This window comes from Solanum dulcamara, chromosome 7, assembly GCF_947179165.1.
Source record: "Solanum dulcamara chromosome 7, daSolDulc1.2, whole genome shotgun sequence".
Classification (NCBI taxonomy): domain Eukaryota; kingdom Viridiplantae; phylum Streptophyta; class Magnoliopsida; order Solanales; family Solanaceae; genus Solanum; species Solanum dulcamara.
Genome location: NC_077243.1, coordinates 15,009,749 through 15,070,537, shown reverse-complemented (window position 1 = coordinate 15,070,537; position 60,789 = coordinate 15,009,749). Strand labels below are relative to the sequence as shown.

Genomic DNA, 60,789 nt, shown 5'->3' with positions numbered 1-60,789 from the left:
TGAAATTTACATGAAAATCACAAAAGGATTAAAATTGTCTGAAGTATGTACCAAGTATCGAGAGATGTACTCAATGAAACTGCAAAGATCATTATATGGTCTGAAACAATCAGGGCGTATGTCGTATAATCGCCTTAGTGAGTACTTGATAAATGAAGGTTATATAAATGATGTCATTTGTCCATGTGTTTTAATTAAGAAAACAGAATCAGAATTTGTTTTACTCGCCATTTATGTTGATGACATAAATGTCATTGGAACCTCTGAAGAGGTACAAAAGGCAATTGAATATCTAAAAAAAGAATTTGAGATGAAAGACCTTGAAAAGACAAAATTTTGTCTAGGTCTGTAAATTAAATATTTAGCAGACGGGGTTTTTGTCCACAATTCTACCTACACTGAGAAAATCTTAAAATGATTTTACATGGACAAAGCATATCTATTAAGTACTCCAATGGTTGTTCGATCACTTAAAGTGGAAAAAGATCCATTTCGACCTCCAGAAGAGGATGAAGAACTTCTTGGTCCTGAAGTACCATTTCTCAGTGCTATTGGTGCATTTATGTACCTTGCTAACACAATTAGTCCTGATATAACATTTTCTGTTAATTTACTGGCAGTGTATAGGTCATCCTAACTCGAAGGCATTGGAACGGTATCAAACATATTTTGCGATATCTAAAGGATACTATTGATATGAGTTTGTTTTATAGTAACAAAGGTTGTGCATACCTTATCGATTATGCAGATGCAGGTTATTTATAAAACCCACATAACGCTCGATCTCAGACAGACTATCTATATACACACAGAGGAACTGCTATATTATGACGATCTACAAAGCAGTTTATTATTGCTACTTTTTCAAATCATGCTGAAATAATAACAATTCATGAAGCAAGTAGAGAATGCGTGTGGTTGAGATCGATGATACAGTTCATCAAAGAAAAATGCGGCCTGAAAAATGATGTCAAAATACCCACAGTTATATTCGAATACAATGGTGCGTGTATAACTCAATTGAAATGTGACTTCATAAAAGGAGATAGACCGAAATATATTTCACCAAAATTATTCTACACATGATCTCTAGAAGAATGGTGATATTGATGTACAACAAGTTCGTTCAAGTGATAATCTTGCAGATTTATTCACAAAGGAATTACCAACATCAACTTTTGAGAAGCTAAGATATAAGTTTGGAATGCGTCATCTCCAAAATATCAAATGAAGTTTTAATCAGGGGGAGTAAAATACGCGCTGCACTCTTTTTTCCTTAACCAACAAGGTTTTGTTCCACTGAATTTTCCTGGTAAGGTTTTTAATGAGGATGTCCACTATGAACATCGAAGGAGGAGTGTTACAAAGTGTAGTGATGTCTACTAATTAGTGGGACCCACCAACATGGCAAGTTATCACAAGTTGCCATTTCCTTCGCACATTTTTTTTGATTTTCCTCTGATTTCCTAGGCTATAAATAGCCTTGGATATCAGAGAATGAAGAAGGCAGAAGAAAATAATATACTAAAAATTCTCTCCTCTTGTCTTACTTTTCCCTTCTTATTAATTTGCTAAGTTATTTTATTTTACAACAAAGACAATATTTTTAATTATTATTTTTTGGGAAAAACTATGTTATTGGACATACTTCTACCATATATGCTATATTATCTATACTCTTAAAATATTGCGTATTTTATCATTAATTAAGAATTTTATCATATATTGAGGAAGATACACTTAGATTCATGTATTTTTGTAATCAAATACATTAAAATAGGGAGAGAGGCGAGCGAGATAGGGAGGGAGGCGAGTGAGATTCGCTCCCTTCCAAAATTCATTATGTATATCACACTAGATACATGTATATGTATTTGTATGTATTTGACATGATTTGCATGAATCTGGATACCAAATACATATGACAGTGCGAGCGAGATGGGAGAGAAGCGATGGAGGCGAGCGAGATTTATTAGGTATTCCACATACATGCGAATGTACTTGGATACAATATATCTAGAACAAATTACACTTAATTTTGATTTTATGTATTTCGAGATATATGTATCTGGACCAATTTGAATGCACTAAAATCTGGTGAATTACATAGTATTACAAACTAAAATATATCTAAATAATTAGCTTCTAAACTAATAGGATTTATGTAAGTCCTCAATTTTTAACCCGGCAGAGTGGACATTGCAAGACGCAACCCATATATATAAAAGGAAAAACTACACAAATTGGATTTATTAGGTAAAATATTTATCCAAATTATATCCAACCCAAATTATTTATCCGAATTGGACGTACGACCCAATTTATTTACATGTCTTCCCCTTGTTCTGTTCACTAAACCACTCTTTCTTCATTCTTGATATCATCGGAATATATATATATATATATATATATATTTAATGATATCAAACAGTATGCAAATAGTCTTTTCTCTGAAACATTATCTATTATATATATATATATATTCTAATGGAATCAAAAAATGACAAAATAGTATTCTCTTTAATATATATATATATATATATATATATATATATATATATATATATATATATATATTTTAATGATATCAAACAATAATTATAAATTAATAATGAAAAATAAAAGAATATAAAAATAAAAAATATCTGCTTATAAATAATTTTCTTTTTGTGATACAAGTGTTCTCTGTCCTCTAATATAATGCATATACAAGTAGAACAGCTTTCAAACTCAAGTCGGTGCTCTCAGTTCAGCAATCCTTGGATCTTTTTTTAATGAAAGAAAGACCCATCAATATTAAGCTTATCCGCATAACACTGTAGCTGGACAGTATCAACTAGCATGCTTCAAAAAGTCCTTCACTCTCTGGGATATAAATGTTTTTCCGATTTAAATAATGTAATCATATATTGTTTTAAATATATTTTTATCAATTGTTATAAGAAAAAGATTATACTACCTTTGTTTAAATTGTATGACTAATATTCAAAAACAAAAAGTGTCTCACAAATTAATTGTAATAGTAGTTTTTATTTAGAATTGGGTAGAAAGTAAAGATGAGGAAATGAATAAGTAATTAGAATTGGGTAATTTCCAATTAAATCCAAGAAGATATAATTGACCCAAAATAACACGCGTTACTAGGAAATTGTTGGTTTTCCAAGTTGCTTCGCCGACCCACCAGTCTTGCTAAAAGTCTAAACGTGAGAACCAATTCAACGAATCATTTTAGAAATTTCCACTTTCCGACTTTAATTCGGAAAGCAGTTGCCAATTCTTTAATCCATTCACCCTATAGGCTATATATACTCCCTCTTCTGCACTTTCTTTTATTAGTACACATAAACCAATCAATAAAACCATACTATCTTGCCTATTTTTGTTACGTTAGAAGTAAAAAGAAAAAACTAAGTAGTAGATATGATGATGTCAATTTTCAGTTCGTTTGCTGAGGTTTTTGGGCACAAGTTGAGTCTTTCTAAAGCACTCAGTAGTCATGACACCAAACAACGAAAAGGGGTGGCAAATCGCCAAGCCGTCGTTTCTCCGCCGTCTACTTCTTCAACCGGTGATCTGGTCAACAAGGCTGGAGAGGCATCACAGCAGCAGAAGAGGCAGAGGTTTGCACTGGAATTCGACGGCGTCCACTGTTTCGAAACTATCATTTCCTATTGATTTTTTGTTTTTACTAAAATTCTGACTTTTAAAATACATTTATTCTTCTCTAGTCATGATATGTACTCTCTGCTGTAAATTCAGGATATTGATATAAAGTACAATTTTTGGATTCTGATAAAATACAATGAACCACTTCGATGACTTGGCGGAAAAACAAACACAAATTCGACTGATGATTTTTGCAGCTGATTTTACAAGATGAAATCGAATCACCCTATATAGTATTAAATGATTGATATCATGAGATTTAGCTATGTAGACACAAAAATATTCTTCAATTATTTTTAATTACTTAATTTGTTTTCTTGATTTTATGTTTTATATTTGTACTATTAATTTTTAAAAAATAAATTAGCTTACAAATTTTATTATTTGGAGAGAATTGTTTATTGCTAAATAAATCAAATACAAATTAATACAAATTTGAAATGTGAGTTTTTTAACATTTACTAATTGAAAAGGCAAATATATCACCACATGACGTTTGTGATTTTAATTGAATGTATTATTTGTTGATATATATATGGTTTTCTAATTATTTATATTTTGAACAATTTATAAAATTGCATACATATTAAAACTACAATTTGAAATTTTTATGTGTAAACGTAGATATAGTTCATTCGATTTTATAACCATTTACCCTTGTTTCGATTTTAAAAGTAGATGTTTTATTTTTTTAAAGTTGAAAATTGATATTTTGTAAGTGATCAATTTATTGAGAACCACACAAAAAAACCTAATTCGCTATTTGTCTATCCTAACTCAATTACATAAAATAAAAAATCTCATAATAATTCAAGTGTATAATTAGAAAGAATTTTTTTTTTAGATTTTTAATCCAAATATAAAATTAAGTGGGAAGCAATTATTAACTTTTGCACCAAAGGATCTAGTATATTGATAGAGCAAAATCGCAGTGAAAATAAACATCCCACGAGCTTATCGGCATAACACTGGCTTCCAAAAAAGGGGTAAAAGGACACGCATCATACACTTTTTAAAAACAAAATACTTGCTAACCAAGTATTTAAAACAGTTCCTCCTCTTACCCACCAGAATAGTTCTAAACAATCCAATCTTGCGAACCAATTCACCGAATTTTCTCTTATCTCCATTCCCCTTATACATATACTCCTACTTCTGCAGCTTTTTTTCCTTTCTAAACAAGGATTAATTGACAATTTCTTGCATAAATTGATCAATAAAGCAATACTTTTCTGGCAAAAAGTAAAAACACCAACGCAATTACGATGATGTCAATTTTCAGTTCTTTTGATGCCCTCTCCGCTGAGATGTTGGGCCAAAAGGTGAGCCGCTCTTGGGCAACGGCCACTTCTGACAACAAACAACAACAGCAACGTGTGGGCCCTCTTGGATCCAATCAAAAGATCGCCGCTTCTCCGCCGTCTACTTCCTCAACCGGTGAACTGAACAAGGCCGGAGAGGCGGCACCGCCGTCGTGCCCACGGCAGCAAAGAAGGCCGAGGTGTGCACCGGAATTGGATGGGGTCCACTGTTTCGAAACAATTCTCCCCTATTGATTTTTACATAAAAGTCCAAAAGATTGATATTCTTATCTAGTCATGATATTATGATCATATACTCTGCTGCTGTAAATTCAGGAAATTAATATATAAAAATTTGGATTCTTTGCTGGACTGAAAAACCTTCAATTTGTAATATTTCTCTTTTTAAAAAAAACTCGCGATCCATATCAAGTACGATGAACAAGTTCGACGATTGATTATTTTAGGAGCTAATTTTCTAAACTGAAATATATTGAGCAGAATTAAGACTATATTATTTTAGAAAGTTTGTTATGACTGGATTATTCATGGTGTCAGATTTCTTGCAACTTCATTGACAAATGATAAAATTATATTTAACAAACACATGACAGTTCTTTTTTGCTAGATTTAGATGGGTAAGTTTCTTTGGAGCAACGATAAATTAAGTTTTAAATGAAACCTTGATTAGTTGAATTGAGCAAAAATTGAAACTTTTAAAAGCAAATTTCAAACAGAACCTTGTGAAAGCTACAAGATTGAAACTTTAGGCAGCTAAATTGAGCAATTAGCGCTAAATCCAATAGTGGCCATGTTCTGCTGTAAATTCAAGAGATTGTCATACTTTAATTTGCGTGGAAAATCAACATCGACTTTAAGCCAAATTGCTGGACAATTTTTGACTAGAAAGTAGTGTGGGGCCAAAATAGCATCAAGATACTTAAAAACTTGAGATGTTTGTCAAATATATTTGCCAAATAATAACAAATTATATGGCCAAATATTAATTTTCAAGTTTTTCCTAAAAACTATTTGGAGCCAAATGGCATCTTACCTGATGCAATATTGTCCATTTAAAAAAAAACCTACAATTTTTTCAAAAAACCTCATACTATTAAAGAAATTTATACCTTATAAGTAGATTTATATTTTTTCAACTTCTGATGTGGAATTTAGTTCACGCACCTAACAATTTGAAGAAAAATGTTGTGGAGACAAAATGCCCAACTTGGAGAGACCAAGTTAAAAATGTAGTCCCCTTGATTTAGACCATCTCTAATACATCTCTATTTTACTTTCTATTTTTTATATTTGGAAGGTAAAATAAAGAATGAACACTCTAACCACCTTTAATTTTACTCTCTACATTTCAAATATAAAGAATTGAATAGTAGTTCTCCAAATATTTCAATTTTTGAATACATTTTCATTATTATATTATCTTTCTACTTTCTATTATACAATATTTGTAATTAACAAATTTATAAATCATATTCTGCCATTAAATAAATCTCTAATATTATTAATTCTTTTTAATGTAACACAATATTTTAAAAATATATTATTTAATATATATTATTATCATTCCGGATTAATAATATTTTTAATTTTTTCTTTAAATTTTCATCACTTTAATTTCCTTCAAATATTTCAAATATATTATTTTTAATTTTCGTCAAATATTTCAAATATATTATTCGATATGATTGGATTATGCCGAACATGTTATAGCATTGTGAAAAATTAAAAATCAAAATTACTAACTTGGTGTTTTCAAAATTGTACCATTTTGTATCATGAAAAACTTAGAAATATCATTGAACAAAAAGTGTTTCTTGCAAATCAAACACATAGAGAATTTCTTCTTCCGGCAAATCAAACACAAATATTTCAAATATATTATTTTTAACTTTCATCAAATATTTCAAATATATTATTTTTAATTTTCGTCAAATATTTAAGTGATATAATCTAGAATTTCGTCAAAAGAAGAAATATTTCGCGATGAAACAAGAATCGTGCCAAAAAAATGTTGAACGTGCATTCGGAATTTTGCAATTATCGCAGGATCGTCACATCTTTTGGAGAAAGGAAGTGCTACATGATGTAATGACTACATGTATTATACTGTACAACATGATAATCTAGGATGAACGTGACCTTAATGCACCAATTCAAGATGCCGTAGAGGCTCCAACTCCAACGACAAAAATGGTGATATATGAAAATCTCCTGTTCGAACAATTTTTAGCTAGATATAAAAAAATAAGGACAAAAATGCTCATTTTGAACTCCGTAATGCATTAATAGAGTATTTATGGGAGCAACGTAATAATCTTGAAAGTTGAGTATTTATGTAGTATTTACGTAATTGTATTTCATTAATGATATCATTTTTATTTGAATTGTCCATTAATATATTTATTACTTAATATTTGCTTGCAATTGATGTTATTTAGAAATTTAAAATAAAAAATTAAATTTATATTAAATATTAAGAATTTGAAAAAAATAAATTTTACATTACATGAAAATTAAATATGGTGATTATTTGAAAAAAAGAAATGATTTATATTATGAAATTGTCACGCCCCGATAGGGTACCCTAGGCGTGGACGACACTCAAAAACTATCGTTGGTCCTCAAGCGAACCACTTGGACCAATCACTCATTCAGTCAAGCAGAAGAAGACTCAGATAAATCTAAAAAATACTCGAATGGGCTAATAACTCAACAGGTCAACTAAAAGAATAGTTTTAAAAAGACAATCTTTGAAAATCAACCCAATCTCATAAATAAAGGTTTGAGCAAAATAGACTCAAAAGGAACATCAACTCTAACCTATCAACTATCAAGAAGGTATCGAGACAAGTCCACGACTAACTCAAAAGAAACAACCCCATGAGCAATGGATGAAATAATTATGATTCTTTCGAAATCAAGGAGGTCTCACCACTATCAGGAAGGAAATGGTTCTTCAACGATACTTTTGTGAGGATCTCTAATATCTATGTCTGCATCATAAAATAATGCAGGCCAAATGGAGTCGGTACATGAAATGTACGATATGTAAAATAGCTGAAAGGAAACTTACTCAAAGATACTCAACTTAATTCATAAGATTCAACTCTGAAAATAGTTCAACTCAATAAAACATGCAATATGTGTAAAAGAATGCTTTATAAAACACAAGTAAGTGAATGCAACTCAGTATATAAAAATATAATATTTTAATTCTTGAGGAGTTTGTCTAACCGACAACCATCATTTATGGGCTAGTGATGATACAAAGAAGCGATGCCGTTGCCACATCCATCCAATACCTTGCCAGGGTAAAAGACATCACATCTCTAGATCCACAATCAATCACATCAAGTCCTCTTTTGGGATAATAGGGAAACATCTGATTTCACAGTTCAATCCTCTCCTACGCTGGCTACATAGTTTATGGGCTCACACCATATCGATACTCAATACTACTCCTAAAAATATTGTTTTATGCTTATATACGTTAAGTGAGAAAATACTTAAAATACATCATTTAGTCTCTTTTGGACTTAGCTCAAAACTCAACTCAAAATGCATTTAAAGCATGATTTGATTCTACAACTTAACCTCGAAATAGATGTTTCAATGTAATAATGCATAACTCGTTTATACTCAACATACTCATGCTCAAATTAATAATTGAAAGATTTCTCAAACTCAACTCATGCTCAAACTCTTTCTCAATTAAGGATGAAAATAGTCATTCTTTAAACTCAAAATAATGCATGAAATAATTAATGCAAAAAGGTTCACAAATCATTCTTTAAAAACTCCATCAATGCATAAAATACAAATGGAATCTCACTTAGGGTTCATGTGAATACAAACACGAATCCATACTCTCAATAAGACTCAACTCAAAAAACTCATCAAGGAATATTATAATACATATACAATAATGCAATGGAATTCATATACAAAACTCAATAGGAATTATAAATAATTCAAGAGCTCAATTCATGGAACTTCAAAACACAACTAGGGTTCATGTGAATGAAACCATGAACAAAAATCTCAAGAATTCAAGGTGTAGAATCAATAATAATTTCGATGCATAATTATATAGAACTCAATGAACGAAGAAATTACTCATTTGGAACTCAAGGAACTAAGGCTAAAACTCAACTCAACTATTTAATGATAGAATTTAGATGTAGGGCGCGTGGATGAACTCAATCCAATGTTATGATTAGCCTTACATACTTGAAAGATTGATATTACAATCGAACTCGAAAAATAATAGCTTTATTGGAGGAAACCTTTGATCTTGGAACCTCGATGTTTGATCTCAAGAAAAGAAACTCTCTTATGAAGTTCTTAGAGTGGAAGAACTTGGGAAAACCTTGGGTGAAGGGCTTTTCTTTGATTCTTGAATTTTTGACTTGAAAGCCTTAGGATTCTTGATGAAGAAGAGGTACCCTAGGTTAGTTTTGAGATAGTTTCTTGAGACTAGATTATTTGGATTGATGATTATGAGAGGAAAATAAGTTAGTGGAATGATATAGTCTTTTAAAATACCCAAAAATGACTTAAAATAGGGTTACCCTAGAATGTGTCGAGGAAGTTGTTGAAAAAAGGTGTAGGAAACCTTCACGGAAGACTCTACGGGTCGTGAAAGTATTTAAGACCCGTAAAGGGGTTTCGTACAAACATTCTACTCGACAGGGCTTCACTAAAATAGGAATAACTTTTTACTTTGAATTCGAAATGAGGCAAACTTGAGGAGTTGGAAAGAGGACTCAAAGACCTTTAATCGGATAGGTCATGGGATACCTAATTCTTTATATTATAGGAGATATGATCATTTGAAGTTGACTCAAGTAAAATCTTTTACCGAAACTCAATCAGTAAGGAAGCTTTCAACTCGACTTTGTGCTAGAGGATCCTTATAACCTTAATTCATCTCCAAATCTATTCTCACACTAAAGAATTAACCTCTACACATGCACATAATTATGAATCATTAGGTACAACTCCATAACCCTATGAAGAATGTCTCGGTCTTGGCTTATAAAAATATCGGGGTGTTACAGAATTAGAAATAATAATATAATATTGAGGAGAAAGAAGAAAATTCCTTTTTAGAGAGTAAAAATAGAGAATTGGGTTAGAGTTGGTTGTTTCCAAATACTCTCTATTCTCTATGTTTGGAGAGTAGAATAGAGAGTGAGTTGGAGATACCCTTAGACCGTCTCCAACCCACCTTCATTTTACTCTCTATTCTTTATATTTGGAGAGTAAAATAGAGAGAGGGTTGGAGATTCCCTTAGGGTAACAAATATCCGGACATTGAGATCTCAAAAGTTAATTAATTATTTTTGTTTTATATGATAGTTATGTAGACAATAAAATTCGCATCGAGAAAACAATAATCAAGACTGAATTTTTTTGCAACAATCGTATTTATTTGATTTCAGATGTGAGCGTTACAATCTTTATAAATTCCCCGATTCATCTTTTCAAATATAAATTCAAGGACTTGTGAGCTTGATCGTGAATTTGGTGGATTTGATCTTGACTGGTAAATTTGAATTCAGGGCCTTCGAGCTTGATCTTGAATCTTGATGAACTTGTTCTTGACTTGATAGAGTTGTTCTTGCCTTATACTTGAATTCAAGGGTTTTTGAGCTTGTTCTTGAATGTTGTGATCTTGATCTTGATTTGTACTTGAATTCAGGGGCCTTTGAACTTGATCTTGAATTTTGATGAACTTAATCTTGACTTGATAAATTTGATCTTGGCTTATACTTGAATTCAAGGGCTTTTAAGCTTATTCTTGAATCTCGTGGTCTTGATCTTGATTTATACTTGAATTCAAGATCCTTTGAGCTGGATATCGAATCTTTACGAACTTGATCTGGACTTATACTTGAATTCAAAGGCTTTTAAACTTGTTTTTGAATCTGGTGTCTTGATCTTGACTCGTTTCTTGAACTTGAGCGCTTGAATTCTTGGCGTTTGATCCACAAGCTCTTTTTGGCTTTTTGTTAGAATTCTGGTCTGATTATTGAATTATGAGGACTCCTATTTATAGTTGTAGAATAGAAGAGTTATGATGAGAATAGACTTCCTTTCGGGCAATTAGATTTAAGTGATATGGCGCCGGCGGAGGAGTAGCAATAAGAACAAGTTTTATTTAGCCAATCAGATTTAAGTGACATGACATGTTCCTGTTGGCTTCTTTGTTTGACTTGACATTCCACGTCGTTTGACACATGACACCAAACTGAGCCTCTAGGATGAGATGACAATGAGCTTAGCAAAGTGTGTCATCATATACAACCCAAATCAATAGACTAGTCCAATGAAATTTGATTTTAATTAAATCCATATTTATTGAATTTAAATAATTCATCTAATTATATTAATCCACAATATTTATTTGGACTAATATATCTTAAATTTAATATGATCAGAACCATATAAGAAATTTATATTTAATAAATTTTAAATGATTACGGGTTAATTCTACAATTTATGTGAAAAATCCAACACACGGCTATCTGAAGCATGAGGTCCAATGTATTGTGTAACCTAAAAATTGAGAATTATCTAAAACGTGGAGCCGTGGACAATTTAATATTAGGGAGGTTCAATATGTGTAAACTAAGAATCGGAATAGATCTGCCTCTTATAACATGATATGAAATAGACTTTTGAGGCTAACTAGACTCTAAAAATTATCTCACAAATACGCTGATTTCATCTTATACAGAGCTGTTAGGTGGTCTTTTTTTTTTTTTTTAAAGCACTACTGTTTACAGAGGATAATCAACTAGTTGTTGGCCTTTAAAGCACTGCAGTTTGTAGTTTCTGTTTTTTAGCTAACATAATTTTTGGGTTAACTGCAACTGGCCAACTACTTGGTTGAATTAGTGAAGTGTGTACGCAATTTAGATTAGTTGGAATAGACACCGGGTGAAAATAAAAAAAAAAGTATGTCAACAAAATTGTCAGGGTTGAATAAGATCCCAACTTGGACGATTACGTGTATTCTCTAACAAACAGGCCAAATCAAAGCATCTAAGCACCCCTTAATTTACCAAAGTCTATAATTGCTAGCTATTTGAAGTTTGGTTGACTACGTGATCCATAATTCATCAAATTGAACATCTTTCAGACTTCAACTCATTGAACACGTCAACCATCCTTTGATTTTGTTATCAAAGAAAGTCCACCAATATGGATTGGGTATTTGGGTCCCAGGCCTATTAAATTATTTTTTGGGTATGTACATCCCAAACCTATATTTATTTTAGTGAGAGAGACAATGGATGGACAATAAGCAAGTGGCTTGTTGCAAAATGGGGTAATACATACAAAAGAAGCGCATAAGATTATGCTTCAACCACGGGAAACAAGACACGTTTCGCCATTATACGACTAATTTCCTTTTATGAATATAATAACCATTAACAATTACTCAATCATTTCTTCTAATAAAAGAGATGGACAATTTGATACACTGAGTATATTTCGCGTTCACAAAAAAATTGTGAAGGGTAGAACTCTAAAATAATGTGACGTAGATAATTTTCTTTGATGCAAATATGTGTGGTTGATTCTACGATTTTCGTCCAAAAAAAAAAGTATGCGTGTTTTAATTAATTTGATCTATTTTAACTTGACATCAAGTTTAAGAAAGTAAATAAGACTTTTTATTTTTGTGGTTTAAAATCAAAGATATATCAAATGTACCAAAATACTTTTTTAATGTTATGATCTTAAACATATCACGTGGAATGTTGAAATTAAAAAGGAAAAGAATCGTTATTTTTGAAATGGACTAAAAAAGAAAATAAGTGAAATAAATTGAAAGAGAGAGTATCCACATTATTTGGAAGTTATAAAATTTTAGCATTTATCCTTAATAGCACAACTTGTTGAAACTCACCTGATCTAAAATGTATATTTTTAATTTAAAAAATATAAAATTCTCACTCCACACACTTAAACGAATACTTTAATACGAAATATTCTAAATTATATTTGGTTTATGTAAAAGAATTTGATTTGTTACGTCTCTAATAAAAGCTTTCACGTAAAATGTGATCCAAGTTTAGTTAGGTAATGAAATTAGGCAGCTTCCCATTTAATCCGGAAGGAAAAATATCATGTCGTTCAAAAAATAGAAGAGTCGTGAACCGTGACGAATTCATAAGAGATTGGTAGTCCACGTGATCAAATTAGCATATAAAATCATAGCATGCTTAATGTTTAACTTTGGGATTGACTTGGCAATTTTTTATTAGTTCTAATATTTCTACATAATCCATTTCTTCATCAAATATTTTTAAAAAGATATTTATATTTAATATGTATGTATAACTATAATAAAAATAATAATTGTATTAAGATATTCAGAAAAAAAGAAGATTGAACTTAAATTGTAATTTTTTTAATTAATTAAATTTTAACTTAGATCTAAGTAAGAACTCGAAGAAATTAGAGAGAATGTCCCTCTATAAATACACTACTTCCCGAGCTTCTTTTCTTCGGCGTCAAGTTTTAGCATCTTTTACAATAATAAACCAATCAACAAAGCAATTCGAAGGAAGCGAAAGGAAAAAGCCATCAACGATGATGATGTCAATTTTCAGTTCCTTTGATGCTCTCTCCGCTGAAATTTTTGGCCACAAGGTGAGCCGCTCTTGGCCACCGGCCACTTCTGACAACGAACAACAACAAGGTCTGGGCCCTCTTGTATCCAATCGCAAGACCGCCGCTTCTCCGTCGTCTATTTCCTCAACCGGTGAACCGAACAACGCTGGAGAGGCGGCGCCGGCGCCGTCATCTTCAATATCGCCGTTGCGTCCACAGCAGCAAAGGAGGCCGAGGTTTGCACCTGAATTGGATGGGGTCCACTGTTTCGAAACAATACTTCCGTATTGATTTTTACATAAAGTCTAAAAGATTGAAATTCTTTATTCTTGTCTGATTGTAACTAATTAGCCACGGCCATGTAATCGTTGATACAATTTAGTACTAGTATGAAATCTGATAATTCATTTCGTTTCATTTATTTGTTTGAACAACTTCCATTCATATTTTTCTATTAATCTGGTTCCCTCATCAACGACTAATGAACTAAGAACTAATCTAGGAAAATAAAACTAAAAACCTGTTAGACAAGTGCAGAAAAATTTAATACAATTAATCAAACTAATAACAAAAAAACAAATTAAAAATTGCAGCTAATTTGACATATAAAGAGAATTGGAGTTTATGATTAGACAAAAGTTGTTGGCACTTAGTTTTAATTGGGTTTTCTTTTAACCTAAAAAGCAACGAAGATTAAAGTAGTTGCTAAAGTGGATGTTGGATTTGTAACCGTCTCAATTACTTCCACTTCCAATAATACTTATCCATTTTTTGAAAAATCATAAATAGAAAGATAATTTTATTTGAATATAATAAATATAATATCTTGAAAAATGTAATAGAAAAGTGATTATAATTAATGAGGAGGGTAAATTAGGAACTAAGTATAAAATTATTTCTTAATTTCATAAATTAAACAAGTATTATTTGATATTTATTTTTTGTATAATGAATAAATAAATATGATATAGATAAGACAAATAGATTGAAACAGAGTAAACAAAGCTAACATATGCATTGGCAGTTATCTTTTTACAAAAAGAAACTTGGGAGAAACCAAACTTTGAACTCAAATATATTTCAGACAATTGTTAAGAAATTTATGAGTCATATCAAGTGTAAGCACAAATTGTCGATCTTTTTTAGAAAAAGAAGAAAAGAAAACAAAAGAGATTGAAAAAGCACCAAAAGGGTATATGATGTATATTTCGTCTAGTGCATGTTAATGTAATTCCACTGTTTTACCCTTTCTTGGAGGTGAAATTACGACGTGATAATTATTTACTTTTCTCGTCTGTCAAGGCAACTAATATCCCTTAGCTTTATACTTCTATTGCTTTTGGCTCATTGCTTAAGCCTAAAACAAACTCTTTTTTCAGAACAGTTGCGACTATAAAGGCAGGGTTGTAAGCTTTCTATAAGGGGGCTATTCATAGTAAAAAAACTCACATGAACAATAGTCATGTGGTAAGAATTTCTTCTTGACAATCTGTAGTAATTAAGTATCGAAGGCCTCGGGTAAAACAGATGATAACATTTGTGCTGCGCTTGTATTGATCAATAATACTCTGCTTGTGTTACATGTAAAAGTCATTGCTTTTATCGATCACTAACTATACTAAAAGGAAAAAAAAAATTAGGTTATGTACAACAAAATCATTGTACAAGTGAAATGATCGGTCATGGCCTTGGACTTGCTCTTTTTCCTATATTTCCAAACCTTTTCGCTAAATTAAACAAAAGTGCCTTAGGTATGATCCCTTGGTCAAGGGTACAAGCAACAAACAAAGCTCCGCCAATGATAAGTAGCTTTGGTATGTTTATACTGCCCTCACGTTTTGCAGGTGAAACCTGTAGTTCAGTCCCTGATGATTCCTCATCCCCATCTGTTGACTTCAAATATTCTGGATCAATTTTCGTATTTACTTGGGCCATTAAAGCAAAGTGAGTGATCTTCGCGTTAGATGCTCTTGATTTCTGGTAGGAACGAAGCCCACGTTCAATCTTTCTTACAGCCCCCCACATACCTTGCCTCACCCCAAATTTTGCGATTTCCCATGGGATGCCCATATCTTCGTAATGGAAGAGAAGCACCTCACATGCAGTCAGCTGGCCATTTCCTTTCCTTGATTCCACTGTTTCATACACAACATAGATGGAAGTCAGAGTCGGATAATCATCACTTTTAAGTCTAAATCTTGTGAGCGACACTTGCAGACAATTTGATAAGGAAATGCAGGAAATACATGCCCAGTAAGTCACTGTGAATTTTTAAAAAATTGAAGATTATGCCAGTCAAGCTAATGCACTTGTCTGTTCTAATTCAAAGATATGCTAGCTAGTTGGGAAAGCAAAAGCATGAAAAGTTAATTTGCCAACCTGGAAAAGAAAAAGGAATTGGAAGAAGGAAATAAGGTCATACCAGCTTGAATGAACCAACTTGAATAGTACAAGTCAACACGTCTTGGTTTGTCCTTCCTGGGAATAGTAGGACATGGCACTCCCTGGTTAACAAATCACAAGGAAAATCATAATTAGAGGAGAGGGGGGGGGGGGGGGTCCAAATATAGGAAAATCAGTTCAGCGTCGATCGGAAGAGTATTATAACAAAGAAAGTATGTAGCAATTCACTGATTTCTTTCCATTATTTTTGGGGGGTGGGGCGGGGTGAAGGGGATGATTAAACATGTTTTCGGGTAGTCCGTTAACTGTGGCATAGAAGTAGAATACTTTTGATGTATCAGGCCTCTCAAGCTCTGCCCATCCTCAGTTTCTCTAATTGAAGTCCAAAGAAGGATTTTGTGAAAGTTAGAGAATCCCAGCAAGCAAACTGATGTCAACTACACTCTTTACAGAACTATTCTTTTAATTTTAAGTTTCAAAAAGAATCATTTGTCTCGTCGCTCATTGTTACTGGATTTCCAGGACCAGCTCAAGTGTTGGTGCCACAAAAGGTATGATCTCACAACTAGATAACCTGACAATTGTGCTGTCTAGAGAAATAGGAATTTCCGCAAGAGATGCCATCCACTGAACAACTACCTCCTCCAAGGTCTCTGAATTACTCAAAGTTTCATTGTGGACTCTGCACCTAATGATATCAGGCAACAATTCTACTAACAACATATTCATCCATTAAACAGGTCCTAGACCGATTCATTTATGGAAGAAACTCAAGCAAACAGCATACAAATAGGAACATTGTAAGCATAATATGAGACAAACTTAAACATAGTAATTTGCCGCCTTCTTATCAGCTGAAAGCTTAAAGAAATGAAGAGTCGCAACAACAAAAATAACATCTAAATCAAAAGCAAGATGGATCGGCCATATGAAACCAAGTTGCTCCGTTTAAGCTCATCTGAATAAAATATTATACAAAATAAGAACAAAAGAGGGAAAATTACTCAGAGGTCCGTACCTTTGTTACACAATAATATGACCTTCCTGACTCCCATATTCGACGACCAAATATATATTCTCTGTCGCTGCAGAAAAATGGGAACTGCACAAAATGTATCCGAATGAATTAACTACTATTAGCTAAACAAAATACTGAATGTGCAAAAGAGTACATTGCATATTCTTACTTTTCGAACCCAATGCACTACCATTGTTCCTGTTGTGGGGCACTCTTCTATCGTTTCTGCATGAACAAGCATGTCGTCCCACTTCACTCGGAACTCATCATCCCAAAAGAAGTCCCTCAATAATTCAGGTGTTGCGTCCTCATAGACAGTTCGGCTGCAATATTGAGGGGGGCCAGTCTAGAAAAGTAACAAGGAAAAATCAATGAACAAACCAAGCAAAGGGGGGAAAATATAGCAATATATTAGACTCTAGCCTTTACTACCTCTGGATCACGCTGCCATGCTTGATAGCTCATATTAGGGGTAGAATGATCCATCATGTGTTTCCACGGAGGGCCTCCGTCTTTCCTCTCAACAAGATGCCATAACTGATCCAAATCTTCATCTGATATTGGTAAAGTATTCAGCTGCGATGGACTAAGACAGAAAAGGGGAAAAAAGTTAAGTAGTGACCCCATCCAATTAAGCCGAAACCAAAATTATTGAAAAATTCTCGCACTAGGACAAACAGAGTGAGTATTGTATTATATTGTTAGTTTAAATACAATGCTTGTTTTGATTGTTACTTAAACTTTACTATGTCATATCATTAAATCCATGTTATGTAATGACACGAAGTATGTAACAACCAATTTGGGGTGATCTTACCTTGTTTTTCTCTTCTCATTTTATATTCGCTTATTATCTAATAATACTATTTTGTCATTCATACTTTTTTACAATAGCTCTATCCAGTATGCTACTTTTCTTACAGATTTGTCGTGCAAATTGCTCGTGTGTGACATTATGTAACAGGAACCGATACAATCTACGCAAACATTGTATTCATCAAGACAATACAATACAATATATTAAGCAAGGATATCTAACAACCAACCAACCAAAGTGTAAAAAAGCATAAACCTTTTCATTTGAATTAAACAATAGAGCTTACCCACTGTCAAATTGTTCAATCTCTGAGCCAGCATCCACATAAGAACAAAAACTAGGGGTGGGAGCCTTAGAGGACTGAAAGTTCTGGGGTTCGATTAATTCCAAGCCTTTGGAGGTAGAAGGAACCAAAACATTGGGGGAAGAAGGTGCTGAAAAATCAAATTTACAATTCTTCCAGGTAGCCCATTTAGGTTTCCAAATCCATCCCACCGTAATACCCACAAGAAATGCAATCCAAACTGGACCAAGAAACATCATAATCTCTACAAATACTGCACCTATCGTGGGTCTGTCAAGAATCTCCATAAATGCCTCAACTAACACCATACCTACACCTGTATCAATTAACCAAAAAAAAAAAAAGTACAAAGAAATAAAACCGATAAATCGATTACCCAGAAAGGTCCAAGGGAAAAGGAAAAAAAAAAGAGGGAGGCAAGGAAGATAATAAGAAGAGGAAGGAGATAAATTGAACCCAAGATTTTTAGATAAAGATTGAAAAGGACATGAAAGGTGGAGAATGGGTTTCTGGAAATAACGGGTAATCTATGATTTATGGGTAATTTATTGTGGTGTGAAGATACTAGAGGAGATAGATTAGTAAGGGATAAAATGCGAGAAAGATGAGAGAATTTGGATAAGAAGAAGATAGGATAATACGCATCAGCAAAATTGTGGACTGTTGGTGCGGTAAGAGTGGAAATCTCAAGGGGAATCGGGAGGGGACAAATGACGGGTATTCCTATGTCGGTGTTTTCTGTTATGGAAAACGCCGCAGCACTGAGTTATTCGAGTCGGTGTTTTCGATTTTCTTGGTCAATTGAAACTCTACACCTCTGTAATACTCTGTTCCTCTATTTTTATTTATTTATTATATTAAAAATAAATATTTAATAATATTTATTTAATTGATAAAATTAAGAGATAATTTATACTTAATTTTTAATTTATTCTTATCATTAATTAATAATCATTTTTCTATTATATTTTTTAAGACATTATATTTATTATATTTAAAGAGCGATATGATAAAATTACACTTCTATTTATAATTTCTTAAGAATCGTGCAAAGTCAATAATGAAAAAATAAAAATGGACAAAGAGAGTATCTTGTAGATTTGTAATTTTTTAATTTCTTATTTGATATTTGACATTTATTTTTTTAAAAAATTGATAGGTATTAGATCATAGGATTTGGAAACTTGATATCAAATTTTGATTTTAAATTATCGTTTTTTATGAAAATTTTATAAAAAATCAATTTCAATTTTAAATTCAAATTCAGATTTTGAATTTTAAATTTTAATTTTAATTTTTTTTAAAAATATAAATTTGACCCATAAATTTATATTTTATAAAAATAAAACTCATAATTTTAAATTTTAAAAAAAAAACTTGCGCTCTACTTGAAAGTTTGTCAGTACCACTATTGTTGATTACTGTACTAGTTAATCTTGTAAAATTATGTATGGCAGAAATCTATTGGTGACCCCTTAAAGTTGGCACCAACTTTCACGTATACACCTAAATTAAGTTTTGTTCATTTTAGATACCTCAAGTAAGGCTCCGATGTGTCATTTTGACACTTTTAGCTGACTTGACACATTGCGTGTGCTACACCCATTTTAAGTGCGTGAAAAACTCTTTTTTTCTTTAATTTTTTTTTTTGTTCTTTTTCTTTTTCATTTCTGCCATCATTTCTTCTTCTTCTTCTTCTTCATTACATGTTCTTCTTTTACAAATCCATTTTACAAAACACAATCTTTCTTCATTTTCTTCGACACCCATTTGCCCAAAACCCATAAATTTCCCTCCCCCAATCTCTCCAAAAGATTCAAGAATCGTTGATAGATTTGTTCACATATTCACTAAGCCTCTTGATTCATCAAAAAGCCAAGAACTTGATGAGTTAGATTTAAAGATTACTACTTGTATTGTTGAAGTTGTTTTTACAAACCTGAAAAATTGGAGAATAGCTCATTTATTTTTTAATTGGACTTCGAATTTTGTTGTGGGTTCTTTAAGATTTGAATTCTTTAACAATTTCAAACAAAATAATTTTAGATTTGTATTAATGTTGCCGGAAAAAATGGAGGTTCGTCGGATTTTTTGATCCAATTTGATTTATATATATTTTTTCCCTAAAACTTGGTTCTGCAATGTCTTCTCCCAAAATTGTCTATATACCAAATGAAAATTACAGCTTTCCAGCATTTCAAACTGAAAAAATGGACGTTGTGCCAGATAGAGATTCACAAAAGCTAAACACGACAAAATACAGCCTCAATAACAAATTCCTCACCGATGACACAGTGTCAGATATACTATGTCTTCCTCCTTAGGCTCTTCCTTAACTTCTTCAACTTGTGCTTGTTCATCATCTTCTTCCTCTTCTTCTTCACACTATCAGCCCAAATCTTATGTGACTAGTCATCAACAACGTTATATTCCTCAGATAAAATCAATCCATTTGGAGAAACTGGATTTAGGAAATGCCCAAATGAAAAGCTTGGGTAAAACCCAACATTCAGTTTCGAATCTGATGTTCCTCCTTGAAGAAAATATGGGATTTGACCAATCCTACTAGAGGAAGGATGATGGAACATAAGTGATGTAGGTGTAGGTTTAGAGCTGAGGATTGTGGTGATTCTTGCGGCTGATAGAAATTGATTTTGCAGAGATTTCCGAAGAATTGAAGCCATTAGAGGCTAACAATTGCTAGATTTGATTTATATTTTTTTTCTCTTTAGATAATAGTTGTTAATTTTTATTTTTTAAAAAAATTATTATTTAGATAAAAAAAATGTCACGTGTCATCAAATTATTGGTCATTTTTTACACGTCAGGCGAGTGCATTACACACACTTAATATATTTTGGTGATTGTCAAAAAAGTGTCAAAATGACACATCGGAGCCTTACTTGAGGTGTCTAAAATGAACAAAGCCTAATTTAGGTGTCTAAGGGAAAGTTGGTGGCAATTTTAGAGGGTCATCAATGGGTTTCGCCATTATGTATACTTGAAAGTTTGTAAACTGTAACAACATGTAATCATAACTATTTATTTATAAAAGTAACATGGATTTATGTAATTTATTAATTCGATTAAAATTTTTTACTACCTTATTTATAAATTATGATTTCTCGTTTGATAAGATTGTATAAGATTGATAGTTTTCACAAATTATAGAATTTTCATATTTATATTTAAAAAAATACTACTTAAAAAATTAAAATTATATATCCAAATAATATTTCAGCTTCAAATCAATATAATTTAAAATCATGTCCAAATGAATTCCTTAATAGGCATTTGAATACGAATTTGAAATCATAAATTTTTTTGGGTAAATGTAAATATTACTATACCAACAAAGAAACCACTATACGTAAAGAGCACTTATTTCCAAAATCACCTCCTATGAATAAGTGACGTGTATCAAGCTATGACATTTGCTAGTTTCCTAGAATCTTTGACTATGCTTTTCTATGACTTCACTTTTAATATATACCAACATATATGCTATTTGAAATACAGCATATTAGTCTGAATTGACTTATTTTTAATCTAAGTTAAAAATTGTTTATAAGTTTAAAAAAAAATAGGTGCAAATTAATTTTTTTTTGACTTATAAGTTGTTTTCAACTTATAAACTGCTTAAAATAAGTTCATCCAAATAAATTCAACTATTTATTGAGGATAAAATGACTTTAAGTTGGTCAGTCAAACACTCAAACAAACCTGAAAACATCTTATAAATCAATTCAAACGCCTCTATTTCAACATTTATAATCTTTCATCTAAATATCTATAAATCACTTTTTTCTTCTAGTGCCTCCTTTTGATTCCTTCTTGTGCCTTCTGAACCTCAACCTTTTGAATAGGAAAAAAGTCCACTATTGAATGCCTTTATCACAGCTCCTATCTAGTCTCACACTCAACAAATATGTGCAAGCGGGTCTCCAAAGCTTGGCTTCAACAAAGACAGCAATGTGGCATCATCCAGTGGAATGTGAAAATGCCTTGGTCTGTCTTTTGTAAGCAATCTGTGTTAGACTGCTGAGATTAATTGAGATTTGACCTAAAATTCCATCAAAGGAGCTTGGAGAAGAAGAACTTGAAATATCTAAGAAGAAGTTTGAGAGAAGAATGAATTGGGAAATGAAAACTATGTTGATTTCACTTCACTGCTGTGTATGTATACATGTCAGTAACAAACTCAAACCATCTAGAAGATTCCTAACTAACCAACTAATTCTTAACTAACTAACTCCAATCTACAATCTACAAATCTGCCATTCATCATTTTCTAGAATTTAAGCTTAGCTAAGATAGCAGAGCTCATTAGTGCTATTAGTAATACAAGTGACATCATTAGTGGCATCTTCATCCAACATGTAACTTATTATCCTAAGTGTTGAAAGTAGAGCTCAACAATTTAGAATTTGGACTTAGCTTTTTCAATACAGAATGAAAATTAAGATCAGGAAAGGACGGTGCAAAAGGAAAAACATTCTCATCAAACACATCTCTGGAAACATGTATCCTCCTAGAGCTTAAGTCTAGGACCTTGTACCCCTTTGTGTTGAAAGGATAACCTACAAAATCGTGGGGTGTTGATCTTGGCTCAAATTTTTCTTTGTGAGCTTTGAGTGTGACTGGAAAGCATAGGCATCCGAAAGATCTAAGGTGTGAGTAAGTAAGGCGTTTGTGGTATAGTGTTTCAAATGGTGTCTTATTGTAAAGTATGTGGCAGTCATAATGCATTCTCCCTAGTACCTCATGGGGATTTTAGAGTGATACAATAAAGCTCTAACAGTTTCAAGGAGGTATTTATGTTTTCTTTCTACTATACCATTTTGTTGTGGTGTGTAGGGACTCTATAGGTAATCAGATGTTTTTTTATTTGTAAATTCTGATCCATTGTCAGTTCTTGTGGACTTGATTGTAGTATTGAACTGATTTTCTATCAAGGAAATAAGAGCTTTGATGGTATGTAATGCATTACTTTTGCAAGTGAGCAATTGTATCCATGTAGATCGACTAAAATAATCAACCATGGTCAAGAAATATCTTTGATTTTCATGAGTTGGTTTGTAATATGGACCCAATAAGTCAATGTGTAACAAATCAAACACTTTACTAGACTGGTATGTAGACTTGGTAGGGAAATGGGATCTTGCTTGTCTTGCCATAGGGCAGATAATGCAAGTGAAAGGCTGTTTTGGGGCAAAAGAAACTGGTAAGATAGGTAATCCCTTCATATTTTCAAAAGGTACATGTCCTAATCTAGTATGCGATATGTGATATACATTGTTTTCATGAGATAGATGTGGTGTACAAGAATCAACTGAACACAAGTTATTAGCAGAATTAGATGAATTTACATTTTTAAAAGGACCAACTCTTTTAGTGCTTGAATGTGTGGATCTTACAAGTGAAGTGGAGTGTGAAACATGAGTTGTTTATTAGAAACAAGTAAAGTAGAAACATTTAGCAAAGTAGAAGGTAGACAAACAGATGAAGAATGGCAAGATGGTGAGCAGTTATTGCACTTAGGACATATGAAGTACAAACCACTTCTTGATCTACCAATCTCTAGAGGGCTCTTTAGTGAAGGGCCCTGCATAAGACATGAAGTAGTGTTGAAATTGATAATTCCTTGAAGTTGAGAGGCTAAACAATGAACATAAATTAAGTTAAACTTGAAACTAGGCACAAACAACACTTTACGTAAAGTTAAAACAGGATTTAAGTATGCATCACTAATTTCAGTCATTTTAAAACAGGATTTAAGTATGCATCACCAAGTTTTTCTGCTTTCATCACTACAAGCGCTCCTTTGGATATTCTCATGACTCCACCATGAGTCTTATACGAACATCCATTATCATCTAGTTGTCCTAAAGATAATAGATTCTTCTTCAAATCTTTTACATGTCGTACCTCCTGAATGGTGCGAACCGTGCCATCATACATCTTTATTTTGATGGACCCAATGCCAATAACATCCAAAGCATGATCGTTTCCCATGAACACAGATCCTCTTGAGATAGGATTATATTGATGGAACCATTCTCTCCTGGAAGTCATGTGCCATGTTGCTCTTGTGTCCATGATCCAGACATCAGCAAAACGTTTTCTGCCTTCATTATTTGATATTGCCTCACTACATAAAATATCGCCATCATTCGAGGTACATGCAACATTCCCTTGAGCATTTGATGGCTAAGGGTGTTCACTCTTCTTCTTGAACCGACATTCTTTCTTGAAGTGCCCTTTCTTGCCATAATTGTAGCACTTGATATTCTTCTTACTTCTTGATTGAGATCTACCATGATTGTGACTCCCACTGGGGCCACGTTCAGTTGGTCTTCCTCTCACCATCATCAAAGCTTCAGCTTGTTGCGAACTTGCTTGTCTGTCTTCCTTATTTTTGCGCCGATTTTCTTCTTCCAAGACAGCGGCTGCAATTTCATCGAAAACTAGACTGTCAGTATTGTTCGTCAGGTTGATGATGAGTTGATCATACGAGTCAGGCACACTTTGAAGTAGAAGCTCCACAGGTTCAGTCCACTCTATTTTGCAACCCATTATTGTAAGTTGCGAAAACAGAGTATTCAAAGTATTGATATGTTCAGTAACTGACATGGACTCTGCCATTCGAAGAGTATACAATCTTCTTTTTAAGAAGATTTTATTATGCAAAAACTTGACCTCATACAACCCTGTAAGAGTATCCCATATTTCCTTCGTCGTTCGCTTTTCTGCTACACTAGACAACACTTGATCAGCCAGTGCCAAGTGTAGATCAGCAACTGCGTTGCTGTCTATGTCGTTCCACTTGCTGTCATCAACAAAGTCTGTGGACCTGCCTTCAATTGCAGCTAAGCAATTGTCTTTTCTCAATATCGCTTTTATTTTCATTTTCCACAATGAGAAATTAGTCCCATTGAACTTTTCAACGTAAAACTTTGTTGTACTCGATATTGTTATTTGCTTCACACCCTTCTAGATCGTTTCTGAATATTTTTGCGAACAATCGTGACAAACTGTACCGTCACCGAAATTTACTATTCACATAAATAGTACTATTCACGAAAATTTACTATTCACGAAAATTTATTATTCACGAAAATTTATTATTCACGAAAATTTACTATTCACGAAAATTTACTATTCATGAATAGTATCTTCGCATAAAATAGACAGAATAACCGAGGGCTTTGATACCACTGTTGGGAGGAGGAAGCACCACAACTAAAATTTAATATGATGAAAATAATAAAAATAAATTGGACACGAGAATTTTACGTGGAAACCCCTCTAACTGATAGAAGGGAAAAACCACGGGGTAGAAGGATCTCACTATAAAATATGGAGTACACTGTTCTCAAATACAAGGAGAAAACAACAATTAACACTTCTCTTTTGTAAAAGGAACAACTACTAAAGAGGACACTCAAGACTACAATATTTATCTTGGTGTATAACTCTCTTTGTATTTTTACTCTCTCTTTCTAGGATGATTTTGAATGAGGGCAAGAGGCCTTCTATATATAGGAGAAAGAAAACGCGTATACGCGTTTTTAAAAACGTGTAAGAGTTGTTGGCAGCAAACAATGTCAAAAAGGTATACACGTTTTCAGCAACCAATGTCAAAAAAGGTTGCTGGCAGGCAGCCCCTTTTTTTGACTTCTGCAAGCATTGCTGTTCAGAGTACTAAGCTCTTCCCAAAATTTTCTGATATTAGTGTAGTAGCCTGTCTTCCAATTCGTCCCAGAGTTCCTTAGCGTTATTGACATATTGTAGACTATCGCTCGTGTCCTTTGACAAGGAGTTAAATAACCAGCAAGTTACCATGCCGTCACATTGTTTCCATTGTGCGAGTTCAGGAGAATTCTCAGTTGGTTTTGGGATTTTCCCATTGATGAAGTCAGTTTTGTTTTTCACTAAAAGAGCTTGAAGTACACCTCACTTTCAAGATCTGTATTCGAATTCGTCAAAGACGATCAGAATTATCGAAGTCCCTACATTTTCTGATGGATGTATGTAAAATGCATTGTTCGAGGCATGATTTTCTGGTGTCTGATTTGTAGCAGCTGAATCTATAGTCATTGTTGAAGGAATGAAAGAGTGAAGGAAATAGTTGATGGAGGAATCAGATAAATTTGAGTTGAACTGAGATGAACTTCAATACTGAAAATCTATGATAAAATCTAGAAATTTAGAAGATTCCGGATGAGTGATTGTGGGAATGAACCTTCACGGCTCTATACCATGTTAGAATGCTAAGATTAATTGAAATTTGACCTAAAACTCCATGAAAGTAGCTTGTAGAAGAAGAACTTGAAAATATCTAAGAAGAAGTTTGAGAGAAGAATGAATTGGGAAAGGAAAACTATGTTGATTTCACTTCAGTGTTGCATATATATATATATATACCTATTAGTAACAAATTCAAACCATCTAGAAGATTCCTAACTAACCAACTAATTCCTAACTAACTAACTAACTCCAATCTACAATTTACAAAACTGTCATTCAGCATCATCTAGAATTTAAGCTTAGCTAAGTTAACTTAATCTCAGCAATATGCTTTGTACAATACTGTGAAAGTGTAGTCCAAGATCAATTATGCAGTCTTGATTCTCTATGATGTCATAATAATGCATTATAATTCCCAATAATTGATTCGTATTCATTATGAGTCAGATTATACTTCCAATGTGTGTATCAACTCTGCATTATTTCCTTAAGTGCATTCACCTTCTTCTAACACCAGCTGGAAATCATTGATTTGAATTTAAAATTTTGTTTATGAATAGGTACTATGATCACTCATATATATATATATATATATATATATATATATATATATATATATATATATATATATATATATATATATATATATATATTGATCTAGCATATTCTCTAAAATACAAAAATTTGAAAGCAGAAAATCTTCTTCAAGATTTCTTTCTTTACCTATAGAATAATTCATCTACAGATGTTGCTCTACAAAAACTCAAGGTGAACATACTTTCTAGATGCTCTTGTTGCACTAGTTTTGAATAAGAATTCACTTTGCACCTTTTTTGTCACAGCTCTATTGCTAAGCAAGTGTGGACTTTCTTTTGTAGTGATATGAATTTGAAATAAGAAATTTGAGTTTAAGTTAAATTTTTATATTTTGAAATAGGATAAAAAAACACAAATTCAAAAATCATAATTTAAAATTGCATTATCCAAATGACACCTTTCTAATTCGAAGTTGCATGAAAAATTATTATGGAAAGTAATTTTGTTCTCGATTTGAATACAAAATCTTTGATTGAAAATAAATCAATATTTATTATGCCCATCACTACCTTTGGCAACAAATTATCGTCAGTAGAGTGCAACTAAGGGAAAATTGTAAACATAAATGCAGAGCCATAATTTTCACTAACGGAGTTCAAAATATGAAAAAGTAAATACACAAAGAAGAAAAAGAGGTTTAATATCTATTATATAAACATAAAAAATAATTTTAATTATATATAAATAATATAATTTTTCGTTGAATGTAGGGCTGGGCGTTTGATATTCGATTCGATATTTCAAAGTTCGAATTCGGTAATTCGATAATCGGTAATTCAAAATATATACCAAATACCGAACTTTCAAACTTCGATTCGATAATTCGATAATTGATAAATCAAACTTCGGTTCGATACAGTATTCGGTAATACCATATCGAAGTCGAAGTGCACTGTATTAGAATGCAAGTATACTATGCAAGGGTTCAATGTAATTAGTAACAACAGCAACATATTCACTTCTCTGGCAAGTCGGCTGCATGGATCTTAAGGATTCTGAAACAGAATCTCAAATGAAACACAGTCATGTACATCACTTTCTCCAATTTGGGAAATTTAAGGTTTAACCGGTTTATGAAATAAGTAAGCAACTGAATGCCTCAAGTTGGCTATTTTGAATTAATATACGGTAGGAATTCAAGAAAATTGCTTTTATGTCTAGCCTTCTTTAGACAAGTAGAATCATATATTACTCCGATTGACTTAAGAGAGCATAAAAATTAGGCATCACATGTTGTCCTGTTGACTCAGTTAACACAAATTTAGAAGGATTTATTTTCAATTCTCAAAACAACCAAACATCCCATGATAGAAAAGAACAACAACCACATCAAAATCATTAATACTCCCCCAAAAAGGATGCTAATGGGGCTGATCAGTGATCATAAGCAGCAACATTTGGCATTATCAAAAGTTAAAAGTACTGGTGAAAATAATATGGAATAATCAAATGAAAATTCAAAGCCTTATACCTGAGGCATTTTGCGATTACAAATCAAGAACGAGGGAATCTTTTGAGCTATCAACCATATCTAAAAAGAATTTAAAATGTGTCAACAATTAAACTAGGTAAAACAATATAAAAATAAAATACAAAAACTGAAAAACATACCAAGTTCAAGTTTCATAAGATCATTAAAATCTTCTTCAACATTTATGGGATAAGGCTTATTTCGACGCCAATCTTGAAGCTTGCACCAATTTCGGAGTCAAAGAACTCCTAAATGAATCAAGACTACGCCCCCCGGTGCTAAAGGCATATTCTGATGCCACACTAGAAATTGGAATTGACAACACATCACGAGCCATCTCAAAAAGAATTTTATATCTAAGAGAATGAGCTTTCTACTATGACAAGATATCAAAATTGTCCTCATCATCATTCGGCTCTAGTTCTTCACTAAGACACTTTTTCAACTCCGACTTACCACCCAAACCTGTACCATCTTATTTGTTCCTATTCATTTGGATCCTATTTCTCACTTTTATTGATTTTGTGCTAGTGTTAGAGCTAGATGAATCCGATGTTTGACCCGATAAATCAAAGAGAGAAGATGAGCGTCGAGATGCATTAGAGAATTTTGCTACATACTCTTCAAACATAGATTTCATGTAAGTCATCATTTCATCTTTTATTTCACTCCCCTTTTCATCTCCAAACATATCCTAAATTGTGTCGCCAACATACTCAAGTTTGTTTCGAGGATCTAAGATAGAGGCAATAAAAAGCACTTTATTCATTTTTTCAGGAGCACCCCAATACTTGACAAACTTTTCTTTCATTTTTCTCCCATTTTTGTCAAAGAAGGATCATCGTCTTCCATACACTCTCTTAAATGATTGTGAAGCTCAACTATATCTTCAAAGTGACCATTAGAAGTGACGTAGAGTGAACCTGAAACCTTCTCAGTTAGATCATAAAATCTTTTAAGAAATATTACCATATTTCTCACCTTTTGCCAATCATCACTTTCAAGTACACCTGCAACATTTCTATCTTCACAAACATGATTAGCGAGATAAGTTGACAATCCACCATCTTCAAGATCAAACTTATCAAATGCACTCTCAAAATGTTGTGCGGCATCCAACATCAAGTAGGTCGAATTCCACCGGGTTGAAACATCTAAACATAATGACTTCTTACTGTCTATATTTTTTAGTTCACTACATTCCGCAAATTTTCTAATCCTTACGGCAGATTGTCTAACATATTTCACCATTTCCCTAACACGTTTGATAGATAGACCAACTTCTTTCATGGCATCTTGCACAATAAGATTCAAAATGTGAGCCATACATCTCACGTGAAGATGGTTACCACATTTCATGTTAGATCCGTAATTAACCATTTGTTTGTGTAACTCTTTCAGCATGACATCATTAGAAGAAGCATTATCTACAGTTATAGTGATTATTTTCTCCAATTTTCAATCAAGCAAACACTTACTAATACAACAGACCATTTCTTTACCCTTATGACTAGTAACAACCTGAAAGTTTAAAATTTATTTATGCAAGAGCCAATCACTATCAATAAAGTGTACTGTCAAACACATATAATTTATTCTCTGTATAGAAGTCCATGTGTCTATGGTTAGACAAACTCTCGGTGATGTTTTTTTCAAATACTTCATAAACTTTTGTCTCTTTTCACCAAAAATTACATAACAATTCCTAGTCACTGTTCTACGAGAGAAAACTTGAAATAAAGAATGGATTTTTCCCATAAACTTCTTAAAACCTTCCTTTTCAATTAAACAAAAGGAAGCTCATCAAGGATTAACATCTCAACTAAAGTCTTCCGAGATACCGCTTGATTAAAAGTCCAAATTGCCCCATCACCCATTTCACCTTCTAAGAGAAAGTTTAAATTTGATTGTTTGTACTTAGAATTGAAAGTGTTGACCTTATTTGAATTTTTAGGATAAGTTTTTAAATTTTTATTCAGTCCACTTGTTCCATTTTTAGTTGAATCAGCTAAGAGAACTTTTCCACAATGCTTGCTCTTTGCTTTATTAATTCCATCTTCTATGAACTTATCATAATGCGGCCAAGCAGCAAATCTTGATTCTATAGCTTTCCTCTTTAGAGTGACTAAATGTTGTTCAACTTTCGGTGTTGAATCAAGAGACTCAGTAAGAGGTGCGCTTCCACTGACATTGACTGTTCGACTTGTTTCATCTTCCATCGAAATATAGAAGAGATTACAAATATTATAAGACATAAATTGGAAGTGTAAAACAAAATCAAAAAAATACAATACGAAAGCTCTTAAAGAAGCTTAAATAAGTTCTATTTTCTAAATTGTTATACTATGTTTCTCCTATGTCCTTTCTTCAACTTAAACAAAAAGAACCAAAACAACTTAAATTTTCCCTTTTCTGTGTGACTACACCCTTATTCCCCGATGCCCTTCGCACGCGAGCATGAACAATATATGAAATACAAAAAGAAAATGAATTGAATAGATGAATACCCCAAGGCTCAAGCTCCCAACATGAACCACAAGATAAAAAAAACAAATCAAGAAAGGACCCAAGTAAGTAGACAGAGAACAACGGATAACAAAAATTTAGCAGTCACATCACGAAAGAAGAAGAAGAAGGAGGTACGACCATACAAAAATGGAGCAGAATCAGAAATTAAGATGGAGAAATCACAGGCTTTGGATGAGAAATTTGGAAGAAGACAACTGTTGTCCAAGTTAGGATTTGGATGAATAAAAAGGGAAATAAGATGAATGTGGTGTAGTACTGAAGAGTTAGGGTCTTAAGACTCTTAGGGATTACACTTGATTTTTACGGATTTGGGCTGGACTTAAAATATTTTGACAAAATTACTAGGAAAAATATTTTTTAATAAATAATTACTGATTTTAGCGATACTTTTTATTTATTACCATTTATAGAAATATTATGATATATTTGTCATGTATTAAAAGTGAATTATGCATGCAATATAAATGTATTATAAGTGTTTTAAAATATATTATACTTATTTGGTAAGAAATTGACACAATGTATTATAAGTGTATTAAAGTATGTGATAAATATATTATCAATGAATAAAACTTGTATTATATGAGTTTTATAAATTATTCTCGCTAATATGTATTAAAATTGTATTATAAGTGTTCAGTGGAAAAAAATTATTATTGCTATAAATGGTAAATATTTTCTTAATGTAATACATTTATATAAATTTCCCAAATATTTTTACAATGGGCCTTTAGCCCTTTACTCCTTTAGGCCCTACAAACGTATAGTATTGGTAATTATAAATACCGAATATCGAATATTGAAATTAAATTATCGATACTATACTTTTGTAGGGCCTAAAGGAGTAAAGGGCTAAAGGCCCATCGTAAAAATATTTTAAGTCCAACCCAAATCCGTAAAAATCAAGTGTAATCCCTAAGAGTCTTAAGACCCTAACGCTTCAGTATAATTGTAAATATCGAATACCGAATACCGAATGGTATAATTATAAATACCGAATGGTATAATTGTAAATACCGAATATCGAACGGTATAATTATAAATACCGAAACCGAAATACCAAATTTTATATTTCAGTACCGAATTATCGAAATAACTGATTCGATTCGATAATTCAATTTTCGATATTTTATATCCAATCCTAATTGAATGTATTTTTTCTAAACCCGTCAACAGTACCTAGCTCTGTTCCTGAGCCCAATGACAATTCCAACCCGTTTGGTAGCTCAGTTAACTCATGAAGTAAATCGCATTCAATGAACGGTTTTACTTGCTTTTTGTATTTTCCAAAAGAGTTGCCCATTCCAGCAATTTTGTCACCTCTTCCCACATTTTATCCTTAAAAACTATTTTCTTTTACTTCTTTATTGGCTTTGTTGTTTTAATTACTTGTTTCCTCTGTTTAATTTTATTTAATCCTTATAAAAAATAAATATATTTTATTTTATTTATCTATTTTAGTAAATTAAGATTTTTTTAAAAAAAATTCCTCATATTATCTGCAATATTAAATAACTGCATAAAATAATAGTAGTCAAATTTAGAGTTTTAAAGCATCATTAATAAAATTAATTTAGTAAAATACAATTTTAATTAAAAAATTTCTTAAGGAGTGTGTCAGGTCAACATGGACAAAGTAATATAAAATGAAGGAAGGATTTTCAACTTTCATCCGAATCATTTGATTAGATTGTGCATAACTCTATCTGTTTTAGTGTTCGTGTTTTCAATTTTTATTTAAAAAGCTCTCAGGTGAGTGTCTCGATTAAATTTAAGTTCATGAAGGAAAAACACCACTTTGGAGCAGTGAAGAATGCACGATTTTTACTAAGGGATTCAAAAATAAAAATGTCGCGCATGAAATTTGATTTTGAAACTTTAAGATTAATTTTAAACCCCTTAAAAGATTGATCCAATCTCTAATTTTGTGTTCAAGAGATTTCATTATATATATATAAAATAAAAAAATTATCATATATATCATATAATTTTTTATTGGGAAAGTTAGGATGAACACCTGACAACTTTAAGATTCACCCCTGTATATAAACATGAGTTAATTAATATCTATAATTATTTCAAAACTATTTACATATTATTTGTTTGATAAAGTACTTAAATTATGAAATGTTGTTACTCCTTATTCACTGAACTATTACATTTTTTATATGAAAAAGTCGCTGCAATGCCAAGTGATACAGAGAATAACTTTTCTCTTTATTGTGTGTGAGAGTCTGAAAGTTAAAAAATAAGTCCAAAAAATAACCATACAGTATTTACTTCCAATTAATTAAAGTGGTATTAACACAATTAAGCCTGGTGTGCATTCAATTATTCGATTTTGGTTTTTCGATTTTGAAAAAGTGTAATTCAATTTAAAATAAAAAAAATTAGTTTGATTCGGTTTTTCTCTTTCGATTTGACTATTCACTTATTTCAATAATTAATAGCATAATTAAAATTATATTTACATGCTTAAAAAATAAAAATTACATCCAAGGAGAAGTAATAATATTAAATCTCTTAAATATACTTTTTGATACAAGTCACAAGTAAAACATTAAAACACAATAACTTAAATTATACCAATAGATGTCCAAACATAAAATCTAAATTAAATCATAATGAAACTTTTCATGAAACTAACTCTAGTTTAAAAATATTATAACCTAAAACCTATAATTTAGGAAAATAAGAATGTTCAGTGTATTGAACTTAGTCCTAGTGCGGTAAATTAATAACTCTAATAAAAATCATCTAACTAAAAAAATGGAGATGAAAGTGGTTAATTATAACTTTAATTCTTAACCTAAATATTATATATGTAATCCGAAATCAAACAAAAAAATCAATCTAAATTAAAATTCAGTTTAATTTGATTTTTCAATTTAATCCAAATAATATATACTCTATATATAAAAGATAAATGTTAAAAATAATAAATTAGATTAAATACAGTTCAAATAATTATGACAGTTCAATTGATTAACTATTTTAAGCCAGATCAATTTCTCCACTTGTAACTTCAAGTTACGGGTTCAATCAAACTCAAAAACTTTTAATTCAATTATTATACTTCGCCTATTCACTTTTATTGGTGTATTATTCTAAAATGAGCGAGTATTTAATAAAAAATGGAATGATGAGTAGAATTCGGTGGCCATTAATCACAATTACTGTTACTATGTATATATAGTATTTGTATGTTCTTCCATTTTCCCTCCTACAACTTACGTGTCAGCTTTGCTATATTTCAATTTCCACACCGATGGCAACTTCTATCTTTCTCGCTGCAACAATCATGGACTCTCTGTAAACCCTTAGCTCACCTCTTTAATTTCTCTCTCCACAATGCTCTGTACCATTTCTACTCAGAAATCGGCCGGTTCAAACTGGCTAGACCGGCTCCGATCATCAAAGGGCTTCTCCTTTGCCGACAACCGCAATCTCGAACAATTTCTAACTCACCAGAGTCCTAACGGATCCGATTCTCTTCCTCACCATACCGAAACCGAGCTAAGAGATGATAAAAATAATACCGGTTCGGAATCCAGCTCCGATCCAATTCGGCCCGTGAACGAACCGGTCCTCCGTCGGGGCCAAGCTCCAGCAGCACCACATAACAGTGGAGAAAACGAAGAACTGAGTAGTGTAGTTACGAATGTCCTCTCCGAGTTATTTTGTATGGGGGAATCAACTAGTTTCCCTAAGTTCAATGTGAAAAGGGGCTCCCGCAAACAGACGAACCCTAGGTTTTGTGCCTCATCGGAAATCAATAGTGATGCTGTAGTCGAGGATGGTCAGAGGAAGGACGAAATTGCGTCGCTCGTCAAATATCGGGTGGAAATAAAGGATTCTCAGGTTAAGCTATTAGAGCAGGGCCATATTTCAAACTTAGCGGAAGAGGAGGACAAGTCTCACGCCAATCTGATGGGATTTTCACGGACCGAAGTAATGGTGATAGATACGAGCTGTGCACCGTGGAAATTTGAGAAGTTGCTTTTCAGAAAGAAGAACGTCTGGAAGGTTCGTGATAAAAAAAGTAAGACAATGAATTTGGGGAAGAAGAAGAGGAAAGCTGATGTGACAAATGAGGATGCTGGTGGTGAGAAGAAGCGGAAGATTATAAGCGGACATGATGGTGATGCTGCAAAAGGGAGAGAATGCAAGTATTCAGTCAGTGAAGTAAGCTCAATTAACCAATTGTGCTACTAATGATCATGTTTGGTTATATGCTTGTTTGGTAGTACTCAGTAATTAAGATACTTTTTATGGAATGTGATCAAATTCTGACATCTATATATCTCATGCTTCGTGTTACTGATGGAAGTATTTTAATTATGTAGAGTTCTTGTTATTTTATGTTTCAATTCTCGTATGGATGATGTAGTAAATGCACATGCAGAATGTATCTGCATATCAATTAAGCTCATATTGCTTTGATGTAATGGAACTACGCATGCCCAATTTAATAATGGCTAGTGATATGGTCATACAACTACATATTCGATCCTGGTTTCACTTCACACATGCATTGTGAATTAGAACGTTGATCACAGTAGATATATGAACACTTAATAATATTAAGCTAGCAATTATGTTCCAACTTTCTTTCCGTTAAGTTGCTTGCTTATCAAAAATAGTAGATACAAATAAGTTAAACTAACTATTGAAAAGAGTGTTCTCGCCACCAAAATATTGTTTACTCTTGTCTAGTGTTTACCATATACTGGAGCTACTTTCGGATGACTGAAGCATACCATATTACATTCTAAAGAAGGCTTAATTTTTAGTGCATAATTACTTGCTATCCTTGTGCAAATGGACTATCCTTTTCTGTTACTACTGTATCAAGCATTTTTATATGGATTTCAGACTCCAATTCAAGTGTGAACTCTGATCATGTATATTACTTATTAGCCTTCAGTTTGAAAATGATGATAGAGGGTCACTATGCTGCTATTTCTAAGTCATGTTTATCATTAACTATACATTCATGTTTTTATCAAAACATTCACCACACTAATGTGTTGGAGCTCTCCTCAGTCCTCTTTGATATTTATGGTAGCTTTGCATGGTATGCCTCTTGCAATGTTATGGGGTAGAATTTATTTGTAGTTGTGCTATCCTCCGTCTGAAAATTTTCTTTTTTTGCGTCACAAAATGGCCTATTCTATGCCTTTTTTTTGTTTTATGAACAATGTATAGTTATTTTTGACTATTTGTTTTTTATGAGGACCATATTTGGTATGTACTGCCAAGTGTGGCTTCTTTAGCATCTGATGCATAGTTCTGACCTGTACCATTCAGCTTGCAACTCTATTGTATCCGTGAGCAAACTCCATTATATCGGATCATGAAGTTTTGCCTGGTTGTACAACTTCATATATTTCTATTCCTTTCCTTAGAATGTTGCAAATGACCGGTATATGACATTTTTATTAGACTGGCTTCAAATCAGATTGATTCACCAGTGACAAAAATTGTAGCCAAAATGATGGAATATGGGGTATATGGTTCTTTGCTAGAGAATAAGCCGGATCGTTTCTTTGATTCCCATTGAAATGGCTTAGAGGTTATAAAATTAGGTCTTGGGCTTAACTCACACCTCAACAGCTAGTACAAAGTGGGGAGGATTGCCCAAGCATGATAAGGAAACCGCCCATCTAATAAACCACCGATGTGGGAGCCCAACATTGGGTGAGATGACTCCTGCTCTGATACCATGTAAAATTAGGCCTTGGGCAATCATTCTTTCTTTGTGCTATTTTTTGGGGTGTGAGTTAGGCTCAGGACCTAATTTATATGGTATGCAAGTTAGATCCATCTCTTGGGCTTCCGGTCCATGCTCCTGAGTTAGAGGCTTACGTTGGTTGGGAATGGATAGGTGGTCTACTTGTATTTGAGGCGCCCGACCAAATGAGCTGCGTGACACGTACTCTAGGTGTCAAGCGGTGTCCTTTTACTCAATTTGTCTACTTTCTGTTTCTGCCTTTTAATTATACAGACATATTTAGTAAAATTTCCCCGATGAAGGCTTAAGATAAATCCACCCCTGCACATAAAAATATAGCACAAACAGATTGTCCCGTGTGTGTATAAAATAATTATATGAAGACGTATTTTCAAATTTGTTACTGTAGAAGTCCATAATCTTGAATTCACATGCACGAAGGAATGATAAATTTGATGGACTATTCTGTGCATTTAAGTAGAGAAGGGTTGATGCATTGATATAAGGCATTGTTGTAGGACCAGGTACCTAATGATTATCAGTAGCCGTTTTAGTTTTACCAGAAGAATATTGCTCAATCATTTTTTAAGTTGTCTTGACTTGTACTGTCTTGTGCAGAAGCTTCAGTTGGATGATAAATTGGAAGAAACTTGTAAAAGGACATCTGATTCTGTTGGCCAGCCTTCCAAGAAGAAACAAGGGTACTTGTAAGAATCTCTTAAGTTGCAATTTCTTTCTTCCTTGTGGGCTTTCTCAACTATGTGACCCATACTAAAAGGTCTGATAATATTTTGTGGGTTTCACAGAAAATTAAAGAGGGCATCTTCATCAGTTGTTCTAATCAAGAGCATTCCAACAAGTAAGAAAAATGGAACAGGCACTGCTAAGAATTTTCTGAAGCCATCTCATCGACAGTGTCAGGCTCAATAATCAACCAAACATTGTTGTCTGACTGCAAATTCATCTGTACCTTGCCATCTTTGGAATAGTGAAGCATGACATTTTTCAGAAACAAATAGTCCATTATATAAGGTGTTGAGTGGAGCAGGAAGAATTGTATAAATACCACTCAGTGTCCAGCGCATTAAAATTGTGTAATTTTTGTTGATGTAACGCACTGTTTTGCTTATCAAGATGCAAACATTAAGCTATCATGATAACTGTTTTGTTGCTCAAAGTCGAATATGTTCAGTCAATTTTCTCAAAGATATCATTTTTCTTGGAGTTGTGAAGTTTCTTATACGGGCTACTCAACATTTGCAGCAGCTGCTAGGTAAATCTGTTTGAGGACTAGTCCAGTCAAGTTCCAGCTGAAGCTCCCACTTTGGTACTATAAAGCTTCTTGTTTTACAATTTATTCCCTATTTAAAATATTAGATACAAAGTAATTGTTTTCTGTTGACTGAGAGGGGAGTCAAAAACACCAATGAATAGGTCACCAATTCTTTCTGTACGTCGTTTTGCATCCATCGAAGACACTCTTCACTTGACTTCATTTCTACTTCGACCTCTCCAAAAGATCAACAGTGTTGCTATTGTTGCATTGTTCTAGTTTCTATTCTGAGAGAAACACTTCCCTTTTCTCTCCCTTATCTTGAATGGAAGTGAACTTTGGGGGTTTCAACTAGACATTGCTTAATCTTACTGATGAAGATCATAAAGAAAATTTTAATTTTTCTTTAAAAAATTTTTTAAACTAGAAAAATGTTAATTAGAGTTAATTAGACATTAAAAAACAATTAATTAATTATTGAGATGTTAATTAACGAAAAATGAAAAAAATTTATGAATTTTATTTTTCTTATTAAACTCAATTAAAAAAGAAAAAAACATAAAAAAATTATGTGGGGTGGTCTATATGTGGCGGGAGTTTACCGACCGCATAACAATTCATTCTTGTGTGTAGCGCGTGGGCCCATGTCTCCCGAACGATCATAGTACAGCCGCTCATCTAATATAAAATCAATGAGTAGATCTCACCTCTACAAGATCAAAAAGAACGAGGGGAAGAATCGACGAGGCGAGTGTTCTCGAAGAGAAAATCATGATGAAAAAAGCGTGAGAAGAGTTCGAAACTCGAGATGTTAGAAAGTGCAAAATCAATGGGTGCAGGAGCGGCTAGTTTTCTAGCGAGATTTCTAGCTTGAATTAAGGCTTTGAAGTGATTCTTGCTTGACTTCTGGGCTCACCCGAGGCGAGGACTGCTTTCTTTCTTGCTTTGTATCGATAGATTCCACTTCGCTTGCTTGCACGACTTCCTATTTGCTTAAATAAAAGGACGCTTTTTTCGCGGCAAGAGCGGGGTTGTATCCTGAGAGATAAGAACGAAAGGGTTGGTGTGGCCACAACTACAACTACTGGCGCTTCAAAAGGCTTAGATTCTAAGGGCGCTACTGAAAGCCTTTTTTTAGCTGTCCAACAAGTAAATAAGAACATTAGGTTCGCAGCTCCGATTCCTTCACTGAGAACAAGAAGGAAGTCCTGTAGAACGAACAAGCACGCTTTCTCTCGATTCTATTTTTGAAAGATCTTTCCTTACCTAAGAATCTTTCCTGGGTGTGGACGAGACAAAGAAAAGTCTCAGATGAAGGAGACATCATTAGTTCACTTGGTGCTGAAAAATGGTCGAAGTAGTTGAATAGGAGGATCGTCAGGACCCGTTGGGGAATCTATTCTAGACCCGCTTGCCAGTCCTAAATCTATCTTACTCTTCCGTGGTCTCTTCCACAGATTGCCTGTGCCAATTGTCCTGCCGATACTCGATAGAAATATCGACTTTACAAAGGCTAGCGGGTGCAGGTTATGAACCCCTTCTTCCTATCCTTGCTACCTATGAAACGAGTCCCTCTTTCATTCACTAAAGAAGATGAAGCTGATAGATGCTTCCTTTCTATTTAGAAAGTGGAACAGAACCTTCTAAATAGAAAATACCATTAGCGCCCAAGCTAACCATCTCGACTGTTGGAATGAACTGGTTGAAAATGAAAAAAATTGTTATGCAGGGCGGGGCGATTTAAATTTTTTGCGGGTTGACCTCAACCCGCCTCGCACCCGTCCCACCCTGCTCCATTGCCATTCCTAGCTCTACTATGAGTCTTGACTATAAAATGTTGGAAAACCACTTTGGTCTCTGGAGGTTTTATGCCATTATAAATTACGTTAATTTCCGAGAGTTTTTTATTTTATAAATTGCCTTAATTACACTATCATATATTTTACTTGTCTCGTTTGTGGTCCTCCTTGTTTTTGACTACATATTACTCTTTGTTCAATATTTCTCAAATTGATTTACGTAACTCCTTATCTTATATCGTTATAGTCCCTCTATTTCATGTTTAAAACTATAAGACTATTTAATATTTTGATACATTTTATATATTTTTTAGTTTAAAATCACAAAATTCAAGTCGAAACGATACTTATTTTTTATGGGATGTCCATGAACGTGTAAAATTGTTTGAAATTAACGTATTTTGGCGCCGGTAATAATCAATCTTATGTTAAAAAAAAAATACTAAATAAATTGGGTTTTAACCCGTTGCTAGTTGGAGACTGACACTTCTGGAGCCGAGCTATAGCGTAATCCTCTTCATCATCTACCTTATCGCCAAGCAGTGTTGCTTCGTTTGCTGCCATGTCGACGCCCACCAAATCGTATCCGTTTTCCCCTTGTCCATGCTTTTCTCGGTCTTTATCTCCCCCCATACGAACTCTCTTTCCTTCTGCTTTGCTCCCTTCTCAGAATATCACATTTTCCGCTAATAACACCCCACATAAACAAGATAAATTACCTTTACACTTTCTGGGTCCTCAACATTCCACGCTTTTACTGCTCAAATGCAACTCCCTCGCCATCAACGACAGCTCTACAAATTCTTTCGTCGATTCCGGTGAGTTTCTCTCTCTGAGGTCAAATTTCAAACACCTGATGTGTTTCTATCATCTGTAAGTTATGGATCATTTTGATTTAATAAATTATGTCATTAATGGTTTAATAAATTAGGTAGTTAATATCCCATCCGAGAGGGCAAGTTACCTATTGGTTGTAAAACTACTAATTCCTTGTGTTAATGGAACGTAAAAAGTAACCGTCAAAAACTCTCTTAGGTGTTCTCTCTGCCAAATAGTATAGTCTGTTCCATCAAAACTATTCTGAAAGTTTAAGGCAGGGGAGAGAAATAACTTTTGAAGAAAAACAATTAAAGAAGACTTCCGCTTAATTCAAGTCAAGATTCACAAAGAACTATATGGCTGATTTCGGTATTTTCTCTCGACTGAATTATTATAATTGTTGATATATGTGAAAATGAGGTAGTTTCATGATCCTGAATAATTGGTAGGATTTTCAGATTGTTTATGCTTTTACAATCTATTAAATCCTTACATCATCCCCATTTCTTTGACTGCTATTGAATGGTCTCTTTTCTCAGGGGTGATGCTATTTTCACTCTTTCGAGAAATTGGGTTCAATGAGACTGATACTGAAGCCCTTTTGGATGCCCACCCAGTAATTAACCTGACGCCATTTGAAATCATACGCACACGAATTCATTCCTTGCAGTCCCTTGGGGTTAGCGGCCTTGCTCTTTCAAGATTGATTGTGAAAAGACCAGATGTTTTAACAGCTGTGGAAATTGATCCCGTTGTTTGTTTTATACTCAAGGGTGATTTGGAATTGGCAGGAAAAATCAAACCTTCACAGATTGAACATCTTTTTAACTCAACAGAACCAAGGTTTCTTGCAGGATTTGAAACAAAGGTTAGATTGTTACTCCAACTTGGGATTACCCAAGAAACGATTGTTCACGTTCTCAACAATGCCAACTTAACAAAGGCATTTTGTCTCAAATCATTTGAAGATATAGAAAGAATGCTCACTTTCTTGAACCGTTTTGGTGGTGGTGATTTGATTCTTCGCCGACCAGCACTTCTCAATTATGACCTTGATGCACAGTTGATTCCCAGGGTAGGATTCCTCTTGGATCTGAGTGGAGGTGATGAGACTGGAACTGCAACCGTGTTGCGTAAGTTGCCATTTGTTGTAGCATACAGTGTTGATCACTTAAAAGATCATGTAGAGTTCTTGAAGTCATATGCTGGCTTAAGTGAGGAGGAGATTTTTCGAATTGTTTTAGTTTATCCCAATATGTTTAGTGCTAGCAGGAAAAGGAAATTGCATCCTCGAATTGATTTTCTAAAGCAATGTGGGTTGAGTTCGCATGATATATTCAGGTTCTTGATAAAAGCTCCTTTATTTCTAAGTCTGTCATTTGAGGGGAATCTCGCTTACAAGCTGGTCTTTTTGGTGAAGATTGGATATAAAAAGAATACTAAGGAATTGGCTATGGCAATGGGAGCTGTTACCAGGACTAGCTGCAAAAATATGCAAGAAGTTATTGGCGTATTTTTGAACTACGGCTTGACTTTTGATGACATTCTAGAGATGAGCATGAAGCATCCTCAGGTATTACAGTACAATCATGAGTCATTGGAGGAGAAGATGGACTACTTGGTTGAGGAGATGGGTCGTGAAGTTTGGGAGCTATTGGCTTTTCCTGCATTTCTTGGGTACAAGCTTGATGGAAGGATTAAACACAGGTACGAAGAGAAAAAAAAGATATTAGGGGAAGGCATGTCGCTCAATAAACTTCTGAGTGTGTCTGCAGCAAGATTCTCAACAAAAACCAAGAGGAAGCAACGAGTTCCTGCCATTAATGGCCTCAATGAGAGTGATGACTGATTGGAATGATTTTTGATACATTATATGTTGTCATAATCATGTGAAAACCTCTATTAAATGTTAAACCCAAAGGTTTGATGGTACCGTTAGATCAATTCAGTTTTGCGGATTCCTGGTTTTGCTTCTTCTGCCCGAGTATGGAACGTGCCTATGGACATATTTGCAAGGGAATGGAAGAAAATATGGACAACGCTTTCTTTCATTGGCTGAGTGAGAACATGATTTTAACTTTTAGGCTGTCTTTCTAAAAAGGTTTGGTGAGCATCCTTGTGTTATTCGTAAATAGAGCTTCTTATGAACTAGTGATCGTACATTAGTGCAAGTGCTCAATACAACTGAAAGTTGGCAGCACAGTGAAACTGCTATTTCTGTAGAAGATGTACTATGGAGCTGCCAATCCCTTTGATATTGACACTCTTTATAAATGTAAATCAGTATCATATATTGCAAATTCTGAATCATCTAATGCCTATATTTCCTTTTAGAATTTGGTGCATATGTGCTTTTCAAAGACAAATTATACAGTTATACTAGGAAAAGACTGACATTGTGGATGTTGTTTTGAATTTTTTGTTAATTTAAGTGTCATTGTTTTCCGTGATCTGATCCTCGAAAATCGAGTTGGCCTTTTGATTCCTACTCTTATTTTTTGGATTTTGAACTTATGCACAAGATTGGATAATTCCTTCAACAATAACAACAACATACCCAATGTAATCCTATTGTATAAATCATATTCTTTTGCTGGAGAAACAATAACATTTTGAATTTGTTGCAGAATATATGTCGTCTATAGAATCCATGGATTCGTATCTTCTTCTCATCAAGTGACCTCATCTTAAGCAATACTGTCAGAAACATCATATCACTGTGTCCCTTAAGGTGACTTTTTTCATTCTTTATGTTTGGATATATTTTGATTTTGGCAATTCGGTTTTCGGTGTTCATATAAAGTTCGAATCTTATTTCTCAACAGTGAAGTCTTACCGTCTGGACCTTTCCAGAGTCGTATATTTTGATGTCAATAGCAGAGATTTCGTTGAAGATGTTTAGTAAATACATTTCTGCCAAAAGTTGCTTGCTTTTTAGTGAAGTCATTTACAAAGTTGATTTATTTGTCATTTCGATTTCTTTTGGGAGGGTTTTATGTTGAACACATATTGACATATCTGTGCTGTGCATTATCAGTGTCTTCTTCATTAACACCTTGTAAATATTAATGGGGTCAAACAAAACCAGTTGCAAGAATTGTGGCAGTGCATGAAATCAGTTCTTTTACATGGTGCATAAAGCCATAACTAGTCTTTGTATTTCTTTTCTTTTTGAAGAATTCTACACAGCGGATTTCTCTTTCTTCAACTTGATTAACTTTAATATCACATGTAAACTTCGTTGCTATATTTGGATGGACTGCTGGTACCTGGACTGAAAACTGTAAACTATTAGAGCATCCTAGAATGACAGTAACAATAGAGGATCCTGAAATCTTGCTATTAACTTCTGTACCTACTAACTGCTTGCTTCTGGAATATTCTTGTGAGTTGCACCAACTAGTTAAATGATTACTATAGAGAGTAGTTTAGTAAAGAGCAATTTTGGAAAGAATTATGCACTTCTTTTTTGTCTATGACCGTCTATTCAGCAGTGAATTTATTACACCTCTAATTTCTGTTTAGTCCATATTGGCTTCTAAATAACTAAACAGATAAGGGGTCATTTGGTATGTGGGGTGGGATAGACAAAGTTATCCCATAGATTGAGATATACCATGAGATTAGTTATCCCACCATATATATGGGACTACTTGATCCCATCATTATAATACAAATGGTGAGATAAATAATCTCAGGACTAACTAATATTCCTAGCCAAACATAGGATAAATTAATCCTGCACTTTGTCCCGAGATTATAATTACTTATCTCCTCATACCAAACGACCCCTAAATGAAACACTGCAGAAGTTTTGTTGGTGATTTCTTGAACTCTCAAACAACCAATTTCTGAATGAACATGAAGTTTAGATATTTCTGGAAAGTCATCTCACACATCCTTCTTTTTTCCCTTGAATGATACATGATATACAGATGCATATGTAAGTATTATAATTAGTCCAGGGATCGAGTTCATTCTGAGAATCCATGCCAACATTTCAGTTTGTTATGTTAGTTAGGAGTTAGTTTGAATACACTGTTGGCGGGAAATTCTGTTAGTAGCAGTTAGCCTTAGCTGTTAGATCTGATTTCATTACAGTGATGTAGAAATGTACTCCTACTGTTGAATGATCATGATTACATTTACATTTTGCTTTACACTAGCTATCTCACTCGAGTTCCTCTGTTGAACTCCTGTTTTAGCTGTGAATTCTTGATCTTCTGATTGAGCTCCTGCTATTCTGTCATCATTGAACAAATGAATCAGCACTTTAGTCTTTAGCACCGGCTTTCATAAAGAAAAATTCAAATAGAATTTGCAGCAGCTGGGGAAACCTTTTTCGTTTTCATGACTAAGTCACTCATTCTTGTTGGCCACACCAGGCTTTCAGATCTCTCTCCTTTTTTCTTTTTCTTTTTTAAGATAACAATGGTGTCCGGGTCAATTTGTACGCACCTAGACGATCCATTGTATACTTGCATCCTTTTGTAGTTTTGTTAGTACACTGTACATGTATGGTGTAACTCGGTCCATTAAGGCGGATCTTACCCTGGTCTCTCATGGTTTTCTTTACAACGAGCCACACCTTGGCCTTTAGATCCTTAACAAGGTTTAACTATAATAAGTTTCTGTTCTTGCCATAATTTGGTCTCACCTATCTGGTAGGATGTGCATAAACTTCTGCTTTCTTAAAATAGTTTGCTGATTTTACTAGTATTTTTTTTAAAAGATAATTTAAATTTAAATTTTCACTCCACCACAGAAATGACAAGAGTCCAAGACAAATAACTGACGTTTTACAAGCATTTGCGGCTCTTTGAAGACGTCATAATGGTTTTTAGTAGTTGTACCATTAGGGGTCGTTTGGTTGAGTGTATAGAAATAATGCTAAATATAGTTTATTAGTAATATTTGTATTAATAATGTTTGTATTAGTTATGCTTGCATTACTGCTTATGCATTATTTAGTTTGGTGTATTAAAAAATAGCATTCATTGCATAATTTTTTTTAAAATATTTATTTGCAAAAAATCCTCCACAAATATGGTGGAAAAGATGTAAAAAAAAGTTTTAACGGGTAACTGAATTTTTAACCATGCTAATACGTGTATTAAATCCCATTGCACTAATACTACGAATTTCCATGTATTAGTAATACAGTCCTCAATACACAATAGAATATATAACTAATGTTTGAAAAAGTATACCAAACAAGGTACTATACACTAAATTAATGTATACATTGTTTCTTTTAATACACTCTATCAAACGACTCCTTCCACTTTGTTTGGATGGTTGTTACGTATTGTTTCATAATGTATCGTATTGTATTATTTTAATGAATACAATGTTTGGATAGATTGTATCGTTCTCCATCATTACATAATGTCACACATTCATGGTTCGAATGATAAAACTTACCAGAAAAGTAGGGTATGGGGTAGAGTTATTATGAAAAGGTAGGGTAAAAGATGAAATATAATTATTAAATAATAAATAAAGACAAAATAAGAAGAAAATATTAAGGTAATAACGCGAACACACCAAATCAGTCGTTACATAAAATAGGTCTTCTCGTCGTTACCTAAGGATGAATTTAAATGATACGATACAATAGAATTTAAGTAACAATTGAAACAAACATTATATTTAAACTAACAATACAATATAATACAATACAATGGGTAACAATGATCCAAACAAGGTGATAGGGTGCATGCTTGAATGGTTCCAATTCGTGGCCATATTATTTGAAACATGAAATGTTGAACTTGCTTAGTGTTGAGCGATTTTGTTTCAGTAGTGAGCGAGATGTAAAAGAAATATACGTCATTTACCTTCAATTAAATCAAAAGATAAGTCGCTCAATATATATTGAGCGATATGTTTGTTTTGTTAGTGGTCCTTTATGCATTTTAGAGAAAAAAAAGTGATCCTTTTGGCTACGAACTCTTAATTTCTGCCTTTCAAATTGACAGTTTTTTTATTTTTGCCTTTCAGTATTTTAAGTAAACAAAAATGGCTCAAATAACTCTTGACATAAAAAAATAAAAAAAATTATAAAGTAAAATTGACCTAAAATTCCCAAGAAACAAGTTATGTTTCACAAGGCATAAGTTCAGTTTCGAAACGTTCATAATCCTCAAGTTATGTCTTACAAGAGAAAAGGCTATTTTAGAAAACTCTAATTATTCTGGTGTAAAAAATTTGCAAGACAAATCACAAGACACAAGTTATGTTTTACAACTTACAAGGTATAAATTTAGTTTCAAAGCATTATGCCTTAAATTCACAAGGTACAAATTATGCCTCACAAGACATAGTTTCAATTTCAGAACGTTATGACTTAAGAAGTTCAAAACCCACGAGATATTGGTACGTGTGTTTTGCGTCAATCAATAAAACTATATACAAGATTAAAACTAATAATTGACGTTAAAATAAATGTTATATCTATTTATTTGATAAGAGTTTCATATTGAAAAGTTAAAAAGTTATTTGAAAAAACATGAACCTCTTTCTTTAATATATTTAATATTTTTTTTATCATATTTTAAATAAGATTTATATAAGGTAAACATTTTGCATTTTAAAGTCTTAAATATTAGGACTTTTCATATAGTTTAAATAAGAAAATCTTTAATTTTTTTTTTAAAATTAATTTTAAAGTGCTAAATGTTAAAAGCTCTTACTTTATTACAAATTAGTACTCCCCCATCTCATTTTAGTTGTCAGGATAAGATTTTGCATAACCATTAAGAAAAATTAATAAGGGATGCAATTTGAGTAATATAACCCTACTATAAATATTTTTCAATCATTATGAGAATTAGTCTCTATTAATAGATTAGAGTACTAAATTTATACATTAAATATCATTGATTGATGTGTTATGTATTGAATGATAGACAAGGAATATCAAAAAAACAAGAAGTAGTCGTGTAACTTTAAAATGTGCTTTTTGAAAACTATAGTAATAAAGTAGAGTTGTAGTAATAACTTTTTTGACATTTTAAAATGACTTAATTACTAAAGGTAGAGTTGGAAAAAAAGTAACTAATTGTTTCTTAATTGTTTAAATTAACAACTAATTTAGGATAATTATTTTTAGTATACCTAACAACTACAATGGGATAGAGAGAATAAGTATTAATATCTATAACTTTAAGTCCACGTTCAGATAGATATCTTAATGCTGATTTATGCATGTAATTGACTTTTTGCTGTGTGTGTAGGTGCTATCAAGCAATTTGTTTTCTGTCTATCTCATTTAAATTTTTGTTGACTATCTTATGTTTCTCAGTCATGGAAAATGTTATACTCGTATCTCCTTGGGATATGGTTGCCTGCCAAAGGCTTATAATGTTTACATTCGGAATACCTAATCCTAAGTTTTGTTATTGGATTGATTAAAATGGTAATTATTAGGACTTTTAATATATTTTAAATAAAAAAAGATTTAAGAAGTAAAATTTTAGTTAATTTTAAAGTATTAAATATTAGAAATTCTTATCTATTACAAAATTATAACTTTACTTAATTTCAAAAAATCCTAAATATTAGAATAATATTAAATGATAATTATTTAAAGAAAATAGTAAATGACAATTTTATTTATTATAAAATCTTTCAATGAAGGATAAAATGTTATGAAGTTTAATTAATATTTCTAAAAATCTTCCTAATTTTAAATTAAAGTATAATATATATATATATATATATATAGTAATATCATTGATTGATGTGTTATTTCGTCTAGGAGTGTAAACTTCTTGTAGCTATATTAGTTATAACGACAAATATAGACAAGTGGACAAAGTACGCATATTATCGTAAGTGCATGGGAGTGTTTAATTTTAATTTTTTAAAGAATGTATTAACCTAAATAATACTTATCCATCAAATTAATTAAATTAAAAATAATTGGCAAATATGTAATATATAATTCACGTATAATATGTGTATGTTTGTGTATAATAAATGTATAATATATATCGATTTTAAAAATTAGTAAATTTGTTCAACTATTGGTGTAAAGATTCCTTAAAATTTCACACTACACTTTTAACATACAGATTCATTCCTGCAACTCGTTACTCCTCACGCCTTAATCCCATGTTAGATATGCATCAATTGCACTTATATTGTCTACATAGTTGTGTATCACAACAACTATCTAATCATTATCCATTTAATTTTTTTATATACAAAACATAACACATACAAATCAACACCTAAACCACACGGCTAATTTTTAGGGTGGCTATAATTTAATTTAATTGCATTTTGGCACACACACGTACGACTATGAAAAGTCCCTATTATCTAACAATGAAGCTTCAAAGATCTTCTAAAAGGAAGCGTAGATGAGATATCCTTCGGATGGAAAAAAGGATCCCATCCGATCAGTGGCGTAGCCATACGCCACTTATAATAAATGATGGTCATTTGAACACCCTTAAAAAATTATATATTATTAGAGATAATGAGACAGTTAGTTAGCATAGATGAACAACTCACAGTCAAGTTGTTAGCATTGCAGAGTTGACATCTCAGCATGTGCAAAGTTAGTTGGAGAAGTTAGTTAGAAATGCTTACGTGTATAGTGTGTGAGTGTGTATGATCTGTATGTGATCAAATGTGTATAAAGCCAGTATTAAGGCCACACTTTTAGATTAATTGAAATCATCATCTTCTCAATTTTTCTCTTCTATCTTACTAGTTTAATTTATGAGTAATATTCACAATTCTTCATGATATCAGAGCAACGATCTTTACTTTAGATCATCTTCCGCAGAGCTAAGTCTTCACAGCTCATCTTAGAGTCCATCAATGAAGGAATTGACAGTTTCTAATCTCGAGCACCATCATCTACTGTATCTGCAGTCTTCAGACACACATGGCATAGTTCTACATACGATTAAACTCACAGGACCAGAAAATTATGGCATCTGAAGTCGATCGATGAGGTTAGCATTACTGGTGAAGAATAAGCTTGATTTCGTAGATGGAACCTGCCTGAAGGCCACGTACAAAGGAGAATTAGCTGCTCAATGGGAGAGATGCAATGTCGTAGTCCTGTCATGGATAAGCAGTACAGTAGCCCCTAATTTTCTAACCTCGATCATGTATGCATCGAATGCAAGACGAGTATGGGAAGATTTCAAAGAGAGATTTGACAAATCTAATCTCACAAGAGTGTATCAATTATGGACAGAAGTTGTCAATCTGAAGCAACGTAATGACTCTGTCACTGATTACTACTCTAAGATGAGAGATTCGTGGGAAGAATTTGATGTACTAGTGCTTTTTCCTGCATGTGAATGTGTTGAGGCTAAATCCTACATAGATCATCTTCACCAGTAAAGGTTGTTGATGTTCTTAATTGGATTGAATAAAATCTTTAGTTATGTGATAAATACATACTTCTTAAAGATGTAGCACCTAGTGTAATCAGACATATTCTACTATGGTGCAAGAGGAAAGTCAAAGAGTATTAGATGTGCTTGAATCAAACAAACCACTTACAATGATGGCAGGGAGAGGATAGAACTACAAAGGGAAAAAACCACCACTAAGCACTCCATATGAAATTTGTGGCGATAAAAATCATCTTACAGCTGATTGTTACAGACTAGTGGGATGTCCACCAGATTTTAAGAGCAAAAGGAAGCCTCTAGGTTCTTAACAAGCAGGTTCTTATCAAACTAGAATTGAAAATTCTAGAACAGAAACTTCTAATCACACAGGAACTGGAAACTTCAAGCCCTATGCCAACAATGCAGCAGCTGATAAACATGGACAGGATCACACTAAGCTAAGCAATGAGGAGTTAGATCAGGTAAGAAACCTATTGCGTAAAAAAGGGCCAAAGGAATGCAAAGCCAATTTGGCAGGTAATGTCTCTTTATCAAACAAGTCCTCTGAATATGAATGGATCGTTGACTCAGGAGCTACTCATCATTTTACATCATGTAAAACCATTTTACATGACCTAAAATAATAGGAGGGATTTAATATAGTGCAGTTGCCCACAAGGAAGAAATCAGGAATAATGAGCATTGGTAGTTCTAATATTCTGGGAGACTTGTCTTTGAAAAATATTTTGTATGTGCCTGACTTCAAGTTCAACCTACTCTTAGTTGCTAGACTCATTAAGGACCTATGTTGTAGTGTCAGTTTTTTCCCTAACTTCTGTGTATTGCAGGGTCTCTACAATGGCAGGGTCATTGGGATTGATAGAGAAGGTAGTGGCTTATATTTATTGAAAAATGAAATTACTAAAGTGATTGGTGCAGCAATAAATGATGACAATCAAATTGATTTGTGGCATATCAGACTTGGCTATCCTCCTTTGAAGGTTATGCAACATATCTCAGGTCTGAAGGATCTTATAGATATTAGAAAACAAAGTTGTTGTCACATTTGTCCTATAGCTAAACAAAGCAAACTACCTTTTCCTGATAGTCATACCAGGTTAGATCATTGTTTTCAGCTTATACATGTAGATATGTAGGAACCTTCTAAGACACCTACCTATGAAAAGAAACAATACTTTGTTACTGTTGTTGATGATTACATCAAGTTTACTTGGGTCTGTCTCATTCAATGTAAGCAAGAAGTTCATTTCATTTTAAAGAACTTTCTGATCATGGTTAATACACAATTTGGTGTTAAAATACAGACTCTTAGATCAGATAATGATACAGAGTTTTGTCAATAAAAAATGCAGCATTTTGTTTTCTTCTCTTAGTATTGTGCATCAAAGTTCATGTGCATATATTTCACAACAGAATGAAATGGTAGAAAGGAAGCATAGACACATAATGAACACTGTTAGGGCCTTGAGATTTCAGAGTGAAGTGCCTATTAGATACTGGGGACATTGTGTTAAAACAACTCCATATTTGATCAATAAACTGCCTAGTGGTGTGTTACAAGGAAAGTCTCCTCATGAAGTGTTGTATGGGAAGGAAACTTCCCTAACTCACTTAAGAGCATTTGGCTGCCTATATTTTGCTTCAGTCCTACCCAAGTTATACAAATTTGCTCCCAGGGCCAAGAAAGTAGTTCTAATGGGATACATAGAAACAAAAGGATATAGGTTGTTGGACCTAGAACATAATCAATTTTTTGTCAGTAGAGATGTAACTTTCATGGAGCATGTCTTTCCTTTCAAGGACAAAACTGTTGTCCCCTTAGACATAAGGATCCCAGATTATTATAAAGCTGATATATTGGTTCATTCATTTGATACTGAGAATATCTATGAGAACCAAGTTGATCATGACACCACTAATGTATATCTTAATGAAACTGCTGTATCTATAGTTGAGGAAATCACAACTGATGAAGCAATACCAACTGATATATTTCTTAATGCTACTTTAGATCCTGGAGAAGGTGCTACTACAACTCATAATCTGAATAATGTCTCTAATGAAGTTTAGAGTCTACTGAAGTTGTTGAGTCTGTAGCACAACCTGAGGAAACTAGGAGGACTAGAAGGCTTCCTAGACCACCTTTATGGCACAAGGATTATGTGGTGCCTCACTAAGCCAATTCTACTTGTTTATATTCTATTGAGAATTTCTTATCCTATTCTAATCTGAGTGATACTTATCAGTCATATGTAAGTGTTTTATCTGTTGCTGTGGAGCCTTCTTTATTCAAAGAAGTGTCCACTTCACAACAGTTGATAGATGCTATTCAAGCTGAGATAAATGCTTTGGAGAAAAATTAGACCTAGATCATAGTAGACTTACCTGTTGGAAAACAAACGATTGGATCAAAATGGGTTTACAAGATAAAACACAAAGCTAATGGTGAAGTGGAAAGATACAAGGCAAGGTTAGTAGCTAAAGGTTACAATCAACAAGAAGACCTAGATTATCATAAGACTTTCTCACCAGTGGCCAAAATGGTCATTTGAGGACTGTCATTGGAGTTGCATCCCATAATTGACCTTTATTTTAGATGGATGTTCATAATGCATTTTTGTAAGGTGACTTATCTGAGGAAGTTTACGTGGAGTTGCCTCAGGAATTTCAGAGGCAGGGGGAGCACAAAGTATGCAAACTTCTTAATTCCTTATATGGGTTAAAGCAAGCCTCTAGACAATAAAACCTCAAGCTGACTGAGGCTCTAGTTGAGGCAAGATATACACAGAGTCCCTATGATCACTCACTATTCACTAAGAAGAATGAGGCTGAGAGAGTAATAATTTTGATCTATATGAAAGATATACTAATCACAGGCAATAGCAATAAGGTGATTCAAGAATTAAAAGATATATTGTATAGTAACTTCAGCATGAAGGATTTTGGGGATCTTAAATATATTTTGGGGATTGAAGTGCTGAGATATAAGATAGGTATATTTCTTAATCAAAGAAAATATGTTTTGCAATTGATATCTGAATCAGGACTAAGTGGTGTTAAACCAACAGCTAAACCTTTAGAACCTAACAAAAAATCTAGCACAGTTGAGTATGATGAACTCACTGGGAAAACAGATGATCCTTTGTTTAAAGACATTACAACTTATCAAAGACTCATTGGGAGATTACTATATCTAACCACAACAAGACCTGACATAAGTTTCGCAGTACTGGTGCTTTCACAGTTCATGCAAAAGCCAAAATATTTTCATTGGGAAGCAGGTTTGAGGCTGGTGAGATACAATAAAGGATGTTCAGGAAAAGGAATACTATTGAGTAATATTCTAAGTACACAACTGGAGGAATTTTGTAACTCAGACTGGGCATCTTGTCCCAACACTAGGAGGTCAGTTACTGGTTATGTGGTGAAATTGGGAAGCTCACTTATTTCATGGAAGTAAAAAAATAACACATTGTGAGCAGGAGCTCAGCAGAAGCTGAGTATAGAAGCATGGCAGCTGCCGTCTCAGAAATTATCTGGCTAGTAGGTATCTTAAAAGAGATAAATGTGACCAATAATACACATATGAAGCTACATTGTGACTGTAAGGTAGCCATTCAGATTAGTACCAATCCTATATTCCATGAGGGTACTAAACACATAGAAATTGATTGTCACTTTCTAAGGGAACATATCAAGAATGGACTAATTCAGACAGAATACATCAACACCAAAGAGCAGTTGGCAGATTTACTCACAAAGGGCTTAGGAGCAGCGCAACATCATCTCCTATTAAGCAAGCTTGGAGTGTTAGATGTATACACAAGATCCTGCTTAAAGGAGTAGTATTGGAGATAATGAGGCAGTTAGTTAGTTAGCATAGATAAACAACTCACAGTCAAGTTGTAAGCATTGCTGAACTGTCATCTCAGCATGTCTAAAGTTAGTTAGAAATGGTCACGTGTATAGTGTGTGAGTGTGTATGATCTGTATGTGATCAAATATGTATAAAGCCAGTATTAAGACCACACTTTCAGATTAATTGAACTCATCATCTCAAATTCTCTCTTCTATTCTTACTAGTTTAATAAAAGGGCAGCCCGGTGCACTAAAGCTCCCGCTATGCGCGGGGTCCGGGGAAGGGCTTGACCACAGGGGTCATATATATATACATACACTAATTCTTAAACACTCCTGGTAAAATTTCTAATTTCACTAGTGCAACTCCAATATGATCGAGTCCAATAGTGGTCAATGTTACTTTTTATTCACACAGCGTGTACAAAAACTATTCTATGATTGGGATACATTCTGCTTACAAACTAAATGCCAAATGGTGCAAAAAAATCTAGTGTTATGCATATTTGTCATGGGTAGGGGTGTTAATGGTACGGTTCGGGCGGTTGTTTTATGAAATTTATACCATACCATTTTTTCGGTTATATTAATTCTTATAACCAAAATTAGACTTTTCAAAACCATTCCATTATCTCGGTTTCTTTTCAGTATCGGTACGGTTCGGTTAATTTTTGTTTTTTTATTAAAAAAAATATAAAAATTAGAACACACTATTATGTATACTAAAAAAACAAACAAACAAAAATGCTATTATGTATACTTGGGATGACTTTGACAAAAAATCTCTAAACATTTTTATTGTTAAAGAGGTGATGAATCAAGAAAACAAGAATAGAAATTCATCACATTATATTATGGTAGTGTAAAAAAATATAAAGCAAAGACAAAATATATAATTTACATCACACGAGTTGAAAGAATCAATCAAAATGAAACTCAAGAACTTAATTTACTTAATTGATGTATCCAATAAGAGAAATTTAAACCATAAGAGAGGAAAAATATCTAATAACTTGTAGCTTGTTATGCAAGATCGTTGGAATACCTTGTAGTTTACTAGTTACTACTCGAGAGTTGAGATGTTAGAACTAATTTAATTTTAATTGGAGGAGAATAAACGTTTTAGTGTTAGGACTTTGAGTGTTAATTATGTTGTCGTTTGTAATCACTCTCATTATATTTCTTGTGTCTAGAGAAAAAAAATTAATATTTTATTATTTTTAAAATTGATATATAAAATATATTGTACATATATATTATTCGGTACGGTTTAGTATTTTTTTGGTTAATTTTTACAGAATAAAAGACCTACCTAATTATTCGGTACGGTTACAAATTTATATAAAAACCATCGATTTTATTTTTAAAAAAACCTAAAAATCGGTTCGGTATGGTTTGGTTCGATCGGTTAAGTCAATTTTTTGAAAACCACTGACACCACCAGTTATGGGCCTGGGCCTCGGCTAGGGGATATATTCACGTTAATAGCCATTTATTTTTAAAAAAAATCAGAGATAACATTTTTTAATAAATAATTATTGATTTTAGCGATACTTTTTATTCATTATTTTCTATAGCAATACATAGCAATATTATGATATATCTATCATGTATTAAAAGTGAATTATGCATGCAATATAAATGAAAAAAAAGGTCACATTTGCCTCTGTACTTTCTGAAAATGGTTATATTTGTCCTTTGTCATACTTTTTTGATATATTTGCGAGAAAATAGCCAAAAGTCTCTCAAGCTATAACCAGATTTTCAACTACACACTCGGGAAAATGAGCTAAAAGGGATATTTGAGAGTGGAATGAAGGATAGGGGATTTCTATTTCTTTTTCTTTTTCTTTTGTTATAAACATTTAATTAGGGGTTAATTATGAATAGATGAGGTTGAATTAGAATATTTAAAAGTTTAGGGTAAAAATTAAAAGCTCAAATTTTTTTAATAAAATCCTAAATTCCATTCATTTTCTCCATTTTTTTAAATGCTCTCTTCTCCTTTTCCCTCCTCTATTCTCTTCTCTTTTCTTTTCTTTTCTCCATTTTTTTAAACGCTCTTGTTCCTTTTTTCTTTCATCTTCTTCTTCCTTAACTTCTTTGCCTTTTTTCTTCTCCATTTTTCCCTTTCTTTTCAAACTTTTTGTGTTTTCATCTTCTTCTTCTTCGGATGTTGTCATCCTCATTTTTTTCTTCACTCCAATTTGATTGTGAAAATTATAAAAAAAAATGATATGTTGTTTATATAAACATGAGTTGTTCAAGCAACCAAGAGATGTTGTTTAAACTACCCTAAGTTGTTTAGTTCAAACAACAAAAGTTGTTTAGTTTAAACAACAAAAGTTGTTTAAACAATCAAAAGTTGTTTAGTTCAAACAACTAGAATATATTTAAACAACCCTAAGTTGTTTAGGTATTTTTTATGATTCTTTAGTTAAAACAATGAGAATATTTTAAATATCAGCTAGTTGTTTGGAGAGATATGAAAATATTTGCTAATTGTTTTGGAGATCGAGATATGAAAACATTTGTTAGTTGTTTAGACAAATGTTTAAACATCTGCCAATTGTTTAGGATGGGGCTGAGGGGTGGATGAGGGGCAAGGAAAAAAAGAGCTCTTTTGTAAATTAAAAAAACTTGCAGGTTCTTAAAATATGTGTCATTATCACTAATTAAAAAAGAGTCCCTTTGCTTCATTTTCAAGACTTGTGTCCTATTTTTTTTATTTACACTCTCAAAAGTCTTTTTTAATTCAATTCCCCTACACACTCAATCTTCATGGGGTTGCTATCACCTCTTTAAACTATTTAAAATTGAAATTATCACCTCCCTAAATACTTATGTGGCAAGGTGAGTGTATTTCACTCTCTTTGAAAGAGGGAAGACCAAAAACAAAACTTAAAACTTTTTTTCCCCTTATTTTCATCTTACTTTTAATAATTATTGAGGGGTATAATAATTAAATTTAAAAAAATTAAATAAGTATCTGATCCAATTAACACTCAGGTATCTCCCTACTTTGTCAGGGATTCCTTAATACCATCATCAGTATCTGATGGTCCTTTGGACTTCCCGTTGTTTTTGTCAAAAAAAGAAGAAGAACGTGTCCAAAAGAGGTTTATTATATCTGCCTCGAAGATAAGAGCTCTCAAAGCCTTGGTTGCTACTGATTCAGAGTGCAAAATTCAACCAGGACCGAGGTTGTGAGTGCACTTATATACAAATGTGCTGCTATTTCTACTAATAATGTCGCCAATTACTTGGGAGGTTCATTTAAGCATTCTCAGTTGGCTCATATATCAAATTTAAGAACGTCCATTGGGAATATTCTCTCAATCTTCTCCACACCAATATATAAAAACGAAGGAGACCTTAAGTTGCCAAAATTAGTGGCTGATATAAGAAAGTCTAAACACGAGCACTACAAGAGAGATAATCTCAAAGAAAATGAGTGGGCTTCAGAGATGGTAAGTGCATATAGAACAGCAGAGGAAATTTATCACCAAAGGAATTGTGATGTGTATAGTTGTAGTAGCATAATTAGCACGCCATCCCATAATTTAGATTTTGGATGGAGGAAGCCTAGTAGAACAAGCCTTGGAGGTGATCCATCTAGTAAGTTCTTTCAATTGATGAGTACTCGTGATGGAGGAATTGAAGTGTTTGTCAATCTGGAAGAAAAATACATGTCCATGTTTGAGCATGATAAACACCTTCTCCAATTTGCTACCCCTGTTGTTTAGGAAGTTTTCTATGAAGAGGAATGTATGGGAGCTTTATTTTGACTGAGCAATAATCATGAATAAATTCTTGCGTACATGCACTCATGACTAGGAGCTTATTCTATTTTTGTTTTCTAGTTTTGATTTTTGATAAATCCAATATTGACCATGGTTAAAGGTATTTTAATAAACTTTTTATTTATTGTACATGTTCAAACTAGAAGAGAGAATTGGGAATTTTCAGATATTTGATTATGAAGTGATGATTTACATTGTGCAGTGATCACTCTTATATAGGAGTGAGCTTAACAACTCTAACAACTTTCTTAACTAACTACTAACCAAGCTACTAGTTAACTAACTAGAGTAAGTTGTTACAATTAATTAATCAGCTAACTAATTACATCAACTGTTTCAACTGTTTTAACTACTATCTTCAATATTCCCCTCAAGCTAGATGTACTGAAAACATTCAGAACACCTAGCTTGGCAAGCAAAAAATCATGCTGAGACCTGCCCAAGGTTTTTGTCAACAAGTCAGCCTGTTGATCTCTTGTGTTGATGTAGCAGGTTTTGATCAATCCTTGTTGCACTCTTTCCCGGATAAAATGGCAATCAATCTCGATGTGCTTCGTCCTTTCATGGAAGATAGGATTTGCTGCTATCTGAATAGCAGATTTACTGTCGCCATGTATAGTAGTAGGTCCATCCACATTCATTCCCAATTCCTTGAATAAATTGGTCACCTAGACAACTTCAGCTGTCAATGTAGCTAAGCTCCTATACTCTGCCTCTTCAGAGCTTCTGGAGAATGTGTTTTGTTTCTTTGATTTCCATGCTATGAGTGAGTCCCCATACATCAATAGATAACCAGTTACTGATCTCCTAGTATTTGGGCATACAGCCCAGTCTGCATCACAGAAACCAGTGAGATGTGGTTGTTTGTTTGAACTCATGAGTAATCCTAGGCCAGGTAATGTCTTGATATATCTAACTACTTTCAATGCTGCATTCCAGTGGGAAATTTTTGGTTTCTGCATGAACTGACTTAAACACTAGACTGAGAAGGCTATATCAGGTTTAGTATTTGTGAGATATAGCAACTTTCCTATCAATCTTTGATACCTGCTAACATCAGTAAATAACTCATCATCGTTATCTTGAGTAAACTCAGCACTTGTCAGTTTCATGTTGCATTCCAAAGATGTAAATGATGGCCTAGCACCTGATAATCCAGCTTCAGATATTAGCTCTAGGGCATATATCCTCTGGTTCATCAAAATTCCCTTTGCTGACCTGCAGAATTCAATATCAAGGAAATACCTTAATTCTCCCAAATCTTTGATTTTGAAATGATGATGCAAGACTTGCTTAGTCTCTTGAATTAATGTGAGATCATTGCCTGTAATCAACAGGTCATCTACATACACAAGCACAATCACTGGTGCTGCTCCTTTCCTCTTGGTGAATAAGGAGTAGTCTAGATGACTCTGAATATATCCAGAGCTGGTTAAGGCCTCTGTGAGCTTGGCATTCCATTGTCTAGAAGCATGTTTGAGAGCGTATAAAGATTTGATAAGCTTGCAGACTTGATGTTCCCCCTTTCTATGAAATTCTTTAGGTAGTTCCATAGAGACATCTTCAAATAAATCTCCTTGTAAGAATGCATTGAAGACATCCATTTGGTATATCATCCAGTTCTCAGTTGCAGCAATGGCAATAATAGTTCTCACAGTAACCATTTTCACTACAGGGAAAAGGTCTCTTGATAATCTATCCCTTCAGTTTGACTGTAACCTTTAGCCACAAATCTTGCTTTGAATCTATCAACTTCTCCACTTGCCTTGTATATGATCTTAAACAACACCTATTTACATCCTATGGCTTGTTTTCCTGGAGGAAGTTGCATAGCAACCCAAATACCATTGTTTTCTAATGCTGCAATCTCTTGTTTCATAGCCTCTACCCATCTAGGATCTTTGACAGTCTCCTCATAAGTCTTTGGTTCAGTTTCTGCAGACAGGTTGCTCAGATAAGCTTGATAAGGTGGGGATAATTTAGTGTAAGACACATAATTTGATAGGGAGTGTGGATGTATTAAAGTAGTCACATTAGTGACATAATCTTTCATCCAGACAGGTGGATGAGTGGTCCTAGAAGAAGATACAGGCATAGGAGGCATAGTAGGCATAACATCTGTAAGATTCTCATCTACTACTTCATTCTCCATATCATGGAGCACTTCATTATTCATGGCACTATCTGCATGTCCCATTGCATCATCTTGATTGAGATTGTCAGGAGGCACTACTTGCTCAAGATCAGGTGCAGGTGCAGCAACTACAGGTCCATCATCATGGTCAGAAAAAGGTTGTGCAGGGAAGAGTGGCGTGGTTTGATCCTTTAATTTGCTGAATGGAAATATAGTCTCTTTGAAGACAACATCCCTGCTTACTATAAGCCTTTTCAGACTCAAACTGTACAAAATATAGCCCTTCTGAGTGACTGAATGCCCCATCATAACATAAGCATCAGCTTTGGGAGAAAATTTATAATCCTTGACAGGTTTAGTTGCATAGCATAGACAACCAATGGTTTTAAGTGATCAAGCTTTGGCTTAACTTGATGCAATACCTCATAAGGTGACTGGCCCTGTAAGACATCAGTGGGCATCCTGTTAATCAGGTAGACAGCTGCTAGGACACATTCTCCCCAGAACTTTATGGGAATAGATCCTTGGAATCTGATAGCCCTTGCAACTTCAAGTATATGCCTGTGCTTCCTCTCTACCACTCCATTTTGTTGAGGAGTGTGAGGACAGCTGCTTTCATGAATTATTCCCAAGGAAGTGAACATTGTACTGCATTTTTGAAGAATTCAGTACCACTATCTGATTTTATCCTTTTAACCTGTCTATTAAACTGATTTCCAACCAATGCAAAGAAAGACTTTATTGTAGCAAATATATCACTCTTAAATCTCAGTAAAAACAACCAAACCATCCTTGAATTATCATCCATAATAGTCAAGAAAAATCTGAAACTATTATGTGTAGGAAATCTATATGGTCCCCATACATCAAGATGAAAAGATCAAAAACAGCACTAGTCCTAAAACACTCATAGGAAATGGAAGTCTATACAAAGTCTAGTCTGTATAGCCTAGTATAACCAGAGAGTTTAAGTGTTCTTTT

At 33.2% G+C, this 60,789-nt stretch overlaps 5 protein-coding genes across 8 annotated transcripts; 4 read left to right on the top strand and 1 right to left on the bottom strand.

Moving 5' to 3' along the window:
* Positions 1-4,535: 4,535 nt before the first annotated feature.
* On the top strand, positions 4,536-5,347 carry LOC129895502 (uncharacterized). Its single transcript, XM_055971225.1, has one exon. It carries the CDS (start codon positions 4,932-4,934, stop codon positions 5,220-5,222), a length of 291 nt encoding a protein of 96 aa, XP_055827200.1. The 5' UTR covers positions 4,536-4,931; the 3' UTR covers positions 5,223-5,347.
* Positions 5,348-13,480: 8,133 nt separating this feature from the next.
* Positions 13,481-14,033, top strand: LOC129895741 (uncharacterized). The gene has a single exon (XM_055971501.1). The coding sequence runs from the start codon at positions 13,596-13,598 to the stop codon at positions 13,905-13,907; it is 312 nt and encodes a 103-aa protein (XP_055827476.1). The 5' UTR covers positions 13,481-13,595; the 3' UTR covers positions 13,908-14,033.
* A 1,097-nt stretch (positions 14,034-15,130) lies between these two features.
* LOC129895563 (uncharacterized) lies at positions 15,131-18,956 on the bottom strand. Its single transcript, XM_055971288.1, has 6 exons — positions 18,141-18,956; positions 17,470-17,623; positions 17,207-17,383; positions 17,038-17,121; positions 16,039-16,120; positions 15,131-15,751 (listed from the first exon to the last, which is right to left on the bottom strand). The coding sequence occupies exons 1-6, from the start codon at positions 18,464-18,466 to the stop codon at positions 15,297-15,299; spliced, it is 1,278 nt and encodes a 425-aa protein (XP_055827263.1). The 5' UTR covers positions 18,467-18,956; the 3' UTR covers positions 15,131-15,296.
* A 15,253-nt stretch (positions 18,957-34,209) lies between these two features.
* On the top strand, positions 34,210-37,930 carry LOC129896237 (uncharacterized). 2 transcript variants are annotated; one of them, XM_055972093.1, is made up of 3 exons: positions 34,210-35,190; positions 37,358-37,440; positions 37,546-37,930. In XM_055972093.1, exons 1-3 carry the CDS (start codon positions 34,357-34,359, stop codon positions 37,667-37,669), a joined length of 1,041 nt encoding a protein of 346 aa, XP_055828068.1. In that variant the 5' UTR covers positions 34,210-34,356; the 3' UTR covers positions 37,670-37,930. The 2 variants fall into 2 exon arrangements, with proteins under 2 accessions (XP_055828068.1, XP_055828067.1); XM_055972092.1 differs by having other exon boundaries at positions 34,211-35,190; positions 37,358-37,446.
* Positions 37,931-40,275: 2,345 nt separating this feature from the next.
* LOC129895834 (transcription termination factor MTERF8, chloroplastic) lies at positions 40,276-45,596 on the top strand. Of its 3 annotated transcripts, XR_008767863.1 has the most exons (4): positions 40,276-40,629; positions 41,170-42,731; positions 43,258-43,361; positions 45,396-45,596. XR_008767863.1 is itself a non-coding variant. In XM_055971605.1 (2 exons), the coding sequence occupies exons 1-2, from the start codon at positions 40,374-40,376 to the stop codon at positions 42,477-42,479; spliced, it is 1,566 nt and encodes a 521-aa protein (XP_055827580.1). In that variant the 5' UTR covers positions 40,276-40,373; the 3' UTR covers positions 42,480-42,951. The 3 variants fall into 3 exon arrangements, 1 of the variants encoding a protein (XP_055827580.1); XR_008767864.1 differs by lacking the exon at positions 45,396-45,596 and having other exon boundaries at positions 43,258-43,552; XM_055971605.1 differs by lacking the exons at positions 43,258-43,361; positions 45,396-45,596 and having other exon boundaries at positions 41,170-42,951.
* Positions 45,597-60,789: the final 15,193 nt, after the last annotated feature.

Excerpts from the sequence above, each read along its gene's own strand:
- LOC129895502 (XM_055971225.1), top strand. The coding sequence starts at position 4,932 with ATGATGTCAATTTTCAGTTCTTTTGATGCCCTCTCCGCTGAGATGTTG.
- LOC129895741 (XM_055971501.1), top strand. The coding sequence starts at position 13,596 with ATGATGATGTCAATTTTCAGTTCCTTTGATGCTCTCTCCGCTGAAATT.
- LOC129895563 (XM_055971288.1), bottom strand. The coding sequence starts at position 18,466 with ATGGTGTTAGTTGAGGCATTTATGGAGATTCTTGACAGACCCACGATA. Across the intron at positions 17,624-18,140 it reads ATTGAACAATTTGACAGTGG|TCCATCGCAGCTGAATACTT; the intron begins GTAAGCTCTATT and ends TTTCTGTCTTAG. Across the intron at positions 17,384-17,469 it reads CATGGCAGCGTGATCCAGAG|ACTGGCCCCCCTCAATATTG; the intron begins GTAGTAAAGGCT and ends TTACTTTTCTAG.
- LOC129896237 (XM_055972092.1), top strand. The coding sequence starts at position 34,357 with ATGCTCTGTACCATTTCTACTCAGAAATCGGCCGGTTCAAACTGGCTA. Across the intron at positions 35,191-37,357 it reads GCAAGTATTCAGTCAGTGAA|AAGCTTCAGTTGGATGATAA; the intron begins GTAAGCTCAATT and ends TGTCTTGTGCAG. Across the intron at positions 37,447-37,545 it reads AAGAAGAAACAAGGGTACTT|AAAATTAAAGAGGGCATCTT; the intron begins GTAAGAATCTCT and ends TGGGTTTCACAG.
- LOC129895834 (XM_055971605.1), top strand. The coding sequence starts at position 40,374 with ATGTCGACGCCCACCAAATCGTATCCGTTTTCCCCTTGTCCATGCTTT. Across the intron at positions 40,630-41,169 it reads AAATTCTTTCGTCGATTCCG|GGGTGATGCTATTTTCACTC; the intron begins GTGAGTTTCTCT and ends CTCTTTTCTCAG.